We start from the raw sequence: 72,089 nt of genomic DNA, 5'->3' as shown, positions 1-72,089 counted from the left end.
GGCTAACTGCTCCCTACTACAACTTTTTTTATCTGGAAGAGTCGATTTTAGATTATGATCTGACTTTGAATCTTCTTCTCCTTCTGCCTGGCTCTTTAGCTGAACCAATGAAGAGCTTTCTCTACCTTCTTTCAGGTCCTTCTAGTACTGAGTGTATCTTCGTTGGATCTTCCTTCTTTGGAACCTAGAAATCACTGGAACCATACTTGGTTCTTTTGTTTTCGGGTGCTTAAGCAATACCCAATTGTTTGGAACCACCAAAAGAGGTTTGACCATTCTACCTTGGTTTCCAATAACATTTCTTTGGGTAGACATTTCCCTAGGTTTGTTCTGCATGACAAACCAATCTGGAACTCCAGGTACCCACGAACCTACTGTCCCAGCTGTTGAACTGTTTCTTTCTTCCTTCGAAACCAACTTCGAAGTTGGCTGTGAAGACCACTGCTTGGCCCTGACTCCATGTTTTGGGCCTAACTCAGGCCTTTGATGAAGGTGGCCACTTTTCATCCTGCGTGAAACTGGTCTAGGAGGCCAATCTCTGGCTTTGATCCCATAAATTGAACCCTTCTCCTATCTCCTATCAACATGACTGCTCTCCATTCTGTAATAATTAGGTGGTCTGGACTCATGTAAAGGCCTCTTGCCTTTAGAAGGCATTCTAGCGGCTGTTGGCTCAGCCATTAATGGCTGCTGCCTAATGCTAGTTGGATATGGCCTTTTGTTATAAGCACTGGTTGGTTTAGGACGCCTCTACACATCCTTGTAATATTGCTTCCCATCAATTGGAAGCCCTTTCAACCACTTGTAGCTCAGCCTGTATCTGGGACACATTCTTTGCATGACAGCTGCTTCTAAAGAGTCATCATCCAGTGCTTCATCATCAGAGTATTCCCTCTGGTGTGAGAAACCTTGTCCAATAGCTGGTAGATTTCCATTGTCTTTTTGGACAGTTGTTTAGCTGGTAACATGCATCTGCGCATTGACTTCTTCCAATTCTTTCAAGGACAAGTTCTGGAAGTCTGGTATAATAACATTGGCTGCCACCTCTCCAATTTCTGGGAATAGATTAGTATCAATCCCCATGGCCTTTTCTGCTTTAGTTGGGAATTTTAAACTCCCCTTTCAAATCTGCTCTTGGATCTTGTCTTGAAAAACAATGCAATTTTTAGTTGAGCGAGACCAAGAATTATGCCATTTACAATACACTTTTCCTTTAAGTTCCTCTGGAGACGGAATTTTGACTCCTTTTGGTAACTTCAGGAAATTTGCAGCAAACAAACGATCAAAAATGTCATCTGCTTTTGTTAAGTCAAAAGAGTATTTCCTATGAAAGTCTTTCTTTTTAAATTGTTGATCAATTGTTGTATCTTTATGAATTAATGCCTCACAGATCACAGGTTCTTTCCCTACAATCTCTGCTGCATCAATCTCATAATTAGGATCTCTATAATACATCTTGTACGTTGCATTACTTCGATCTTGTTCTTCTTCTAGTAATGCTTCATACCTAGACACCTTATAGGTTAATTCCACTAAGTCTCTAAACTCAGTTGAGTCAAACTTCTTTCTAAGCCTAAACTCTAAACCATTTTGAGCCAATCTCATAAATTCAAGCTCTGGTAAGATGATCCTACATTTATTTCGTGCTCTTTAAATCTGGCAACAAACTGAGTAGCCTTCTCATCAGGCCTTTGACTCAATCTTGCCAAGTCTGCCATGGAAACCTTTGGCTCTGTTTGGAAGAACTGGGCATGAAATGCCTCTTCTATTTGTTGCCAAGTTTGGATAGAACCAGGTATAAGGTTAATATACCATACAAATACTCCCCCAGTTAGAGAATTTGGGAATAATCATAACTTCATATAGTCATTATTGGTAAATTCACCGTACTAAGCCGCGAACCTAGCAATATGCTCAACCGTTGACTGGTTTCCATTCCCATAAAAAATGGCAAAATCTGGTATCCTGAAACTTCTTGGGTATTCATGTACCCTATCTACCCATTCTGGGTACGATTTCCTGTACACAGGAGTCTAAACCCCCCAAGCCATTGGTCCACACATCTCTCTAACAATATCAGCAATTTGGTCCCTAGGGACCATATTTTGTGCCTGTTGAACCACTATTGGAGGAACAAACACAGGATTTGGTGGACAACCTTGTGCCCGGGTTCCTCTTGGTCCATAGGGTGGTACATTTGGGACTGGTTGTCCTTGTGGTGCCGGCTGCTGTTGGGGGTATGGGTGACCTCTTTGAGTCTATCCTGCGAAAGAACCTGCGAAAGGTGCTAGAACAAGTGTTGTGCCTCTTCCAATTGTAGAAAAACCTTCTAACCCCCCGAATATAAATTCGAATAAAGGATTAGTGAACCCCCTCGTGCCAGGTATGGCTTCGAACATGGGATTTGGAACCATCCTTATGCCATGTTCTTATACTGGGCCAGATCCACCAATTTGCATGGCTTCACTATTAAGTAATGAGGCATTTTGACTTGCTATAGGCCTCGAAATAGGTTCATACCAAGACTGAGTTGATGGTCTTTCATAGTTTTGATTACTAGTTTGACCATTAGAATGTCCATTAATTTGCATAGGCTGTTTATCTCTAGCCAATCTTTGCTGAGGGACATTTGAAATTTCCTCCATGTGTCTTGTGTTTGTTGGTTGGTGGGTATTCATTCAATCCAAAAAGGATGTTGCACACATTTTGTAACGCCCTCAAAATAAACCCATTATATGTATATCATCAACATGCATTACTTAAAGAAAACAATCTATTAATTCATTCATCAGAGTATTACTAAATAAAAACATTACATGTAACATCAAATTAAATGCCCTATGGGCTTACATCTTTCCAAGCCAACACTTGGACACAAATCATGAGTTCTAACTCAAATACAAATAAATCCCTAGGCTTGATTATTCATCAAATAAAAATAAACAACTAAAGATAGTCTTCAAATCCAAATCCTTCCATGCTAAGTCCTGGGAGGTAGCTTATCACCTGGACCTGAAAATGATGTTCCCATAAAGGGTGAGCCACAGCCCAGTAGAAATATACTAAACCACATATAAGCAATGAATAAAGCAATAGCATTCAACAGATGGTTAACCAAGATAATCAATTACTTCATTTTACAGTCTCATGACACTATTGTCTAAGACACGTTTTACTTTCCAACTTTATCAATATGGCTCAGAACCTAGCCAAACTTACAACAGTGAATTATATATATATCGTATTCACGTTCTTCCAGTGTCAACAAACAAATGAGACTCAAGCTCAAATCAAAACACTTCATACTTCCAGATTGATACACATTTTAGTGCTGTATCAATAAAACACTTCTATATAAATAAGCACACATAAAAGTGATGCTAATGGAGTCCATCCCCTATCTCCTTCCAAACAAAATCCGGTTTAGAGGTCCATCCCTTATCTTCCCCTAAACCGTGGAGTACATCCCCTATCTCCTCCCACACAAAACAATGTATGTAAACACATAACATATACAACACACAATCAATACACATAATGTCTGTATTAATTCAACAGCCAAAATTGATGATTTAATCAATGATTAGTTTCAGTTATTCCTAATCCACATGCAGTGTCTACAATAATCACAGCTATCCTCCACCGATAGCCCAAAACAGTTATTTCTAGACTGAAAATAAATATATCGACAATTCAATGGGTGAGTGATTTAAATTATCCAACTACACCTCTTAATCAATGAATTCCTCAATTCCATGAATTTAACCATATTTTCCCCAATTTCCTTTAATTAATTATACAATTTAACTTATTAAAACCACTAGGGTTTTTCCCAAAATTACCAAAGTATCCCCAACATATCAAAATACCAAAACTTAGAACAAAACTTATAGAATGGAGTAGGAAATCCCTACCTCGAAGAAATAGCCCCAAAAGAGAAGGTGGAGATGAAGACCCAAACTTCAAAGTGCTCCAAACAACCAACAATTCAGATTAAAACGAAGCCCTCGACTCACACACTCTTTTTAATGAAGGATCTAGGGTAGAAACACACCCTAAGTAGATCAATCCTAAGAGAGAAGGTGTGTATAGGGAGAGAAAACTCGTAACTAGGGTTTTGGAATATGAAAGTGTATGAAAAACAGATCTGAAACACGCTGCTGCCTATTTAAACCTGACAGGCTCGCTCGAGCGAAGACTTGGTCGCTCGAGCGACCAGACACAGAAAAGCTACGCTCGAGCCAAGGAAGCCTTGCTCGAGCCAACAACCCAAAAGCTCGCTCTAGCGAAAGAAATCTCGCTCGAGCGAAGAACTCAAACCCTTTGGTCTGCAACCAGACACACGCTCGAGCGAAGGAACTCCCGCTCGAGCGAAGAACGAACTAACTTGCTCGAGCGAAGAAAAGCTCGCTCGAGCCAAAACCCTCAGCTCTCAGGTCTTACTACAATACGCAATCCTCGCTCGATCGAAGAAACCCTGGCTCGAGCGACGGACCAAAACAAAGAGCTCGCTCGAGTGAAGAACTACTCGCTCGAGCAAAGGGTCAAAATTCTGGGCAGCAACCCTTTGCTCCCAAGCTCAACCAACCTGCTACAAACCTGCCCATTGCATCCCCCAACTCAGAAATAGGAAATTAAAGGACGGTAACAATCATAATACAATGGCAGGAGCTACGGAACCTAAGTCCAGAAACAATAATCAAATGGAAAAAGACCGGGGTCGCTATAACCTCCCCCCCTTCAAAGAATTTCATCCCCGAAATTAAGCATAAGTTTTTGAAAACAGATTCTCTTTCTTTCTTTTTTTTTATATGACAATTCAATAGTAAACAACTTGACCAAAACTGGTCATTTCATCTCTTATCAATAAGCATATCATAATGTGTATATAAAACAACATATATTTCAGCCTGCATCACTATTATGCATTATTCCTTTCAATGTTAGCAATTCCCATATCATATTCAAGTGCATGATATAAACAACTCATTCAACAATGTAATCAACATATGCAATGTTACACTAAACTTCTATAATGAAGCAAGTTTCAAGATACACCCATTTACCAAAAAATACTCAATGTTTTACAACTTAAGACATATGTAAGGCTCTTAAGTTCAATAATATTACAAAATCTAAATTACAAGATTACAAATCGATAAACATGTCCGGGTATTTTTCGCGAACTTCCAACTCACGTTCCCAAGTGGCTTCCTCCACTCCATGATGTTTCCACAAAACTTTGACCAAAGGGATGGTTTTGCCTCGCAAAACTTGATCCCGCCTATCTAAGACCCGAACTGGTCTCTCCTCATACGAGACATCCTCATCAACCACTAAATCGGTCCAATCCAACACATGTGATGGATCCGGCTCATACTTCCGAAGCATACTCACATGAAACACGTCATGTACTTCAGACAGCTGTGGCGGTAAAGCTAAACGATAAGCAGCCTCGCCAATCCTCTCAAGGATCTCAAACGGACCAATAAACCGAGGGGACAACTTCCCGCTCTTCCCAAACCTCATCAAACCCCGCCTAGGTGATATCTTCAGAAAGACATGATCACCCAACTCAAACACCAAAGGTCTCCTCCTACGGTCTGCATAAGATTTCTGACGACTCTGTGCTGTAACAAGCCTCTTACGGATAAGCTCAACTTTCTCCGTCGTCTCCCTCACCAACTCCGAACCCAACAGAGGTGCATCACCCACCTCGGTCCAACAAACAGGAGATCTACATGGTCGGCCATATAAGGCCTCAAATGGTGCCATACCGATACTAGACTGGAAACTGTTGTTGTAGGCAAACTCCACCAACGGCAAGTGCCTCTCCCATGACCCACTAAAGTCTAGAACACAACCCCGAAGCATATCCTCAAGGATCTGAATAGTACGCTCGGACTGCCCGTCAGCCTGAGGATGATAAGCCGTGCTAAAGGTCAACTTAGTGCCTAGGGCACTCTGCAAACTCTGCCACAACCTGGCAGTAAAACGAGGATCTCTATCTGAGACGATCGTCACTGGAACCCCGTGTAACCTCACTACGTCCCGAATATAAAAATCGGCCAGATGATCGACTGAATCTCTAACACGCATAGGAATAAAATGCACCGATTTAGTCAACCGGTCCACAACTACCCAAATAGCATCACTACCCCGCTGAGTCCTCGGAAGACCCACAACGAAGTCCATAGTAACATGTTCCCACTTCCACTCGGCAATAGGCAAGGGTTGCAGCAAACCCGCCGGCCTCTGATGTTCGGCCTTCACTTGCTGACAAGTAAGGCACTTAGATACGAAAGCTGCCACATCTCTCTTCATACCCCGCCACCAGAACTGGCGACCCAAATCCCAATACATCTTAGTGCCTCCTGGATGCACCGCAAGGCGTGAATGATGAAACTCTCGGAGTACCTCCTCTCGGCAAGACTCCGGCACAAACAGACAGTCTCGGTATCTCACACTTAGGTCGGAATACACCGTCAAACCCTTCTCAACCTTCCCACCAGAAATCTTCTCACGAAGAGATTCTACCTCAAGGTCACCCCTCTGAGCCTCTAACACTCGAGTCACAAGTGTAGGCTGTGCAGCAACAGAAAACAAGGCCGCAGCCTCAACGGATTCGCCCAGAAGTAAGTCAAACTCCCCAAGTGTACCCAACATCTCCCATTCTCGGATGGCTATACTAGCTATGTCACCAACAGGTTTTCTGCTAAGGGCATCGGCCACCACATTGGCCTTTCCCGGATGATAATGCAACTCAAAGTCATAATCCTCTATGAACTCCATCCACCTCCTCTGCCTTAAGTTCAAGTCTTTCTGTGTAAACAAATATTTCAGACTCTTATGATCCGAGAATACCTCGAATCTCTCACCATAAAGATAATGCCTCCAAATCTTCAAGGCAAAAATCACAGCTGCTAACTCTAGATCATGCGTAGGGTAATTCTGCTCGTGAATTTTTAACTGACGTGAGCCATAGGCAACTACTTTCCCTTCTTGCATTAACACACAACCCAGACCCTCTCGTGAGGCATCACAATAGACTGCATAACCCAACCCTCTCTCTGGAATAATCAATACTGGAGTGGTGGTCAGTCTAACTTTCAACTCCTGAAACGACTTTTCACAAGTCTCACTCCATACAAATTTGACTCCCTTCCGAGTCAATCTAGTCAAAGGCGAAGCTAATCTGGAGAAATCTTTCACAAACCGGCGATAATACCCCGCTAACCCCAGAAAACTGCGGATCTCAAACACACTCTTAGGCTGTACCCAATCTTGCACTGCCTCAGTCTTGGATGTATCAACAGACACTCCTTCCCCAGAAACTACATGGCATAAGAACTTGACCTCTTCTAGCCAGAACTCACACTTCCCAAACTTAGCATAAAGCTTATGGGCTCTAAGTAACTCAAGCACCACTCTCAAGTGTTCCTTGTGCTTCTCTTCAGAAGGTGAATAGATAAGGATGTCGTCCACAAATACGACTACAAAACGATCTAAAAATTCTCGGAATATCCGGTTCATCAAATCCATAAAAACTGCCGGTGCATTGGTGAGCCCAAATGGCATCACCAGAAACTCATAGTGGCCATACCGCGTACGGAATGTCGTTTTCGGAATATCCTCCTCCCTGACTCTTAACTGATGATAACCCGATCTCAAGTCTATCTTTGAGAAACAACGGGAACCCTTCAACTGATCGAACAGATCATCTATACGAGGCATAGGGTACTCTCTTAACCGTAGCCCGATTCAATTTCCGGTAATCTATACAAAGTCTCAAAGCACCACCTTTCTTTTTAACAAAGAGGGCCGGTGCTCCCCACGGCGAAACACTAGGACGAATAAAGCCCTTATCTAGCAACTCCTGGAGCTGAATCTTCAACTCAACTAACTCGGCTGGGGCAAAACGATAAGGTGACATAGAAATCGGCACCGTGCCGGGCACTAGGTCAATAGAGAATTCAATCTCCCGATGCGGTGGCAAACCAACAAGATCCTCGGGAAAGACGTCCGAGTACTCACAAACCACCCTTGGCAACACAATCTGAGTCTCATCATCCTCACTAATCGAAAGGTTAGCAATTAGACCACTAAGCTCACTCCGTCCTCGCGGAACATACCCCGGTGGCAACACATTACCAACCCAGTCCCCCAGAAAATGAAAATACTCTCCGCTCACGGTACAACAAGTGACCCTCTGGCGGTAGCAATCAATAACTGCCCGGTATGACGATAACCAGTCCATACCCAAAATAACATCGAAACCTCTCATAGGCATAACTACAAAGGAAAATGGGATTCTATGGTAATCAACCTCTATATCACAACCCCTAACACCTTGTTTCAAAATCAATTCACCCCCAAGAGGTGACACTACACAAATAGGAGATGCTAACTGTGCTAACTCCAACTCCAAAACAGATGCAAATGCAGCAGACACAAAGGAATGGGATGCACCCGTATCAATCAAAACATTAGCAACCGAGTTGCAAAACAAGAAGGTACCTCTCACAACTGATGGTGCTGGCACAAGATCCTGCGCGGTAACAGTGTACACACGCCCAGACGACCTCTGTTCAACCTGCTCACCCCTAGGAGCATAAGATTACTGTACCGACTGGGACGATAAAGCCCGTTGATTGGCCCTCGAGGCCTGACCCGACTGCGCTGGCTGCTGACCCTGAATCTGCCTCAAACCAGATACACCAGGTGTGCCACCCAACTGCGGGCAATACCTCCTCATATGCGCTGGCTGACCACACTGATAACACGAGAGTGGCTGGCCTCTACCCAGACTCTGGCTCTGAGATCGAGCCGTAGATGATGCTGCTCTCTGCACTCCTCCCCTCTGAGGACAAACTGGTGACTTGTGGCCCAGCTGGCCACACTTGAAACAGGTAATGTCTCCCTGACTGCCTTTCCCTGAACTAGCACTCGGCACAGGAAAAGTCGATCTAGAAAAGCTACCCTGAGACTGCTGAGGATTAAAACCCTTCTGTCTCCTACCATCACTCTGACTATCCTGACTCCTCTTGGAGCCCTTCTGTCCTTCCTCCTCCTCCTGCATCATAATTTCCATGTGGGCTGCAGCATCAACCATACGCCCATAATCCCGAATCATAGTTCCCCCAACTCTCAGCTTAAGGCCACGCCTCAATTTCTTCTCAAACTCAATACAACGGCGTTCCTCAGACGCCACCAACTCAGGTGCAAACCTAGACAGGCTAGTAAATGTAGCCTCAAACTCGGTCACTGAAGAACTCGACTGCTTAAGCTGACAAAACTAGTCTCGCAGCTTCTCCCTGACTGCTGGAGATAAGAATTTCTCCTGGAAAGTATTCACAAAAGCCTCCCACGTACCTCCTATACGACCCTTAGTAAACTTCCACCACTGACCCGCATCCCCCTTCAACTGGAAAGATGCCAAGGTCACTTTCAACCCCTCGTCTTCGATGCCAAGCATCTCAAACGTCTTCGTTGTCTGTTCGAGCCATTCATCTGCCTTAAGCGACTCTTTAGGATCACCCACAAATTCATCCGGATTAGACCGGAAGAACTCCCTCTTCAGAAAGGAAGGTCCTGCATCTGCAACAACATCCCGAGCTTGATTCTCAGCTCTGAGAATGCCTACTGACTCCCTGAATGCCCCTGCTATCTCTCGGGCTAGAGCGCCCATAGCCTGCTGGCCTACTGGCTCGGCCACATTGGCCTGGCCAATACCCTCCTGCACTGCTGGAATCTCCTCTGGCACAGGCACCTCCTGCCTAACCGGCCTACCACGCCTACCGCGTCCTCGTCCCCGTCCTGACATCCTAATAAAGGAAACAAAGACATTAGCACATTAATAAATATGCCGAAGCTAAACACTCACGTCCTAATGCATTGGACAACAATAATTCATTCCACGTAAGCACATAATCACATAAGCACCTACGAATTTCATTCCCGGATAATGATAGTCCCAATACGTTACTATAGTTCCGGTTGGAAGCAGCAGTGATCAAGTGCCTTTCCAACAAGACTACTAGAAACTCAAGGGTCCAATCAACATCCTGGAAACTACATTCCATACCCACATAATCACATAAACATGTTATCACATAAGCATATAACATTACACTAAGTCTCTATCAGACGAGACGAACGCATTGTGATACTAATCACTTCCCACGTACCCAAAGTATTCAAACCCGGTACGCTTTGATACCAAGTTGTAACGCCCTCAAAATAAACCCATTATATGTATATCATCAACATGCATTACTTAAAGAAAACAATCTATTAATTCATTCATCAGAGTATTACTAAATAAAAACATTACATGTAACATCAAATTAAATGCCCTATGGGCTTACATCTTTCCAAGCCAACACTTGGACACAAATCATGAGTTCTAACTCAAATACAAATAAAGCCCTAGGCTTGATTATTCATCAAATAAAAACAAACAACTAAAGATAGTCTTCAAATCCAAATCCTTCCATGCTAATTCCTGGGAGGTAGCTTATCACCTGAACCTGAAAATGATGTTCCCATAAAGGGTGAGCCACAGCCCAGTAGAAATATACTAAACCATATATAAGCAATGAATAAAGCAATAGCATTCAACAGATGGTTAACCAAGATAATCAATTACTTCATTTTACAGTCTCATGACACTATTGTCTAAGACACGTTTTACTTTCCAACTTTATCAATATGGCTCAGAACCTGGCCAAACTTACAACAGTGAATTATATATATATCGTATTCACGTTCTTCCAATGTCAACAAACAAATGAGACTCAAGCTCAAATCAAAACACTTCATACTTCCAGATTGATACACATTTTAGTGTTGTATCAATAAAACACTTCTATATAAATAAGCACACATAAAAGTGATGCTAATGGAGTCCATCCCCTATCTCCTCCCAAACAAAATCCGGTTTAGAGGTCCATCCCCTATCTTCCCCTAAACCGTGGAGTACATCCCTTATCTCCTCCCACACAAAACAATGTATGTAAACACATAACATATACAACACACAATCAATACACATAATGTCTGTATTAATTCAACAGCCAAAATTGATGATTTAATCAATGATTAGTTTCAGTTATTCCTAATCCACATGCAGTGTCTACAACAATCACAGCTATCCTCCACCGATAGCCCAAAATAGTTATTTCTAGACTGAAAATAAATATATTGACAATTCAATGGGTGAGTGATTTAAATTATCCAACTACATCTCTTAATCAATGAATTCCTCAATTCCATGAATTTAACCATATTTTCCCCAATTTCCTTTAATTAATTATACAATTTAACTTATTAAAACCACTAGGGTTTTTCCCAAAATTACCAAAGTATCCCCAACATATCAAAATACCAAAACTTAGAACAAAACTTATAGAATGGAGTAGGAAATCCCTACCTCGAAGAAATAGCCCCAAAAGAGAAGGTGGAGATGAAGACCCAAACTTCAAAGTGCTCCAAACAACCAACGATTCAAATTAAAACGAAGCCCTCGACGCACACACTCTTTTTAATGAAGGATCTAGGGTAGAAACACACCCTAAGTAGATCAATCCTAAGAGAGAAGGTGTGTATAGGGAGAGAAAACTCGTAACTAGGGTTTTGGAATATGAAAGTGTATGAAAAACAGATCTGAAACACGCTGCTGCCTATTTAAACCTGACAGGCTCGCTCGAGCGAAGACTTGGTCGCTCGAGCGACCAGACACAGAAAAGCTACACTCGAGCCAAGGAAGCCTTGCTCGAGCCAACAACCCAAAAGCTCGCTCTAGCGAAAGAAATCTCGCTCGAGCGAAGAACTTAAACCCTCTGGTCTGCAACCAGACACACGCTCGAGCGAAGGAACTCCCGCTCGAGCGAAGAACGAACTAACTCGCTCGAGCGAAGAAAAGCTCGCTCGAGCCAAAACCCTCAGCTCTCAGGTCTTACTACAATACGCAATCCTCGCTCGATCGAAGAAACCCTGGCTCGAGCGACGGACCAAAACAAAGAGCTCGCTCGAGCGAAGAACTACTCGCTCGAGCGAAGGGTCAAAATTCTGGGCAGCAACCCTTTGCTCCCAAGCTCAACCAACCTGCTACAAACCTGCCCATTGCATCCCCCAACTCAGAAATAGGAAATTAAAGGACGGTAACAATCATAATACAATGGCAGGAGCTACGGAACCTAAGTTCGGAAACAATAATCAAATGGGAAAAGACCGGGGTCGCTATACATTTCCATTATGTTCATTAAACTGCTATCCCATGGCATCTACTAGGCCACCCCTTGGATTCATTGGCTGAGTAGATGGAACAGTGAATGGTTCAATTCCTTGGCCTCGTCCAATATTATGAACATGTGGTACTTGTTCCAAAGTGCTGGTTTGTTCGACCATAGGTTCTGATAAAATTGGTGTCTCCACAGGATGTGTTATCACATTATCCTCTGGATTAGGTATTTCTACCTCTCATTCCATGCCTTCTTCCAAGCGTTCGTTTTCTCCTTGTCTTCTATGTCTAGCCATTTCAATTAGTCCCACTGGGGGTGCCAAAAATATATGTTGACTTTTTGGCTTTCGAAGGTTATTATTATAATTGTGAGCGTGCCAACAAAGATCAATCAGTCCTTATAGAATATTAATTGCTAACCAATTATTAGACAATTGTGTTTTAGTTCTTTCAGCCTCAATGAAGAGGACTTTTACTGGTGGCTTGATTTAGGAGAATTAAGTAAGCAACAATCAAATGAAGAACAATTGAAGCATTTTGTTAAAATGAAAAACTTACAATGATCCAATTCAGCCTCGTAGAAGTTTATAGCGACAAAACTACTTGAATCTACTCCTATGAACGAAGTGCAGTGCAGTGCAAAAATTCAAAGTACAGAAATGTAAAGAACAAGAAATGTAAGAACTTGAAAGAAAATAAAGTAAATAAAACTGGTTTTCTAGATCTGAGTCTGGGGGGTTTTTCCGGGGCCTTCTCTGCTATTTATACTTCTCAAGGATAACCATCGAATTGCACTTCTAACCGTCGAACTGCTCCTCCATGATCGTTGATCATGTTGCCTTATAGTTAACTCCACTATGCCAATACCTGCAGTTAGGTTTCCCTCCTGAGTTTGAATTCAAATGTGAGTAACCGTTGAAGCCACATTACTTTGTATCTCTTTGCTGATCCAGTACTACGTAGATCTTTATGAAAATCAATACTAACTGCCACGTGTACGATCATGATCGAAGGTTTGAATTGTCTTCCCATATTACCCTCAACTTGCCACGCGTCGAACTGTGATTGGCCTGTACAAAATATATAGCCAACAGTCGCTAAAAGTTCAAAATTAACGACTTTTTTGTTATGATTTTTTAAAATTATCTTAAACCTATAATTAGTGACAAATTTTTATGACTATATTTTAAAATTGTCGGTAAAAATTAATAATTAGTGATTTTTTTAATAATATTTGATAAAAACGCGTTAATTATTATAGAACTTATTGAACAATAAATTTACTTATTAAGACTTATATGTAAGTCTTCCAAACAAAAACATATGTAAAATAAAATAAAATATAAATATATTTTATTTACATTTATAATTTTGTCAACCAACCGCTTCTAATAAACTGCTCCCGTTCAAATGGTTTAACTGCAGGTCAAAAGTAAAAACATGAATCTAAAATGTAAAATAAATAAATATAATATTTAATATTTTTATTAAAAATAAAAATGTATGAATTAAAAAATTAAAAAATTATTTTTTAAAATTTTAAACTAAAATGATTTTTTTTTTTTGACATTTTTGTGCAAATTTATTAGTGCTAAGCACTTTATGGATAAAAGAGTATGAAATATATTGGAATATGTAAATACATATAAAAATATTTTGAAATAAGTAAAATTTGTATTGGGATTTTAATATTTTTTGTATTTTATAAATTTGTGAATTTTTTTTACAACAATTTGTGATTAATATGACCCTAAATATAAATAGGTAAGTTCGGCAGTAGGTTATTTTAATAAATAAATAAATAAATTACTACTAAAAATTTAATTATTCTCTATATTTTTTTAAATACCTTTTTCGTAAAAAATAAAAAATAAAAAACTAAAATAGCTAGTTTCAAAACAATCATTTGCTATTGCAATTTAATTGAGTGAATTGGTCGGCCAATCAATTAGTTGAATCAAACCTATTTCACTCGGGTTTTTTTTTTTTTATATTTACAAAAAAAATTGGTTCTATGTGATAATCATATTTTACTTAATTTATTACATTTATTTAAAAAAAATAAAACTCAAGTGTATTAATTTTTTTGTGATAAATGTAATAAATTAAACAAATTACAATTATTAAATCAATTCTATAGACCCGAACAATACACTCTTGTCTAGCTATTGGAAGTAATCGAGACCTTTGGGCCTTGCTTGAAAATAATGGCCGTATTTGGTTCAATTCTGGAATCATGATTCCACCTTCATATTCCAACCTTCTGTTTGATTATAGTTTTCAAAATATAATTCCAAATCATATTTCAGAACATATTTGAAAATATGTTTGGTAACCAGAGAGTTTTTAAATTTTTTGGTCTATCCGATCGTCTGCTCGGATATCCTCCCAGACAGTTTTTGAATTTTTGGGTCTACCTCGTTGTCTGCCCAGACATCCTCTCGGATGTTCGGCCGGTTGACCGAAACAGTGCTCTTTTTTTTTTTTGGTAATTTCCAGCTGTCATTTGAAATATATATATATATATATATATATATTTATTTTTGATATTTTTTAAATATATAAATTATTATTTTTAGACCAAAATGACAAATTATTTGGCTATTTATTTAAAATTAACAACAAAAAAAAATTGTCATAGTAATTTTAAAAATAAAAAAAAATTTAAACAAAACAATTTAAAAAAAAAAAATCAAATATACAATCAAAAGTAATTTTAAAGTACTAGTTGAATTTTTTTTAACAAAAAATAATATATATTTTTTAGGGGATTTTTTTTAAGGTCTCTGGAATTCAGATTTTATGACATAAAGGACATATAATATTTTCGTAATCTTTAAGGTCCCTCAGTATCGATTCAGGGGAATTCAGATAAATTCTCTGGATTCTAGTTTAGAGATTTTCTCTGGATTTCCAAAGAATTTCTCTAATTTTCGCAAGAATTTATCTGGATTCAAACCAGAAAATTTCTCTAACTTCCCGATCACAATGTGCAATATACAAATCGATCACCCAAATAAGTGACAATAACAACCAATATACATATATCGAGAGAATTCTCTAGACTTCCCAGAGAATTTCTCTTCAAATAAATTCTGGAAAGTCTAGAAAAATTCTTTAGATTCTAATCTAGAGATTTTTTCTGAATTTTCTTTAGATTTCAAGTGAACCATAAAAACATAAAGTTTGTTTGGCTGCTAAGAAAAATAGGCGAAAAATAACTTGTTAAATATAAAAACACATAAAAAACACAACATAAAAGTCCAGAGAAATTTGTAATAATCATAATTTTGTATGGATTACAATAACAAACTTTGAATTTTCTCTGGACTCATATAAAAGACTAGAGAAATTTACTTTCAAGATTACAAAAACAAAAACACATTAACATCAAAAGATAAAAATGCTCTTTCTCTTCACTTCACCAAGAAAAAAGAGAGAGAAAATCCATGGGCATGGAGTTCTGTGAATTTTGTGAGCCCATCATTTTCACTAATCACAATGTACATGAAGTGCCACGTGACGTAGTCACTAAACCAACCAATAACTTCTCCAAATCATCTATACATATTTTTATTTTTCACATTTTTTATAAAAAATAAAAAATTTTAAATTGAAATTAAGGTGTAAATATTTATAAACTAGCGGTTGCCACACGCGATGCGTGTGCAATTCAAATAAATATAAATAAAATAAAACATTTATCATATATTGTGTGCTAGTTAAATGGTAAGAGTTTTATTTGTTTGACATAAGTCTAAGGTTCAAATCCCCTCCTCTCATCTATCTAATTTTTTTTTTATTTCAAATAAAAAAGTAGGCACGTGGCAGCATAAGAAACAAAGACTTCAAAACACCATAAGGGGTGTACACTTTATAATAGTACTAGTGGGTGCCACACATTCAAATAAATAAAAATAAAAATAAATATTTATCATATATTGTGTGCTTGTTAAGTGGTAAGAGTATTATTCATTTGATATAAGTCTAAAGTTCAAATCCCCTCCTCTCATCTAACTAATTTTTTTTTTTATTTCAAATAAAAAAATAGACACGTGACAGTATAAGAAACAAAGGTTTCGAGACACCTTGAGGGACGTTCCCTTTATAATAGTATAGAAGATAGATAGATGGATAGATTAAAAAAAAGTAATGCTAGAGACCTCAAATATTCTACTAATTTTTTTTTTATTTCAAATAAAAAAATAGACACGTGACAGTATAAGAAACAAAGGTTTCGAGACACCATGAGGGACGTTCCCTTTATAATAGTATAGAAGATAGATAGATAGATAGATAGATAGATAGATAGATAAAAAGAAAAGTTATGCTAGAGATCTTAAATATTCTACTAAAAGTTTTACCAAATGTCTCACATGAGTGTGGGACCCATATAAAATCTATGTGAGACATTTAATAAAATTTTTGGTAGAATTTTTGGAGCAACTAAGCATTTTTGATAAAAAAAAATCAAAATATGTACATGAAGCAAGAAGAAAGTGGGGTCAAATCAAATGTGAAAATGATGGGCTCTAAAAACCATGGCATGGGGGAGAAGTGATCACGATCGTCCGCCGAAACACTACAACAACAACCCTTCTTCTTCTTCTTCTTGGACTCTGAAATTTTGAGTTTTTGCTTGTAGTTTCAGAGAGAGAGAGAGAGAGAGAATTGGGTTAATCAAAACTAGGCTAAGAAATGGAGAGTAGCGAAGAAGACGATGACTTCCCATCAATCGAATCTGTAACTCCACAGTCTAAGATCGACACCATCTATCAGTCCAAGACCGAAAAGGTATACTAATGTTTCGTTTTTCTTTTTCTTTTTTCCTTCCCATTTTGTTTGGTTGCTGAGAAAATGTACTAAGAAGAAAATAAATTTCAATGTGCCTAAAATCCATTCATCTGCTTAGCCTAATATTGTAATTCAACTATTCCCACAAAATTACGACTCCATCGGGGCCACATCCAGCCTTTACTCAAATTTCTACTCAAATCAAATCTAAAATTTGTGCAAAAGTTTTATTTGATATGAAGTAATTGAATGGAAGCAAAAATTTGAGTAAAAGCTTAAATAAAAGGGATAAATTTGAAAGCCAAAATAGCTTTGAAAAAATTTGAGTATCCCTCAATTTGAGTAAAAAAGCTCTTTTTGATTTGAGTTGGAGTAAAGTAAGGGTTTTTGGGGGGGGCATTTCCCTAAATAAGTTAAAATAGTAAATCAATTCCCAAACTAAGCCTAGTTTTCAAAGAATTCCCAGAATGAGCTAACTCGCGGTTCACAATCGCGATTTCAATATTTTTCCGCTTGCCCCGCGTGGAAGTGGGCAAAACTTAAATTCGTGGTTACAAAAAGCGTTTTCGATTAACAAATCGCGGTTACAAAACGCGATTTTAATTAATTTTTTTTTCTTTTGAACTCGCTGTTACAAACAGCGATTTTATCCAAAAACATTCATAATTTTTTTTGCTTTTGAACTCGCTGTTACAAACAACGATTCTATCCAAAAACATTCTTAATTTTTTTTTGCTTTTGAACTCGCTGTTAGAAACAGCAATTTTATCCAAAAAATATTTTGTTCTTAATTCGTTGTTGAGAACCACGAGACCTTTCTGAACTCGCTGTTTGTAACCACGAGTTTAACAAAAACCATTTTTCTTATGAACTCGCTGTTCCAAACGACGTTTTATGAAAAGCAAAAAAAAATCATATTCCAAACGACGCTGTGAACTCGCTCTTTGTAACCACGAGTTTAACAAAAATCATTTTTCTTCTGAACTCGCTGTTCCAAACGACGTTTTATGAACACAATTAACCACCCTCTTCCAAACCACGCTTTTAGAGTAATTTTTTTTTTAGTTTCAATTTAACTGAATTGTAAAGAAGATTTTTTTTTTTTTTTTTTTTGTTTCTGTTGTCATTGTTTTGGTGATAATGTATTTCAGAATAATTTTTTGGGTTAAAATTGTTTTACTAAAACCGTTCTCATGTTAATTTTTTTTCCTTTTCTCTTGTCTTTATTTTTGGTTAGAATGTGTAATTCAGCATTTTTTTTTTGGTTTGACTAAAGTAAATTTATTTTATTTTTTCTTGTGTTTGTTTTGGGTTAGAAGGTAATAATGTAATTCATAAATTTTTTGAGCTTTAGTAAAGCCGTTTTGATGTAAATTTTTATTTATTTTTTTTTCTTTGTTTTGGGTTACAAGGTGTTATTCAGTAATTTGTTTGGGCTTTAATAAAGCCGTTTTCATTTAAATATATATATATTTGTTTCTTTTGTCTTTGTTTTAGGTTAGAAGGTGATAATGTAATTCATAAATTTCTTTTCACTTTACTAAAGCCATTTTCGTATAAATTTTTTTATTTTTTATTTTTTTCTCTTATCTTTGTTTTGGGTTAGAATGTGTTATTCAGAAATTTGTTTTGGTTTTACTAAAGCCGTTTTCATGTAAATAATATACATATTTTTTTTTCTGTTGTCTTTGTTTTGGGTTAGAAGGTGATAATGTAATTCATAAATTTCTTTTCGCTTTACTAAAGCCGTTTTCATGTAAATTTTTTTATTTTTTATTTTTTTTCTCTTGTCTTTGTTTTGGGTTAAAATGTGTTATTCAGAAATTTGTTTTGGCTTTACTAAAGCTGTTTTCATTTAAATCATTTTTTTTTTCTGTTGTCTTTGTTTTAGGTTAGAAGGTGATAATTTAATTCATAAAACCTTGAGGAAAAAACACATAAGTCTCCCACAAAAATACATAAGTAGTACAGACATAAGTCTCGGACAACAATACATTGTGGACACCATGAACTGAACACACAATACATAGATAAACATAACAGTTAGACAGACAAATATTAGCCAGACAATCTGACAAACTCATTACGGAAACACTTACTCTAACACAGACATTACATATTAATGCATGACCTAATATTGGCGAAGTGTAGACATTAACACCTAATTCGCGCTTAAATCGGTAGGTGGCTCAGAGTCCGAACAATCCGAAAGCTCAGCATCAGAGACAAGCTGAGGATCCTCCATGATACCCTTGATAGCCGCATCATTTGGTTCTGTTTTGTTCTTCTGGGCATCCTTCTTAACTATGTATAGCTGCATATCGCGGGCTAACCTACGGCCCATTTGAGAAATCTCACGTTGTAGTCTGTCACATAGTCGATCAACATTATCAGGATCTTCCTTTTGGATCTCAACAGAACGTGCTTTTGGCACCTTCAGTCGATTTTCCCGACATAATCTTTCCATTTGCACTCGCTCTATAAATAGTGCGGGCCACTTCAGAAGTCTAGCGTTTGCTAAACCATATCCTGTTTGATTATCTGATGGATCCTCCACCAAACCACATGGATCTCGATAGTACTTGAGCATAACAAAATGTCGCTTCCCAAACCTATCATGATAAGCACAAGAGGCATCTAACAAAGGAAATGGTGTTTCATCTTCAGCATCGCCACTTCGTCTTCCCCCTCCTCGTCGTGAACTGTCACCCCTTTGCAAGTTCCTACCACCTCTGCGATTCCCACTCCCTCCCATGAACCATGTAGCCATGCTAATTTTTTAAAACAAATGAATGATAATTTCGTAGGGCGAAATGAGTTGTAAGGTTGTGTCTTCACCTTTAGTCGTTTATATAGTTGGTTATGAACAGCTTTAGAAAGATGGCCCTACATGACAATCCCACATATACGAACAAGGTATGAGTTGTCAGTAGAATGAAAAAACAGAGAAAAGGAAATATTGTGTACCAAGTCACGTGACTTGACAATCCATCTGCATATACCGACAAAGTAAGGCATGCTCACTGTAAGGTAAATCAGTGAATTCACTGTTGCCATGTGACTTTCTGAATTGAGAATTGCACATATATTAATAAGAAATGAGTTGTCATTGTAATAAAAAAAAATCGAGCAAAAAATCGAGAAAACCAAAGTCTGTGCACCAAGTCACATGACTTGACAATCCGTCTGCATATACTGACAAAATAAGGGCATGCTCCTTGTAAGGTAAATCAGTGAATTCACTGTTGCCATGTGACTTTCTGAATTAAGAATCCCACATATATCAAATTGGTATTGAGGTAAATCTGTTTGTGTATAATTAATTGTAAATAGTGATTTTGACAAGCAAATCAAGTAAAATCAATTGGGTTTTAAATTCCTTACTAGAGTCATCATTTTGACTAGACTTCCAGGAATTGGAAGCCGACTCTTTCTTCTTTCCCGATGGAGATTGAAATTCTTTACATACAGGATCCCTATTTTACGAGCCCCAGTTAAGAGAAGCTTTTCACCGAGCTACCTGTTCTGTTTTATGTGTTGTTCAAGGCGGTTGTTCGTTTGTATGAACTTTATTTAGTTCCCCAATTGGACCAACCACTTGGCTTTGAGCTTGTTTGTCCAGCCCCCTAAGTTTAGTTATCTATCAACCCCCCGTTCCTTACTAGAGTCATCATTTTGACTGGACTTCCAGGAATTGGAAGGCGACTCTTTCTTCTTTCCCGATGGAGATTGAAATTCTTTCCCGACTCTTTCTGTTTTATGTGTTTTAAGTATTCACATAATTCAACATACATTAATCCATTTGTTAATCCAAAACATTCATTAACTCATTGCAATTCAATAAAGAAAGTCATAAACTAATAAATGTGCAGTTATAAATTTAGTTATTTCATAAATTTCAGGTTCATAAAACAAATACTTGAAATACATCTGTACGTTAGATGAACAACAACATTGTCTTACACTCCAGTAACGAAGATATGAGACAACATACAAATATATATGAAAGATAAAGGTGTTTGATTTCTCATTCCTCATCTGACATGTAGTAGTCAGAGAGATATTTGTTATTGTTTAAGACATTATTTCGCTCAATCACTGTCAAATCTCTGTTGCTTGCTTCTTCCATTTCAGTGGCTAGCTGAAGCATGAAATGTTGACATCTCTGCATCAACATTCTATTGTTCTCCTTCTTAATTCTACTAACTGCTTTTTCATAGTCACTAACATTTCGTCTAGCCATCGTCAATGAACAACGATGAGGTACCGGTGCCCCAAAGTTACGTAGATCATTAAACAATCCTTCTTGCTCCGTTACCCTGAACGCCCATTCAGCTCGGATACCAGCATAATAATCCTTCGGACTCAAGTACTTTTCGCTCTTGTAGTCATAAGTAAATTGAGGTAGCAGCCACACTTTCGGATTTCTTTGCTGGCGTGAACTTCCTGCACCTCTTGAAGACATTGTTCATAAAATAAACAAACAAATAATAATAGTAATTGTAGATATATTACTATTGTTATGGCTTGAACAAACATCATACTGGGGGTGTCGCTATTTATAGACATCATACTGAGGGTTAACTAGAGATGATCTAGTGACGATAATGCATGCTGGGACACTATGGAAGAAGTGATACCCATGATATTATTTTTTAGCTTTTCATTTCATGCAATCCTGAGTACCCATGACTTTGTGTTCCTGTGATGTAGTCACGGACGTGGTTGTCAGATAAAATCATAATTGTAAGCCAGAGGATGACAATGCAATCCCTTCATATTGGAGCAGTGAGTTGTCAAATAAAACAACATGCAGTGAGTTGTCATGCGTATGCCAACTGACATGCTTACTTTTTTAATACAGTAAGTAGTCACTTCAAATTGACGATTTCAGTACAAATTGGTGTTTTCAAAAAATTATAAATGAAATTAAATGCTTAAATTTTCTTTGTTTTAAAGTAATATTCTTCATAAACAGTCTACATTTTATCTTATTTTCACTTAATGAACTTCACAGTCATCCCATTTTCTTCTCTTTGCATTTTTTGCTTCTTTTTATATTCAGTAAATTACACTTTACTCCTTCAGTCCATCACATAATTGTTTATCAACATTATTGTCGTGTGGTCGTATTGATGTGACTTAGATGAATTCTGAAATGTGATAAAAAAAAATAAAGCATTTATTCGCGCTGCAGAAAGTCACATGCATCACGTAATGTGAGGAAAAAAGTGACAAAGTATATAAGCATGGCAAAGTCAGAAAGTCACATGCATTACTGCATCACTGCACAAAGTCAGATGCATCACTGCATCGCTGCACAAAGTCACATAGCATCTGAGGAAAAAACAAAGCATCCAAATTATTACGTATGTTCAAGTAATTGCTGAGCATCACTGACAAATGTTGGACGTACCACTGCGCCGAGCTACAATTTATTATCATACCATACCTACTCTGCCCTTGTGAATTATGCAATCTATTAAAATTTTGTAGGGGTGTCATAACAAAATAACAATAAATTAATAAATATGTCAATACACCTAAAAAGTAAAACAAATTTCTGAATAAATATTTCAAAAAATTTCAGGCAGAGAAAATTGAGTAATTCAGACGTTTAGTCCGTTGATCAGCTTGGTTTTTATTTTATTATTATTTTTTTTTGTTTTTACTTTTTGTTTTGGAATAACAATAAATTATGCAATTCATAAAAGTCGAAGTGACAACTCCTATCAAGTTGATGCATAGTTGTTCAGGTCATAAAAGTTGACATGACAACTCTGATGCATAGTTGTTTACAATAATTTCATACATACAACTACCATGTGTATATATGGTATAAATATCGCATCATACCACAACAAAAGTTTTACAACTATTTCGAGCGATATCATCATGAGATATACGGTGGTTGATCTATATTCAGCAATGGGTCGCTATTGGGTTGCAGATGGAGATGAATTTGAATACCCAATAAATCCAAATTTGCGTTATTCACGTGCCACCGTCAATACCATGAGAGCTGAGTGGGAATTTCACAAAACTCGAGCAAACGTTCTCGTTGAGCTATGTCGTGAAGTTAATCTTAAATTTCCTCGTCAGTTAGCCATGCGTATGCCAACTGACACTCCACAGTTGTTGCAAAGGGCATTGCATCGTATCCGCGACGAGGTTAATCGCATGACCCAACGTTTGCAAAGGTCCGGACTAATGAAGACCGCAAATGAGCGTGCCGAAGATGGGTTAATGGATGATGCACACCAGTACTACGCCTGGAGCATGAATGTTGTGTATGAATCTGATATTGAGATGTCAGATGATGATGATAATGAATGAAATTGTTTGGATGAACGCCCAGGCCATTTCTGTAATGCATGCAATTTGTAATGCTTATCCACGACTTATCAATGAAGGGAGATATTTCAATTGTTTTCGCATATTTCTTGTAATTCTTCCTTTACTTTCTCTCTGTTATTGTTATTTTGAAGAACGCTACTTGAACTACACTTTCATGTTTTTATGCATTATTGATGTGGAATATAATAATGATACTTAATGAAGTACATGTTCATATAACAAATAGTTGAAATACACGTTTAAGCTAGATGAACAAAAATATATATGTCTACATTTTGTTTGGTTATCATTGGTTTGTGCCTGAAAAGAAGACAGTGAATGCAATCATTCAGAAAAGTGAAAGAAAAGGGAAAACAAAATTATGTGTTTGTTTAGATATTTATTTTGTTTCCTTTTTATTCATATTTCTCCCCACAACTATCCATTATGCAATGTTTACATTTTTTTTCCAGATTTTTTTTGTATAAAATTTTTACTAACCAGTAGCAACACAAGTGGTCCTCCAATCTCGTTCAATAATAAAATCCTATCAATTCTTATCCTTTTTTTCCTGTTTTCGTTGTCATTTTTATGGAAATCATCAAAACAAGTAAGAATAAAAAATTGTAAAATTATATTTTTCGAATAAATAAGTATGACACATTTACATCATCTGTACAAGTTTGATATACAAAAACTATAACAAAAACTATAAATAAAATTAACTATACACTCCACATCACACCCGCTAATGCCCTAACCTGCCCCCAGTCCCACAACCCCGACTGTGGACCTCCCTCCTCGGTCTCCTGCGGTAGACTCTCTGAATATCTGGCTCCCCCAATCGTAAATGCGTATCCTTTGGAGTCTGTGACTGTGACCCCCCCTCAACTGCATGTGCTGCCCCTGATCCTGTCTGTGGCGGAAGATCGGATACTGCTGTGAGCTATGAAACTCCATCATCTGGTGCAGCTGTATCACGATCTGCAGCTGCGGCTCGACCTCTGCCTCTGTCCGCACCCCGACCTCTGCCACGACGTCCGCCACGACCAAAACCTCGGCCTCTCCCGCGCGCTCTAGGAGGGGGGCTCAATAAAGCCCTCAGCATCAACGTGGGAGATGTCAGTGAGAACTGCATCCTGTGTACTCATGGTCGCGGTCGAACTGTCTGGTGGTGGTAACTGGGTAGGTGGGGCAACAACGTCATGCATGTATCGGGGCGGTGTCCAATCAAGGTCAGGCACATAAGGTATGCCAGTATGCTGTGTAAGATGTACGTTGAAGGAATCTGCAGATATGTATGGGGTAGTATGTGGTGGGGTGACTGATGTCGAAGGAGCTGACGTAGCACGCGCTGAAGTGGACGGCGCTGACGTGGATGGCGCTAATGTGTCTGGAGCAGCTGCTGAAGTGTGTACACCGTAGTGGCCGAAATGCAAACGGTCTCCCCGATGGGCAAGCTGGAATGCCTGGTACAATAACTCGCGGATTTCTGCAACGGCCTGCAAGGCATGCTGCCCATCACGTCTCAAATGGGCGTCCTCAGCCAAGTGAAACGACCTCCCAGCTCCAGCCACCTAAACAAACATTCAGACGTATTATTAGGCTATAGTTGACTGAAAGTAAATAAATTATGATTTTAATAATTATCTGACACATAATATGATACTCACCAATGCCTCAAGATAAGGGCCAACTCCCTGATATCCAGACTCAGACACGTGGCTCGGATTCCCGACTAGTAGGTGTGTATGTCGCCGATACCACAATATGTAAGGGTCGGAAGAGGGGATCACCTCATCGCTGTAGTCAGCCTATACAATACTATCCCGGCGGGCATCCCATAACTGTATATATCGCATATAAAACAGATGCCAGTCAGTGCCAGCTCGGCCACGCCTATCAGTGACGTGCAACTGCCACTCAGTGTTGAACCGATCCGGCACGGACTGCACCCGACCAAACTGTCGAAGGACACGATGGGGGAGATGCCACTCAACCACGTCAAAACAAATAAGTGGCACTCTCGCCATCCATATCTCCTGACCCAGTCGGCAGTAGTTAGGGAGCGTACCGAGGACCCCAGCGTAAGGCTGCCAGATAAACTACAATGACGACAAATAAATTAAATTTTGCTCGTGAACTCAAAACATATACAATGAAGAAGACAACTAAAACGCAATCAAAAAATTTCATACATCGCCCTCGATCATCCGGTCCAATTGGTCTCTATAAACTACCACAACGTGGGTTGAGACGACCTCGTGGCCCATGTCAACCCTCCACCGGCTACCTCGCGGTCCGGTGGGCAACTGCATGTCCCCCTCACCCATAGGCAGCTCACCAAGACCAACCAGTTGCCGCCTAGACGGGGCAATGCGAATCAATCCCTCCCATGCCTAAATCTGCAATAGTTTGAACACAATTACAATAGTGACATATGGTATACAATATGAATTGACATGTAATAAAATTGTTACTAACCTGTAGCAACACAAGTGGTCCTCCAATCTCCCTCGTACCCACCTGAGCTGCTCGACATAGCATCCTATACAACCATGCCAAAGCTGCGCTACCCCAGTTGTACTGCCCAATCTCCTTAATGTCTCTCAGCAATGGCAAGTACATCAGCTTGACCAGGTTCTGTGACTTATTAGAGAGAAGTACCCCCCCAATAAGCCACAGAATATATGCTCGGGTATGCTGCTGTACCAATTCATCTGGAGCATGATCTGGAAGATGAGCAAAGTGCTCGCCCAGCCACCTCACCCTCACTCTACCTGCCTGTAAATCTGCTGGTGTAGGTGCTACTCCCAATAGCTCAGCACATAGGGCTATCCACTGCTCCATCGCGATAGATGGGTCAACTCCAGTAACTGGTCGGCCATCAATCCGAAGACCATATAGGACGGATACGTCCTGCAACGTGACGGTGGCCTCCCCGATCGGGAAATGGAATGTATGAGTCTCTGTGCACCACCTCTCGACGAGAGCAGTGATGAGTGCGTGGTCCAGTCGAATATGCTCGATACGATACACACCATAGAATCCCGCGCGTAATAAATACTGCAAGACTCTATGGTCCAACGGGTGCTCCCACAATCCAGAATCTGCCCGACGGCATGTCAACACGGTGCATGCCTCATCTTGCACAACAGAATGACCAATTTAAATAATAACATTATCACGAAATATACAACAGAATGCAATGTATTTTAATTGTAGGCGTAAAGTCCAACAAACGTTATTGCATACCGGACGGTCCCACATACTGTCAGCCCGATGTGCCTGTCTGAACAGTGGAACCTCCTCAGGTACATGTGCCATGAAGCCTGTACAACTGAAATATTAGATCATCCATATCAAAATCTCATTTAATCATAACATAATAATAGAGAAAACTGTAATTATTGATTTTGTACTTAACGATGTAAAATACAATGAAGTAAATGTTATGGGTTCAAGAAAAGACAAATTTATGTGCCACTTACACGGAAGCAATTCGAAATTAATGATTACATTTATGGCATATTTGAAAAAACTTAAATATTGATTTTGTAATGCTAAAAGTTTGAATAAATTATAAATTTTGTAAAATACATATAAAATTTTGTAATTGTGAACAATGACTGCAGCATTCCAATTTTTAAAATTTTAATTTATAATAGGTTAAATTTTTTTAAAATTTGTAAATTTTTTAAATTATAAAATGTGAACAATGATTGCAGCATTGGATATTTAATTTATTCAAAAATATGAAATTTTGAAATGGTAGAAGAACTACGTGATTAAGTATAGAATCATGTAATACACATTTTCAATCAAGTACACGGTGAAAAACTAGTACACATTTTCAATAAATTATACAAGTTTGAATAAATTATACATATTTTCAATTTTGCATTACATATTTTTGAATCAAGTACACATTTTTGTAATACATATTTTAAATGTACGACCCCGTTTACAAATACAGAATTTAAAAATACATAATTAAATGATCTATTACAAATGAAGAATTTCAAAATGATATATTACAACATGTAAGTATTACATAGTCTTCATCGACCAAGTCGCGCCGAACATGTTCGCCTATCATGACCTGTCTGGTGGCACTCACTGCAACGAGCTGTCAAACGCCTGTCTGATATATCCATCTCATTCGGAATACGAGCCATAGATGTACGACCTCGTTTTACTTCTCGCAGACGAACTTCATTAGGCAATAAGGTCCACTGCGGATCATCCCAATAATCTTGATGCGGTATTGGATTGAATTTAGTTTCCCAAACCCTCATGTATACAGGAAGCCTATATATTGGATCAACGTACTGGAATGGATTGTCACCGCATTCAGACATTACAGCGAGCATATGAGAACATGGATAGTGTCTTATCTCATATTTTCCACAACTGCACGTGGGTTGATTCATCCGTACAATCTGTCTATTGCGACCTCGTCCACGGCGAAAAGATGTTTGCACCTCAAATACACGGCGGGGCCTATAAGACAATATTGATACAAACTAATCAAGTTCATGTTTTTAGGTGTAATTAACTTAACAACATAATAATAACAATTTTTTCACATTACAAACTAACCTGTCATACGATATCAACTTGAAAGTATTTCCCCTTGCGATACCCTCCTCCATAGTTCTTTGCATCTCTCTAGGGTATTGGAACTCATTGCGTACATCTGTTTCAACTTGGGCTCCCATCTCGTCAAAATATTTGACGAGTCGTCGAAATGTAAATTCAACCATAGCTGAAATAGGTAAGTTCCTTGCACCTTTCAAGACGTTGTTGAAGCACTCTGCATCATTACTGGTCAATACCCCCCAGCGATATCCACCGTCATATGCAAGGGCCCAGTCCTCAAGATTCATCTTGTGGACCCAATTGATGGCTTCTTGGTTAATTGCATGTATCTGATCTAAGTAACCATTACACTTTCGTCGTTGATCAGCACTCCCTGCTTTCCACAGAAGTTGTTTGAGCTCCTTATTTCTGAAATGTGTGTTAAAGTTACTGCAAACATGTCGAAGGCAGTGCCGATGATATCCAACAAATTGGAGCGACGGATTCAGCCAATGCCGCGTCACAGCAGCTAAAATACTCTCAGCTCGATCAGATATCAAAGTCACTCCCTGTCGGTCCATGACAATATGTTCCTTGATATTTTGAATGAAGAACGACCAAGACTCCAAACTCTCCCTGTCGACAACAACGAATGCAAGCGGTAATATTTTGCCATTGGCAGTGACAATCGTTGCTACAAGCAACACACCAGTGTATTTACCGTATAAGAATGTACCATCTATAGTTATAATAGGCCTACAATATCTAAAGCCATCGATGATGGGTTTAAAAGACCAGAAAACAAAGTGGAAGACGGGCATAATGGTTGTATGCCCGGTATATCTGTGCTTCCATGTCACGATGGTGCCAGGATTCGATGTCTGTAATGCATGCATAAATTTAGGCAACTGCCTATATGATTCATCCCAATCACCGAATACCATTTTAATTGCCTTTGCCCTTGCATGCCACACCTTCTTGTATGATATACTATAGTACATAGTCTTTTTTATATCTTCGATGACATTCTTAATCGGCATATCAGGTTCATTCTGCATACGACAATCAAATATGAGTTGGATTATCTGGATGTGAACACTATAAACAAATAAATATGTATATATATGTAAACATTTATTTTTTATACTAACCGCAACTTGTCCCAAAATATGAGAAGCAATGTAACTAGAGCTAATATTAGTGTGGTCCCTGTTCATTCGTGGGTATAAACAATGGTGAGGACCCCTCTACTGCTTTATTTCAAAAAGACCATGTTTCCTACTAAGAGATGCACGCAACCACCAACTGCAGTCGTGCTTGCAAGCAGACACCCAAAGGTCTCGCTTGGAGGTTACGACCTTACACTCTCGATTATTTGTTGCATGGTACAATTTCACAGCATGTAGAAGTTACTTCTTATCAACAAAAACCATTCCTCTGTCCAACTCGGGATTTTCAGCGCTCCAGATCCGGTTACGGGGAACGACATCACGGGTACTAATGTCAAAATCACCACCCCATGTGAATGTTGTCATAGAAAGGGATTTCAACTCTAAGTGGAATGGGGGCATTTTGAGGGTCAACGGGAGCCTGGGCATCATATTCTTCATCATCATCATCATCTGATCCGCCTAATAAATTATCTTCATCACACATGTCATTGTCATCATCGTTTAGGGCGACATCAGGACCGTACATGTCACTGTCAGCAAACTGCACCTCGTTCACTGTTTCAGCCATATTACCAGCAACTTCAACCGGAGTGGTATGATGGCTGCATGTGGGCACATCTTCTGTGTTACTGTCAAATTCATACCTATAGCCACCACGTGAATTTGATTCTACACCATGGCCCTGAAATGATTGTTGTGTGTAGCCCAGTGGATAACATTGATCTGATTCATACATAGGAGACTGAAACGCTGTTCTGTCAATCCCATGCGTCAGCAATGTAGTGAACGGATGAGAATCCATTTGTGTCATGTTCGGGATATTGTGTACAATCTTATAGCGATCCCGGGTTTACCCTTGTTGTATAGTGATCCGGACATGTGTCCGTGGATGTTGGTAGTTGTTTATTATCTTGTTTACATCCTTTCTTACTTTGTATTTGAGTTATAGGATGTGTTGGGCGGGTTGGTTACAGGTTGGTTGAGTTTAGAAACCAAAACTAGTTGCCCAGATTTTTGGCCTGTACGCTCGAGCGGAGGTGTTGGCGCTCGAGCGGAGATTACACCCATTCAGTATTTTCCTGTGCAGCGTTGTACGCTCGAGCGTGGTATTGGCCGCTCGAGCGGGGTTGTCTGAGTGCCGCTCGAGCGTAGGGTTGGGAGCTCGAGCGGAGGCCTGGTTCTGCAAAAGTGCTGGGCGAGAGCATTCTGCGCTCGAGCGGGAGGTTGGCCGCTCGAGCGGAAGTCTGTGAGTGGCCGCTCGAGCGGGGTGTTTTACGCTCGAGCGGAGACCTGGGTTAAAGTCCCGAATTTGTGACTCTTTAAATCACTTTTTCACTTTCTCTTCTCTCTCTTACTTTTCCAAAATCACCATTGTTGAGCCTCTCACTCTAGACTCTACCTTCTCTCTAGGTTTTGATCTAGTATGAGTGATTTACTCACCTTTGGCCTTTACAAAAAAGTTGTTGATCGTCGAGGGCTTCATTTTAATCTGAAAATCTCGGGTTTTGGAGCACGTTGGGTTTTGTCGTCTTCTCCTTTGGGACTCCGAATTTGAGGTATGGATAACCTACTCCTCTCTATGGGTTTTGTCTTTAAATTTTGGTATTTTGAGATGTTGGGCTTGGTTTGGTAATTTTGTGAAAGTTTGGGGCTTTTGTGTGATTTTACAAAAGTTGGGGTTTTATTCATAATAAACCTAGATGCATGTTTGGCATAGAAAATTTGAATGATTGTTGAATCATTGATGAAAATGGGACCTAAGGGTTGAAATGGTAATTATGGAAAATGGCCTAATTACATTGTTTAATTAATTGGGATAATTAATTGGTGAGAAATGAGGAAATGAAATGTTGATTGAATATCCATTTGTGCATTTATTTTCTGTTTTAGAAATAACTGCTTTGGGCTATCGGTGGAGGATAGTCGAGATTGTTGTAGACAATGCATGATGATTAGGTAAACGGAAACTAATCAATGGAATGTGTCATGGAACTTGACGGTTGATAGAATACATTAATTGTGTGTATTGTGTGATTGTATATAGAACCAATGTGTTTATATACGTTATGTGTAGAGGAGGAGATAGGGGATGTACTCCGCGGTTTAGGGGAAGATAGGGGATGTACCTCTAAACCGGATAGGTATTGGGAGGAGATAGGGGATGAACTCCGTAGACACAGCTCATATGCTTGTCTAGAGAAGTGAAGATAGAGCTCATATGCTTATCTTTGTGAAGTGTGGATACAGCTTGTATGCTTATCTATGGATATTGTTGATATACATATCTGTTGTAGAATGTGGATACAGCTTGTATGCTTATCTGTGGATATTGTTGATATACATATCTGTTGTAGAATGTGGATACAGCTTGTATGCTTATCTGTGGATATTGTTGATATACATATCTGTTGAGAATGTGGATATAGCTTTTATGCTTATCTGAATGTAAGATATAGTTTTTATACATATCTGTGGAAATGATGATAGAGCTAGCATGCTTATCTGTTGAAAAAGGGAAAATGAAAAGCAATTGGGACTTGTAAGTCGTTGACATAAATATGTAATTTATGTGATTGTATCAGTGTCGACCAACTATCAATTGCTAATGTTTTAGTCATTGTCCATGGTTGGTTTAGTGTATTTCTACTGGGCTGTGGCTCACCCTATATGGGAATATCATTTTCAGGTGCAGGAAGCATGCCACCTCCAAGGACATAGCTGGGAGGCTAGTGGCGGCATAGTTTTGTCGTTTTACTTTTGATGTATTACATGTAACTTCAAGCCAAGGGCTTAATGTGTAAACGAGTTAGAACTCTTTGTTGTAACCAAGTGTTAACTTGGAAAGCTGTAAGCCTGTAGGGCATTTTGTTATGCTGTTAACATGTAATACTTTTGTAATGGAATTCGAATGAATAAAGGAATGCGGTTAGTTTAAATGTAAATGCATGTCTTATTTGATGGGTTTAATGTTATTATTTGAGGGCGTTACAACTTGGTATCAGAGCGTACCGGGTTCGAATACTTTGGGTACGTGGGAAGTGATTAGTATCACAATGGGTTTGTCTCGCTTGATAGAGACTTAGATGTAGTATCATATGCTATGTGCATAATTGATAACATGTTTATGTGACTATGTGGGTATGGGATTTAATTTCTAGGATGTTGATTGGATCCTTGAGTTTCTGGGAGTCTTGTTGGAAAAGCACTTGATCAACGCTGTTTCTAACCGGAACTCTAGTAACGCCTCGGGACTATCATTATCCGGAAATGAAGTTCGTAAGTGCTTATGTGTTTATGTGCTTATGTGGAGTGAATTACAGTTGTCCATGTATTAGGACGTGAGTGTTTAGTTTCGGCACATTTATGAATGTGCTAACGTTCTGTGTTGCCTTTATTAGGATGTCAGGACGAGGAAGAGGTGCTAGGCGTGGTAGACCTGCGAGGCAGGAAGTACCGTTACAGGGTGAGATTCCGGCAGTGCAGGAGGGAGTTGGGCAGGCCAATGTGGCCGAGCAAGTGGGTCAGCAGGCTATGGGTGCCTTGGCCAGAGAGATAGCAGGAGCTTTGGGTATTCTTAGAGCTGGGAATCAGGCAGCTGAGACAGGGCCTTCCTTCTTGAAGAGGGAGTTCTTCCGGTGTAATCCGGACGAGTTTATCAGGGATCCTAAAGAGCCGCTTAAGGCAGATGAATGGCTCGAACAGACAACGAAGACGTTTGAGATGCTTGGCATCGAGGACGGAGCACTGAAAGTGACCTTGGCATCCTTCCAGCTGAAGGGAGATGCGGGTCAATGGTGGAAGTACGAGAAAGCTCGTGTTGGTGGTACTTGGGAGGCGTTTGTGAATGCTTTTCAGGAGAGGTTTTTATCAGCAGCAGCTAGGGAGAAGCTGAGGGATCAGTTTAGTCGGCTTAATCAGCAGGGCTTGTCAGTGGCCGAGTTTGAGGCTACTTTTACCAGTCTGTCTAGGTTTGCACCTGAACTGGTGGCGTCTGAGGAACGCCGTTGCTATGAGTTTGAGCGGAAGTTGAGGCGGGGCCTCAAGTTGAGAATTGGTGGGTCTTATATTCGAGAGTATAGACACCTAGTGGACGCTGCAGCTCATATGGAGCTTATGATGCAGGAGGAGGATGAGGGTCAAAGAGGCTCCAAGAGGAGCCAGGATAGTCAGAGTGATGGCAGGAGGCAGAGGGGTTCTAACCCTCAGCAGTCGCAGGGTGGTGTTGCTAGATCGACCTTCCCAGTGCCGAGTGCAGGCTCCGGGAGAGGTGGTCAGGGGGATTTCACCTGTTACAAGTGTGGCCAGCTGGGTCACAAGGTATCTGTTTGCCCGCAGAAGGGTGGGGGTCAGAAAGCTGCTTCATCATCAGCTAGACCGCAGAGTCAGAGTTTGGGCAGGGGGCAGCTCTTGACTTGTTATCAGTGTGGACAACCTGGGCACATGAAGAGGTTTTGCCCACAGTTGAGTGCCACTTCGGGAGCGTCTGGTTCTAGGCAGACGCAGGGTTTTCAGCCAGCTCAGTCTGTGCAGGCCTCGAGGGCCAATCCGGGAGCTTCGTCATCCCAGTCTGTGCAGTAGTCTTTTGCTCCGAGAGGTGAGCAGGTAGACCAGGGGCCTACGGGGCGCGTGTATGCTGTTACCGCGCAGGATTTAGTACCGGCTCCATCAGTAGTGAGAGGTACTTTTCTGTTTTGCAACTCAGTTGCTAATGTGTTGATAGACACGGGTGCATCTCATTCTTTTGTATCTGCTGCATTTGCATCTGTTTTGGAATTGGAGTTAGCACAGTTAGCATCTCCTATTTGTGTGGTATCGCCTTTGGGTGGTGAGTTGATTCTGAAACAGGGTGTTAGAGGATGTGATATAGAGGTCGCCGACTATAGGCTTCCTTTTCCGTTTGTTGTCATGCCCATGAAGGGTTTTGATGTTATTTTGGGTATGGACTGGTTATCGTCATACCGGGCTGTTATTGATTGCTACCGCCAGAGGGTTACATTGTGTACCTTGAGCGGGGAGTGGTTCCATTTCTTGGGAGACCGGGTTGGTAGTGTTTTGCCACCGGGGTATGATTCGCGAGGGCGAAGTGAACTTAGTAGTCTACTTGCTAGCTTTGAGAGTGGTGAGAGTGGTGAGACCCAGCATGTATTACCGAGGGTGGTTTGTGAGTATTCGGATGTCTTTCCCGAAGATCTTGTTAGTTTGCCACCTCACCGAGAGATAGAGTTCTCTATTGATTTAGTGCCTGGTACGGCGCCGATTTCTATGGCACCTTACCGTTTTGCTCCAGCAGAGTTGGTTGAGTTGAAAGTTCAGCTCCAGGAATTGCTCGATAAGGGCTTTGTTCGCCCTAGTGTTTCACCGTGGGGAGCACCGACACTCTTTGTTAAAAAGAAAGATGATGCCTTGAGATTGTGTATAGACTACCGGAAGTTGAATCGGGCTACGGTTAAAAATAAGTACCCTATGCCCCGTATAGATGATTTGTTTGACCAGTTGAAGGGTTCCCATTGTTTCTCTAAGATAGACTTGAGATCGGGTTACCATCAGTTGAGGGTCAGGGAGGAAGATATTCCTAAGACGGCATTCCGTACGCGGTATGGCCATTACGAGTTTTTGGTGATGCCATTCGGACTTACCAATGCACCGGCAGTCTTTATGGACTTGATGAACCGGATTTTCCGGGAGTTTTTAGACCGATTTGTGGTTGTTTTCGTGGACGATATCCTTATCTATTCGTCTTCTGAGGAGGAGCACGAGGCACACTTGAGAGTGGTGCTTGAGTTACTTAGAGCCCATAGGCTGTATGCCAAGTTTGGGAAGTGTGAGTTCTGGCTGGGGAAAGTCAAATTCTTAGGCCACGTGGTATCCGGGGAAGGGGTGTCTGTTGATACATCCAAGGTTGAGGCAGTGCAAGATTGGGCACAGCCTAAGAGTGTGTTTGAGATCCGTAGTTTTCTGGGATTAGCTGGGTATTACCGTCGGTTTGTGAAAGATTTCTCCAGGTTAGCGTCACCGTTGACTAGACTGACTCAGAAGGGAGTCAAGTTTGTGTGGAGTGAGACTTGTGAAAAATCGTTCCAAGAGTTGAAAATTAGATTGACCACCGCTCCGGTGTTGATTATTCCGGAGAGAAGGTTGGGTTATGCGGTTTATTGTGATGCTTCACGAGAGGGTTTGGGTTGTGTGTTGATGCAAGAGGGAAAAGTGGTAGCTTATGGCTCACGTCAGTTGAAAATACACGAGAAGAATTACCCCACACACGACCTAGAGTTAGCAGCTGTGATCTTTGCCTTGAAAATCTGGAGGCACTACCTTTATGGTGAGAGGTTCGAGGTATTCTCGGATCATAAGAGTTTGAAGTATCTGTTTACACAGAGAGACTTGAATCTGAGGCAGAGGAGATGGATGGAGTTCATCGAGGATTATGATTTTGAGTTACATTATCATCCGGGAAAGGCCAATGTTGTGGCCGATGCCCTTAGTAGGAAATCCAATAGTGATGTTGCTAGTATAGCCATCCGGGAATGGGAGATGTTGGGAGCACTTGGCGAGTTTGATTTGCTACTGGGCGAATCTGTTGAGGCTGCGGCCTTGTTTTCTGTCGTGGTGCAGCCTACACTTGTGATTAGAGTGTTAGAGGCACAGAGAGGTGACCTTGAGGTAGAATCCCTCCGAGAAAAGATCTCCAGTGGGAAAGTTGAGAAGGGTTTGACGGTGTATCCCAACCTGAGTGTGAGATACCGAGACCGTTTGTTTGTACCGGAGGCTTGCCGAGAGGAGGTACTCCGAGAGTTTCACCATTCGCGCCTTGCGGTGCATCCGGGAGGTACTAAGATGTATCAGGATTTGGGTCGCCAGTTTTGGTGGCGGGGTATGAAGAGAGATGTGGCTGTTTTCGTATCGAAATGCCTTACTTGCCAGCAGGTGAAGGCCGAGCATCAGAGGCCAGCGGGTTTGTTGCAATCCTTGCCTATTGCCGAGTGGAAGTGGGAGCATGTCACTATGGACTTCGTTGTAGGTCTTCCGAGGACTCAGCGGGGTAGTGATGCTATTTGGGTGGTTGTAGACCGGTTGACTAAGTCGGCGCACTTTATTCCTATGCGCGTGAGAGATTCGGTAGATCATCTTGCCGATTTGTATATTCGGGATATAGTGAGATTGCACGGGGTCCCAGTGACGATCGTCTCAGATAGAGACCCTCGTTTTACTGCTAGGTTGTGGCAGAGTTTGCAGAGTGCACTGGGCACTAAGTTGACCTTTAGTACGGCTTATCATCCTCAGACTGACGGGCAGTCCGAGCGTACTATTCAGATCCTCGAGGATATGCTTCGGGGTTGTGTCCTGGACTTCAGTGGGACGTGGGAGAGGCACTTGCCATTGGTAGAGTTTGCCTACAACAACAGTTTTCAATCTAGCATCGGTATGGCACCGTTTGAGGCCTTGTATGGCCGACCGTGTAGGTCTCCAGTTTGTTGGGCCGAGGTGGGTGATGCACCTTTGTTGGGTCCGGAGTTGGTTAGGGAGACGACGGAGAAAGTTGAGCTTATCCGTGGGAGGCTTGTTACAGCCCAGAGTCGACAAAAGAGTTATGCCGACCGTAGGAGGAGGCCTTTGGCGTTTGAGGTAGGTGATCATGTCTTTCTGAAGATATCACCTAGGCGAGGTCTGATGAGGTTTGGGAAGAGTGGGAAGTTATCCCCTCGGTTTATTGGTCCTTTTGAGATCCTTGAGAGGATAGGTGAGGTTGCTTATCGGTTAGCCTTACCGCCGCAGTTATCCGGAGTGCATGACGTGTTTCATGTGAGTATGCTTCGGAAGTATGAGCCAGATCCATCACATGTGTTGGATTGGACTGATTTAGAGGTAGATGAGGATGCCTCGTATGAGGAGAGACCGGTTCGGGTCTTGGATAGGCGGGATCAGGTCCTGCGTGGCAAGACCATTCCTTTGGTGAAAGTCTTGTGGAAACATCACGGAGTGGAGGAAGCCACTTGGGAACGTGAGTTGGAAGTCCGAGAGAAATATCCGGACTTGTTTGTTGTTATGTAATCTTATATTTAAATTTTACATTTTGTTGAACTTAAGAGCTTTGATATATGTCTTAAGTTGTGAAACATTGAAAATGTTTTGGTTATTGGAAGTATGTTTTGGAACTTGCCTCATATGGAAGTTGAAAGTGACATTATATGTGTTAAATATATTGTTGAAATTGGAAGGATAGTGCATAATGTTGATGCATGTTGAAAATACATATGTTGTTTACATATTGTGATATGTCTCTTGTTAAAGGGATGGGATGACCGGTAATGGGTCGAATTGTTGAATGTTAAAATGTAACATTGTTTAAAATGAAGGAAAACTTGTTTTTGAAAACTTGTGTTTAATTTCGGGGACGAAATTCTTTAAGGGGGGGAGGTTATAGCGATCCCGGGTTTACCCTTGTTGTATAGTGATCCGGACATGTGTCCGTGGATGTTGGTAGTTGTTTATTATCTTGTTTACATCCTTTCTTACTTTGTATTTGAGTTATAGGATGTGTTGGGCGGGTTGGTTACAGGTTGGTTGAGTTTAGAAACCAAAACTTGTTGCCCAGATTTTTGGCCTGTACGCTCGAGCGGAGGTGTTGGCGCTCGAGCGGAGATTACACCCATTCAGTATTTTCCTGTGCAGCGTTGTACGCTCGAGCGTGGTATTGGCCGCTCGAGCGGGGTTGTCTGAGTGCCGCTCGAGCGTAGGGTTGGGAGCTCGAGCGGAGGCCTGGTTCTGCAAAAGTGCTGGGCGAGAGCATTCTGCGCTCGAGCGGGAGGTTGGCCGCTCGAGCGGAAGTCTGTGAGTGGCCGCTCGAGCGGGGTGTTTTACGCTCGAGCGGAGACCTGGGTTAAAGTCCCGAATTTGTGACTCTTTAAATCACTTTTTCACTTTCTCTTCTCTCTCTTACTTTTCCAAAATCACCATTGTTGAGCCTCTCACTCTAGACTCTACCTTCTCTCTAGGTTTTGATCTAGTAGGAGTGATTTACTCACCTTTGGCCTTTACAAAAAAGTTGTTGATCGTCGAGGGCTTCATTTTAATCTGAAAATCTCGGGTTTTGGAGCACGTTGGGTTTTGTCGTCTTCTCCTTTGGGACTCCGAATTTGAGGTATGGATAACCTACTCCTCTCTATGGGTTTTGTCTTTAAATTTTGGTATTTTGAGATGTTGGGCTTGGTTTGGTAATTTTGTGAAAGTTTGGGGCTTTTGTGTGATTTTACAAAAGTTGGGGTTTTATTCATAATAAACCTAGATGCATGTTTGGCATAGAAAATTTGAATGATTGTTGAATCATTGATGAAAATGGGACCTAAGGGTTGAAATGGTAATTATGGAAAATGGCCTAATTACATTGTTTAATTAATTGGGATAATTAATTGGTGAGAAATGAGGAAATGAAATGTTCATTGAATATCCATTTGTGCATTTATTTTCTGTTTTAGAAATAACTGCTTTGGGCTATCGGTGGAGGATAGTCGAGATTGTTGTAGACAATGCATGATGATTAGGTAAACGGAAACTAATCAATGGAATGTGTCATGGAACTTGACGGTTGATAGAATACATTAATTGTGTGTATTGTGTGATTGTATATAGAACCAATGTGTTTATATACGTTATGTGTAGAGGAGGAGATAGGGGATGTACTCCGCAGTTTAGGGGAAGATAGGGGATGTACCTCTAAACTGGATAGGTATTGGGAGGAGATAGGGGATGAACTCCGTAGACAGAGCTCATATGCTTGTCTAGAGAAGTGAAGATAGAGCTCATATGCTTATCTTTGTGAAGTGTGGATACAGCTTGTATGCTTATCTGTGGATATTGTTGATATACATATCTGTTGTAGAATGTGGATACAGCTTGTATGCTTATCTGTGGATATTGTTGATATACATATCTGTTGAGAATGTGGATATAGCTTTTATGCTTATCTGAATGTAAGATATAGTTTTTATACATATCTGTGGAAATGATGATAGAGCTAGCATGCTTATCTGTTGAAAAAGGGAAAATGAAAAGCAATTGGGACTTGTAAGTCATTGACATAAATATGTAATTTATGTGATTGTATCAGTGTCGACCAACTATCAATTGCTAATGTTTTAGTCATTGTCCATGGTTGGTTTAGTGTATTTCTACTGGGCTGTGGCTCACCCTATATGGGAATATCATTTTCAGGTGCAGGAAGCATGCCACCTCCAAGGACATAGCTGGGAGGCTAGTGGCGGCATAGTTTTGTCGTTTTACTTTTGATGTATTACATGTAACTTCAAGCCAAGGGCTTAATGTGTAAACGAGTTAGAACTCTTTGTTGTAACCAAGTGTTAACTTGGAAAGCTGTAAGCCTGTAGGGCATTTTGTTATGCTGTTAACATGTAATACTTTTGTAATGGAATTCGAATGAATAAAGGAATGCGGTTAGTTTAAATGTAAATGCATGTCTTATTTGATGGGTTTAATGTTATTATTTGAGGGCGTTACAAATCTCTTTATCAATGTAGACTTCCAAACAATTTGGTGCTTGAAAAGTTGCACCGATACTTAATACGGTGTTCAACGCCTCATCGTCATTGATTGGTAATATCTTGTATTTGCTGTGTGCTTGCCACTGGCGATAAGGATATCTACATTTGAAGGTCAATCGGACACTTTCCCCGTAACTTGCCACCTTTGACGTAAACATCTCCTCCAAATTGTTAAGCGTGGTGCCAATTTGCACCGCATATATCCTTTTCGGCTCAGCATCATATGATACGCCTTCATCGGGATCTCGAATTATGTTTCCCCCCCAGTAGAAAATAATTGGAACAGTGTCCATATACTTGCTTTAATTGAGACAAAAAATATTAAAATAGCAACAGTATACTTATATCTCCTTGTACTTGTAAAAGAATTTTATGAATTTTAACTCATTCAAGTACAATTACTTGTGACGCAAAAACTGTATTTAAGTAATCATGAATTATAATCCAACAATCATTATTCATTTTTTAATTAAGATATGAGTTAAAATAATGATAATGCTTTAGATTTTTTAGCTTTTTAAGAAAAACATCTTACAACACATACAAAATTAACATCATGCTCTTCTGTTATGCTTTTTACATTACTTATTATGATTAAGATCATGCTCTTGTGCACATTAAATGTAATTCAGCTAAGTTTTAGGTCTAAAAAAAATCGGGGCATTTCCCTAAATAAGCCAAAATAGTAAATCAATTCCCAAACTAAGCCTAGTTTTGAAAGAATTCTCAAAATAGGCTAACCCTTTTTTTTTTTTTCACTCACTCTATACTTTATATATTCATTATGTAATTTTTTTATCAAAAAAAAGTAAAACATTTGTTTGGTTAACTAAAATTTTTTTCTATAAAACACAATTTTTTTCAAAATGTCAACATAATTGTTTAAAAGGTATTCAATGTATTTGGTTTGAGTTTTTTGGATTTAGTTGTTTGAAAATTGAGTTTTGTGATTTTCGTATTTTTTTGTTTTTTAATTGTATTCAACATAATTGTATTTTATGTTGTTTTTTAAAAAGTATTCAACATAATTGTTTTTTAAAAAGTATTCAACATAATTGTATTTTTAATATTTTTTTCAGAAAAATATTAATTTTTTCAGCAAAATGTACTCAAAAAATGTACGCTTTTAAAAAATTTTAGTACATTTTAATATATATATTTTGAGTACGTAAGTCTTTTTTTTTTTTGGATAAAATCGTGATTTATAACAGCGAGTTCAGAAGAAAAAATTTTTTGGATAAAATCGTGGTTTATAACCACGATTTAGGAAAATGCCCCCTAAAAATCTTTTATTAATTTTGGATTAATTTTGTATAAATTATAAAAAAAAATGATTATAAATTATAAAGTAACAACATTTGTAATCATTAAATAAATATAATTGATGTAAGTTGATTTAGGTAATTGATAAATTATAAATCTAAGTAATTTACATAAACTTATAAGTGTAAGTTGTTAATCTTGTTACTTTGAGTGTAGGTAAACTTATGAATGTAGGAAAATCCAACAATCTTATGAGGTAGGTAAACTTATGAGTATAGGTAAACCTAACTTTACATCAAAGTAAGAATATTTCTAATTTACCTAAATTTCACATCATGACATAAATTATGAGTGTAGGTTGTGACTTTATATAAATTATAAAGTGTTGGTAAACTTGATTTATACATAAAGAAAACTTATTTATACATATTCGTGACCACGCTTGTAAGTAAAATATGTAAAAACGTGTTTTCAAAACACATATTGAACAAAAATTCAAAACCAGCACTCACTCTTCTTTGTCACTGACACTCACTCTCTCTATCTCTCGCTCTGACACACACACCCACAACACTTACACTCACATGAAACATATATAATTTTTAATATATATAAATTTTATTTTATAAAATTCAAAACAATTAATTTTTTTTAATTTAATTTTTCTTTTGAAATAAATTATTTTTCCAATTATTTTTATTTTTTTTCCAATGAATTTTTTTTTTTTCAAAGGTGGGGGAATGACTGTCATAAATATAAACCTCAGGGGTGTCAGCGTAATTTACCAAAAACAAAAAATTACATTTTCAGAATTAAAGTAAAAAAATAATCATTTTATATAGTTGATTATTATTTGCTATTATCAATTATTATTATATATATTTAATATTGGTCTGAATTTTATAAAATAAAATTTATATATATTAAAAATTATATATGTTTGATGTGAGTGTTGTGGGTGTTGTGGGTGTGTGTGTTAGAGAGAGGGATAGAGAGAGCGTTTGTGAGTGTCTGTGACAAGCAAGAATGAGTGCTAGTTTTGAATTCTTTGTTGAATTTTTACATTTTGATTAGAAGTGATTATTATCCACGGGTCAACAGTAAAACCGTGGTTTGCAACCACGTTTTCTGAAGATAGAAAGAATTACTTAACAAAAGCATGGTTATGTATAAATCAAATTTCCTTAATCAGATTTACTTTTAAAAAATAATTACTTCAAAATTTATGTATAAATCAAATTTCCTTAAAAACGTGATTTGTAACCTAGACAGATATATCAATAATTTTGAATATGAAGACATTACGAAGATTCTTCTTTTATTTTTTTGTTCATATAATTTTATAGTATAATTTGTATCAAGTATTGTATTTATTTTTTCTGTTCATATAATTTTGTAACAAGTCATACAAAAATCTTAAATCATAGTGTAACTTTTTTCTATGAAATTATTATTTTTTTCATTGAGTTCAAATAACTCGACTGATTTTGTATGACTTGTTCTTAATTTTTATTTCAAACATTGTTCACGTCATTTTTTATAACTGGTGATCCAATTAGTGAGATTTATGGACAATTAAAGAGAAGTTAATTTTATTTGCTCAAGCCTCTGCCAATAGGGACCTTAATGACAAAGTTATTTGGTAGGTTATTTCCTATGACATTATTCCCTAACTTAGGAAAATAACCTCATCCGAAATAACGTAGGAAATAACTTAGGGAAATAACGTACGAAATAACATAAATAAAAAATTAATAAGCTCTCATAATTTTAAGCAATATAAAAAACATAACAAAAAAATTATCGACCTGAATCGAGTCAAACTTGAGTTTCATTAATATTAAAGAGCTCTCATTATGTGTTAAAAATTATGTATGCTCCTTTCAGATCTCAAGTTGAACTCTCAGTATGTGTCATGTTTATAGGTATTAATTGAGATTTGTCGGATCTACGCGGAAGGGACGTTTGGTGCGGGTTGTAAGATTAGTCGATAAATACGTAAACTATAGCGATCCCGGGTTTACCCTTGTTATACCGTGATCCGGACATCTGTCCGTGGATGTTGGTAGTTGTTTATTATTTTGTTTACATCCTTTTACTTCGTATTTGAGTTATAGGATGTGTTGGGCGGGTTTGTTACAGGTTGGTTGAGTTTACAAACCAAAACTAGTTGCCCAGATTTTGGCCTGTACGCTCGAGCGGAGGTGTTGGCGCTCGAGCGGAGATTACACCCATTCAGTATTTTCCTGTGCAGCGTTGTACGCTCGAGCGTGGTATTGGCCGCTCGAGCGGGGTTGTCTGAGTGCCGCTCGAGCGTAGGGTTGGGAGCTCGAGCGGAGGCCTGGTTCTGCAAAAGTGCTGGGCGAGTGCATTCTGCGCTCGAGCGGGAGGTTGGCCGCTCGAGCGGAAGTCTGGGAGTGGCCGCTCGAGCGGGGTGTTTTACGCTCGAGCGGACGACTGGGTTTAAGTCCCGAAATTGTGACTTTTCAAATCACTTTTTCACTTTCTCTTCTCTCTCTTACTTTTCCAAAATCACCATTGTTGAGCCTCTCACTCTAGACTCTACCTTCTCTCTAGGTTTTGATCTAGTAGGAGTGATTTACTCACCTTTGGCCTTTACAAAAAAGTTGTTGATCGTCGAGGGCTTCATTTTAATCTGAAGATCTCGGGTTTTGGAGCACGTTGGGTTTTGTCGTCTTCTCCTTTGGGACTCTGAATTTGAGGTAGGGATAACCTACTCCTCTCTATGGGTTTTGTCTTTAAATTTTGGTATTTTGAGATGTTGGGCTTGGTTTGGTAATTTTGTGAAAGTTTGGAGCTTTTGTGTAATTTTACAAAAGTTGGGGTTTTATTCATAATAAACCTAGATGCATGTTTGGCATAGAAAAATGGAATGATTGTTGAATCATTGATGAAAATGGGACCTAAGGGTTGAAATGGTAATTATGGAAAATGGCCTAATTACATTGTTTAATTAATTGGGATAATTAATTGGTGAGAAATGAGGAAATGAAATGTTGATTGAATATCCATTTGTGCATTTATTTTCTGTTTTAGAAATAACTGCTTTGGGCTATCGGTGGAGGATAGTCGAGATTGTTGTAGACAATGCATGATGATTAGGTAAACGGAAACTAATCAATGGAATGTGTCATGGAACTTGACGGTTGATAGAATACATTAATTGTGTGTATTGTGTGATTGTATATAGAACCAATGTGTTTATATACGTTATGTGTAGAGGAGGAGATAGGGGATGTACTCCGCGGTTTAGGGGAAGATAGGGGATGTACCTCTAAACCGGATAGGTATTGGGAGGAGATAGGGGATGAACTCCGTAGACACAGCTCATATGCTTGTCTAGAGAAGTGAAGATAGAGCTCATATGCTTATCTTTGTGAAGTGTGGATACAACTTGTATGCTTATCTATGGATATTGTTGATATACATATCTGTTGTAGAATGTGGATACAGCTTGTATGCTTATCTGTGGATATTGTTGATATACATATCTGTTGTAGAATGTGGATACAGCTTGTATGCTTATCTGTGGATATTGTTGATATACATATCTGTTGAGAATGTGGATATAGCTTTTATGCTTATCTGAATGTAAGATATAGTTTTTATACATATCTGTGGAAATGATGATAGAGCTAGCATGCTTATCTGTTGAAAAAAGGAAAATGAAAAGCAATTGGGACTTGTAAGTCGTTGACATAAATATGTAATTTATGTGATTGTATCAGTGTCGACCAACTATCAATTGCTAATGTTTTAGTCATTGTCCATGGTTGGTTTAGTGTATTTCTACTGGGCTGTGGCTCACCCTATATGGGAATATCATTTTCAGGTGCAGGAAGCATGCCACCTCCAAGGACATAGCTGGGAGGCTAGTGGCGGCATAGTTTTGTCGTTTTACTTTTGATGTATTACATGTAACTTCAAGCCAAGGGCTTAATGTGTAAACGAGTTAGAACTCTTTGTTGTAACCAAGTGTTAACTTGGAAAGCTGTAAGCCTGTAGGGCATTTTGTTATGCTGTTAACATGTAATATTTATGATATGGAGCTCTAATGAATAAAGGAATATGGTTGGTTTATATGTAAATGCATGTCTTATCTGATGGGTTTAATGTTATTATTTTGAGGGCGTTACAACTTGGTATCAGAGCGTACCGGGTTCGAATACTTTGGGTACGTGGGAAGTGATTAGTATCACAATGGGTTTGTCTCGCTTGATAGAGACTTAGATGTAGTATCATATGCTATGTGCTTAAATGCTAACATGCTTATGTGACTATGTGGGTATGGGATTTAATTTCTAGGATGTTGATTGGATCCTTGAGTTTCTGGGAGTCTTGTTGGAAAGGCACTTGATCAATGCTGTTTCTAACCGGAACTCTAGTAACGTCTCGGGACTATCATTATCCGGAAATGAAATTCGTAAGTGCTTATGTGTTTATGTGCTTACGTGGAGTGAATTACAGTTGTCCATGCATTAGGACGTGAGTGTTTAGTTTCGGCACACTTATGAATGTGCTAACGTTCTGTGTTGCCTTTATTAGGATGTCAGGACGAGGAAGAGGTGCTAGGCGTGGTAGACCTGCGAGGCAGGAAGTACCGTTACCGGGTGAGATTCCGGCAGTGCAGGAGGGAGTTGGGCAGGCCAATGTGGCCGAGCCAGTAGGTCAGCAGGCTATGGGTGCCTTGGCCAGAGAGATAGCAGGAGCTTTGGGTATTCTTAGAGCTGGGAATCAGGCAGCTGAGACAGGGCCTTCCTTCTTGAAGAGGGAGTTCTTTCGGTGTAATCCGGACGAGTTTATCGGGGATCCTAAAGAGCCGCTTAAGGCAGATGAATGGCTCGAACAGACAACGAAGATGTTTGAGATGCTTGGCATCGAGGACGGAGCACTGAAAGTGACCTTGGCATCCTTCCAACTGAAGGGAGATGCGGGTCAATGGTGGAAGTACGAGAAAGCTCGTGTTGGTGGTACTTGGGAGGCGTTTGTGAATGCTTTTCAGGAGAGGTTTTTATCAGCAGCAGCTAGGGAGAAGCTGAGGGATCAGTTTAGTCGGCTTAATCAGCAGGGCTTGTCAGTGGCCGAGTTTGAGGCTACTTTTACCAGTCTGTCTAGGTTTGCACCTGAACTGGTGGCGTCTGAGGAACGCCGTTGCTATGAGTTTGAGCGGAAGTTGAGGCGGGGTCTCAAGTTGAGAATTGGTGGGTCTTATATTCGAGAGTATAGACACCTAGTGGACGCTGCAGCTCATATGGAGCTTATGATGCAGGAGGAGGATGAGGGTCAGAGAGGCTCCAAGAGGAGCCAGGATAGTCAGAGTGATGGCAGGAGACAGAAGGGTTATAACCCTCAGCAGTCGCAGGGTGGTGTTGCTAGATCGACCTTCCCAGTGCCGAGTGCAGGCTCCGGGAGAGGTGGTCAGGGGGATTTCACCTGTTACAAGTGTGGCCAGCTGGGTCACAAGGTTTCTGTTTGCCCGCAGAAGGGTGGGGGTCAGAAAGCTGCTTCTTCTTCAGCTAGACCGCAGAGTCAGAGTTTGGGCAGGGGGCAGCTCTTGACTTGTTATCAGTGTGGACAACCTGGGCACATGAAGAGGTTTTGCCCACAGTTGAGTGCCACTTCGGGAGCGTCTGGTTCTAGGCAGACGCAGGGTTTTCAGCCAGCTCAGTCTGTGCAGGCCTCGAGGGCCAATCCGGGAGCTTCGTCATCCCAGTCTGTGCAGCAGTCTTTTGCTCCGAGAGGTGAGCAGGTAGACTAGGGGCCTACGGGGCGCGTGTATGCTGTTACCGCGCAGGATTTAGTACCGGCTCCATCAGTAGTGAGAGGTACTTTTCTGTTTTGCAACTCGGTTGCTAATGTGTTGATAGACACGGGTGCATCTCATTCTTTTGTATCTGCTGCATTTGCATCTGTTTTGGAATTGGAGTTAGCACAGTTAGCATCTCTTATTTGTGTGGTATCGCCTTTGGGTGGTGAGTTGATTCTGAAACAGGGTGTTAGAGGATGTGATATAGAGGTCGCCGACTATAGGCTTCCTTTTCCGTTTGTTGTCATGCCCATGAAGGGTTTTGATGTTATTTTGGGTATGGACTGGCTATCGTCATACCGGGCTGTTATTGATTGCTACCGCCAGAGGGTCACGTTATGTACCTTGAGCGGGGAGTGGTTCCATTTCTTGGGAGACCGGGTTGGTAGTGTTTTGCCACCGGGGTATGATTCGCGAGGGCGAAGTGAGCTTAGTGGTTTGCTTGCTAGCTCTGAGAGTAGTGAGTGTGATGAGACACAGATTGTGTTGCCGAGGTGGTTTGTGAGTATTCGGATGTCTTTCCCGAAGATCTTGTTAGTTTGCCACCTCACCGAGAGATAGAGTTCTCTATTGATTTAGTGCCTGGTACGGCGCCGATTTCTATGGCACCTTACCGTTTTGCTCCAGCAGAGTTAGTTGAGTTGAAAGTTCAGCTCCAAGAATTGCTCGATAAGGGCTTTGTTCGCCCTAGTGTTTCACCGTGGGGAGCACCGGCACTCTTTGTTAAAAAGAAAGATGGTGCCTTGAGATTGTGTATAGACTACCGGAAGTTGAATCGGGCTACGGTTAAAAATAAGTACCCTATGCCCCGTATAGATGATTTGTTTGACCAGTTGAAGGGTTCCCGTTGTTTCTCTAAGATAGACTTGAGATCAGGTTACCATCAGTTGAGGGTCAGGGAGGAAGATATTCCTAAGACGGCATTCCGTACGCGGTATGGCCATTATGAGTTTTTGGTGATGCCATTCGGACTTACCAATGCACCGGCAGTCTTTATGGACTTGATGAACCGGATTTTCCGGGAGTTCTTAGACCGATTTGTGGTTGTTTTCGTGGACGATATCCTTATCTATTCGTCTTCTGAGGAGGAGCACGAGGCACACTTGAGAGTGGTGCTTGAGTTACTTAGAGCCCAAAGGCTGTATGCCAAGTTTGGGAAGTGTGAGTTCTGGCTGAGGGAAGTCAAATTCTTAGGCCACGTGGTATCCGGGGAAGGGGTGTCTGTTGATACATCCAAGGTTGAGGCAGTGCAAGATTGGGCACAGCCTAAGAGTGTGTTTGAGATTCGCAGTTTTCTGGGATTAGCTGGGTATTACCGTCGGTTTGTGAAAGATTTCTCCAGGTTAGCGTCACCGTTGACTAGGCTGACTCGGAAGGGAGTCAAGTTTGTGTGGAGTGAGACTTGTGAAAAGTCGTTCCAAGAGCTGAAAATTAGATTGACCACCTCTCCGGTGTTGATTATTCCGGAGAGAGGGTTGGGTTATGCGGTTTATTGTGATGCTTCACGAGAGGGTTTGGGTTGTGTGTTGATGCAAGAGGGAAAAATGGTAGCTTATGGCTCACGTCAGTTGAAAATACACGAGAAGAATTACCCCACACACGATCTAGAGTTAGCAGCTGTGATCTTTGCCTTGAAAATCTGGAGGCACTACCTTTATGGTGAGAGGTTCGAGGTATTCTCGGATCACAAGAGTTTGAAGTATCTGTTTACACAGAGAGACTTGAATCTGAGGCAGAGGAGATGGATGGAGATCATCGAGGATTATGATTTTGAGTTGCATTATCATCCGGGAAAGGCCAATGTTGTGGCCGATGCCCTTAGTAGGAAAACCATTAGTGATGTAGCTTGTATAGCCATCCGGGAATGGGTGATGTTGGGAGCACTTGGCGAGTTTGATTTGCTATTGGGTGAATCTGTTGAGGCTGCGGCCTTGTTTTCTGTTGTTGCGCAGCCTACACTTGTGACTAGAGTGTTAGAGGCACAGAGAGGTGACCTTGAGGTAGAATCCCTCCGAGAGAAGATCTCCAGTGGGAAAGTTGAGAAGGGTTTGACGGTGTATCCCGACCTGAGTGTGAGATACCGAGACCGTTTGTTTGTACCAGAGGCTTGCCGTGAGGAAGTACTCCGAGAGTTTCACCATTCGCGCCTTGCGGTGCATCCGGGAGGTACTAAGATGTATCAGGATTTGGGTCGCCAGTTTTGGTGGCGGGGTATGAAAAGAGATGTGGCTGTTTTCGTATCGAAGTGCCTTACTTGCCAGCAAGTGAAGGCCGAGCATCAGAGGCCAGCGGGTTTGTTGCAACCCTTGCCTATTGCCGAATGGAAGTGGGAGCATGTCACTATGGACTTCGTTGTAGGTCTTCCGAGGACTCAACGGGGTAGTGATGCTATTTGGGTGGTTGTAGACCGGTTGACTAAGTCGGCGCACTTTATTCCTATGCGCGTGAAAGATTCGGTAGATCATCTTGCCGACTTGTATATTCGGGACATAGTGAGATTGCACGGGGTCCCAGTGACGATCGTCTCAGATAGAGATCCTCGTTTTACTGCTAGGTTGTGGCAGAGTTTGCAGAGTGCCTTGGGCACTAAGTTGACCTTTAGTACGGCTTATCATCCTCAGACTGACGGGCAGTCCGAGCGTACTATTCAGATCCTCGAGGATATGCTTCGGGGTTGTGTCCTTGACTTCAGTGGGACGTGGGAGAGGCACTTGCCATTGGTAGAGTTTGCCTACAACAACAGTTTTCAGTCTAGCATCGGTATGGCACCGTTTGAGGCCTTGTATGGCCGACCATGTAGGTCTCCAGTTTGTTGGGCCGAGGTGGGTGATGCACCTTTGTTGGGTCCGGAGTTGGTTAAGGAGACGACGGAGAAAGTTGAGCTTATCCGTAGGAGGCTTGTTACAGCCCAGAGTCGACAAAAGAGTTATGCCGACCGTAGGAGGAGGCCTTTGGCGTTTGAGGTAGGTGATCATGTCTTTCTGAAAATATCACCTAGGCGAGGCCCGATGAGGTTTGGGAAGAGTGGGAAGTTATCCCCTCGGTTTATTGGTCCTTTTGAGATCCTTGAGAGGATTGGTGAGGTTGCTTATCGATTAGCCTTACCACCGCAGTTGTCCGGAGTGCATGACGTGTTTCATGTGAGTATGCTTCGGAAGTATGAGCCAGATCCATCACATGTGTTGGATTGGACTGATTTAGAGGTAGATGAGGATGCCTCGTATGAGGAGAGACCGGTACGGGTCTTGGATAGGCGGGATCAGGTCCTGCGTGGTAAGACCATTCCTTTGGTGAAAGTCTTGTGGAAACATCACGGAGTGGAGGAAGCCACTTGGGAACGTGAGTTGGAAGTCCGTGAGAAATATCCGGACTTGTTTGTTGATGTGTGATCTTGTATTTAAATTTTACATTATGTTGAACTTAAGAGCTTTTATATATGTCTTAAGTTGTAAAACATTGAGAATGTTTTGATTATTGGAAGCATGTTTTGGAACTTGCCTCGTATGGTAGTTGGATGTAACACTATATATGTTGAATATATTGTTCACATTGGAAAGTTAGTGCATAATGTTAATGCATGTTGAAAATACATATGTTGTATACATATTGTGATATGTCTCTTGTTAAAGGGATGGGATGACCGGTAATGGGTCGAATTGTTGAATGTTAAATTGTAACATTGTCTAAAATGAAGGAAAACTTGTTTTGAAAACTTGTGCTTAATTTCGGGGGCGAAATTCTTTAAGGGGGGGAGGTTATAGCGATCCCGGGTTTACCCTTGTTATACCGTGATCCGGACATCTGTCCGTGGATGTTGGTAGTTGTTTATTATTTTGTTTACATCCTTTTACTTCGTATTTGAGTTATAGGATGTGTTGGGCGGGTTTGTTACAGGTTGGTTGAGTTTACAAACCAAAACTAGTTGCCCAGTTTACATTACGAAGATTCTTCTTTTATTTTTTTGTTCATATAATTTTATAGTATAATTTGTATCAAGTATTGTATTTATTTTTTCTGTTCATATAATTTTGTAACAAGTCATACAAAAATCTTAAATCATAGTGTAACTTTTTTCTATGAAATTATTATTTTTTTCATTGAGTTCAAATAACTCGACTGATTTTGTATGACTTGTTCTTAATTTTTATTTCAAACATTGTTCACGTCATTTTTTATAACTGGTGATCCAATTAGTGAGATTTATGGACAATTAAAGAGAAGTTAATTTTATTTGCTCAAGCCTCTGCCAATAGGGACCTTAATGACAAAGTTATTTGGTAGGTTATTTCCTATGACATTATTCCCTAACTTAGGAAAATAACCTCATCCGAAATAACGTAGGAAATAACTTAGGGAAATAACGTACGAAATAACATAAATAAAAAATTAATAAGCTCTCATAATTTTAAGCAATATAAAAAACATAACAAAAAAATTATCGACCTGAATCGAGTCAAACTTGAGTTTCATTAATATTAAAGAGCTCTCATTATGTGTTAAAAATTATGTATGCTCCTTTCAGATCTCAAGTTGAACTCTCAGTATGTGTCATGTTTATAGGTATTAATTGAGATTTGTCGGATCTACGCGGAAGGGACGTTTGGTGCGGGTTGTAAGATTAGTCGATAAATACGTAAACTATAGCGATCCCGGGTTTACCCTTGTTATACCGTGATCCGGACATCTGTCCGTGGATGTTGGTAGTTGTTTATTATTTTGTTTACATCCTTTTACTTCGTATTTGAGTTATAGGATGTGTTGGGCGGGTTTGTTACAGGTTGGTTGAGTTTACAAACCAAAACTAGTTGCCCAGATTTTGGCCTGTACGCTCGAGCGGAGGTGTTGGCGCTCGAGCGGAGATTACACCCATTCAGTATTTTCCTGTGCAGCGTTGTACGCTCGAGCGTGGTATTGGCCGCTCGAGCGGGGTTGTCTGAGTGCCGCTCGAGCGTAGGGTTGGGAGCTCGAGCGGAGGCCTGGTTCTGCAAAAGTGCTGGGCGAGTGCATTCTGCGCTCGAGCGGGAGGTTGGCCGCTCGAGCGGAAGTCTGGGAGTGGCCGCTCGAGCGGGGTGTTTTACGCTCGAGCGGACGACTGGGTTTAAGTCCCGAAATTGTGACTTTTCAAATCACTTTTTCACTTTCTCTTCTCTCTCTTACTTTTCCAAAATCACCATTGTTGAGCCTCTCACTCTAGACTCTACCTTCTCTCTAGGTTTTGATCTAGTAGGAGTGATTTACTCACCTTTGGCCTTTACAAAAAAGTTGTTGATCGTCGAAGGCTTCATTTTAATCTGAAGATCTCGGGTTTTGGAGCACGTTGGGTTTTGTCGTCTTCTACTTTGGGACTCTGAATTTGAGGTAGGGATAACCTACTCCTCTCTATGGGTTTTGTCTTTAAATTTTGGTATTTTGAGATGTTGGGCTTGGTTTGGTAATTTTGTGAAAGTTTGGAGCTTTTGTGTAATTTTACAAAAGTTGGGGTTTTATTCATAATAAACCTAGATGCATGTTTGGCATAGAAAAATGGAATGATTGTTGAATCATTGATGAAAATGGGACCTAAGGGTTGAAATGGTAATTATGGAAAATGGCCTAATTACATTGTTTAATTAATTGGGATAATTAATTGGTGAGAAATGAGGAAATGAAATGTTGATTGAATATCCATTTGTGCATTTATTTTCTGTTTTAGAAATAACTGCTTTGGGCTATCGGTGGAGGATAGTCGAGATTGTTGTAGACAATGCATGATGATTAGGTAAACGGAAACTAATCAATGGAATGTGTCATGGAACTTGACGGTTGATAGAATACATTAATTGTGTGTATTGTGTGATTGTATATAGAACCAATGTGTTTATATACGTTATGTGTAGAGGAGGAGATAGGGGATGTACTCCGCGGTTTAGGGGAAGATAGGGGATGTACCTCTAAACCGGATAGGTATTGGGAGGAGATAGGGGATGAACTCCGTAGACACAGCTCATATGCTTGTCTAGAGAAGTGAAGATAGAGCTCATATGCTTATCTTTGTGAAGTGTGGATACAGCGTGTATGCTTATCTGTGGATATTGTTGATATACATATCTGTTGTAGAGTGTGGATACAGCTTGTATGCTTATCTGTGGATATTGTTGATATACATATCTGTTCTAGAGTGTGGATACAGCTTGTATGCTTATCTGTGGATATTGTTGATATACATATCTGTTGAGAATGTGGATATAGCTTTTATGCTTATCTGAATGTGAGATATAGTTTTTATACATATCTGTGGAAATGATGATAGAGCTAGCATGCTTATCGGTTTGAAAAAGGGAAAATGAAAAGTAATTGGGACTTGTAAGTCGTTGACATAAATATGTAATTTATGTGATTGTATCAGTGTTGACCAACTATCAATTGCTAATGTTTTAGTCAATGTCCATGGTTGGTTTAGTGTATTTCTACTGGGCTGTGGCTCACCCTATATGGGAACATCATTTTCAGGTGCAGGAAGCATGCCACCTCCAAGGACATAGCTGGGAGGCTAGTGGCGGATATACTTTTGTCACTTAACTTTTGATGTATTACATGTAACTTCAAGCCTAGGGCTTAATGTGTAAACGAGTTAGTACTCTTTTGTTGTAACCAAGTGTTAACTTGGAAAGTTGTAAGCCTGTAGGGCATTTTGTTATGATGTTAACATGTAATATTTATGATATGGAGCTCTAATGAATAAAGGAATATGGTTGGTTTATATGTAAATGCATGTCTTATCTGATGGGTTTAATGTTATTATTTTGAGGGCGTTACATAAACTAATTCAGACATCCGACTATCATAAAAAGTTAAAACTTAATTGAATAAACATAATACAGGCGCATAGAGAATAAGTCAATTGGATAATTCAAATGGGTAAAAATTATCGAGAATGACTCATTTTATAAATCAAATATTTTAATTTTTCAAACATAATTCCTAAACAAATTTTTTTTTTTTTTTATATCAAATATTTTCATAATAGCATTTTCCATGACGACTTGAAAGGCCTCTTTTGGCAAAGAGGTAAAAAGTAATTTTTTGACTTCTAATTTTTTGTGGATCAAATTATTCGACCTCTAATGTTTATATCAATTTTTTTGTGGATCACTTCTAAAAAGTCATTTATTTATATCAAATTTATAAAAGGGAATGTCATGAAATTTAAGGAGGAAAAACTCGAAAATGAAATTCAACCCTAAATGGGGCATGAAATTCAAGTAAACTATACTTTTTATATTTAACCACGATTAGATTTGAATTTTGTGCATAAATTTAGTAAAACCAATTTTTCTTATCGTGGGGGCATGTGGCATCAATGGCATATTTTAAAGTTTTCTTTCTTTAAAAAAAAATTTAGTGTACTACTTAAAGGGTCACCCATACAAAATATTAACAATCACAATCACTCTTTAAAAAAATTTAACAAGAAAACGAAAGAAGGCCTACACCGACATGAAATTCAATTATTTGACTTTTCTATTTTGCCATATCCGTATCTCTAATATATATATATATATATATATTTGTTCCTGGCCAAAATGACGAGAAAACTTCCATAGCAATTTCTTATCACAAATTTTGTTCCTTACTTTTCAATTTCTTGTTCTTACTTAAAAAATTGAAATTTAGAAAAAAAATATTTTTGTTACTCTATTAATTTTAAGTTATTACTACTCCACGTCACCTAATTAATAATAATTTTTACAGCCAAATTAACGTTTCTCTTTCTTATGTAATTAATTAACAGCATTAAAATTCAACAAATTATCTATAATTAAACACATTCAACAAATTCAACAAATTATCTATAGCAAAAGATTTCACATTCAACAGATTATCTATAATTAAAATTCAACAAATTATCTATAATTAAACACATTCAACAAATTCTCTATAATTAAAATTCAATACATTCAACATTCACATTCAACAAATTATCTATAGTTAAAATTTCACAAATATTATACCCTAACCCTAATTTATTATTTTTGATTTCACAACATTTTGTTCACAAATATAAACCCTAACCCAAACCCCACATTCATGAACCCTAACCCTAATTTATTCACATTTCATTCACAAACATAAACCCTAACCCTAATTTATTCACATTTTATTCACAAATATAAACTCTAACCCTAACCCCACATTCATGAACCCTAACCCTAATTTATTCACATTTTCACAAATACAAATATATTCACAAATATGTAAAGAAGATGATAGAAGCCATACCAACGAGAGAGAGATGGTACTGAAGCAGAGGGAGCTCGACAGAGAGAGAGAGCAGGGAGCACAATGACAGAGAGAGGAGTAAGAGCGAGAGAGAGACAGCAGAGGGAGAGGGAGCGAGAGAGAGACAGCAGAGGGAGAGGGAGACAGCAGAGAGGAGTAAGAGTGAATGCAAAGCACGGGGCTGGGGGGAGATTATATACAAGTTTTAAAATCGTGGTTGTGAACCACGAGTTCACTTAATGGCAAAAAATTTGGGCAAAAATCGAAGTTATAAAAAGCGAGTTCAGAACAAAAAGTTTTGCTAAAATCGTGGTTTGGAAAAGTGAGTTCGAATAAAATCGTGGTTACAAATAGCGAGTTCAGAACAAAAAAAATTTTCAACAAAAGCGGGGTTGCGAACAGCGAATTTAGAACATAATTTTTTTCGATGAACTCGTGGTTTGTAGCAGCGAGTTTAAAGGAAAGAAAAGTTAATTAAAATCGCGTTTTATAACCACGATTTATTAATCGAAAGCGCTTTTTGTATCCACGAATTTAAGACTTCCCAACTTTCACCCAGGACAGGCGGAAAAATGTTAAAATCGCGATTATGAACCGCGAGTTAACTTATTCTGGGAATTCTTTGAAAACTAGGCTTAGTTTGGGAATTGATTTACTATTTTAGCTTATTTAGGGAAATGGCCCGTTTTTGGGGGTTTTTTAACTCAAATTTAAATTTGATATGGGTAAAAGATAAGGCTTTTTTTTTTTTTTGATAACTAGGTAAAAGGTAAGGATTTTGTTTGAAATCATCTTTGTTAAACCTTGATCATTTATTAAGATAGTTTTTATTTTTGATCAACCCTTTGTTTTGATTTTTTAATTTTTTTTTTCTTCTAAAGTTTGAATTTTGCCTATTTGAAGTTTAATTCCGTGGAAGGGGTTGCATTTTACTTACCATCTCGGTTTGAAGTTAGTCCATGGTTGTGTTGTGCTTTGTTATTGGGGTCTGAAGTATTTTGTGTTCAATCTACGGGGAGTGTAGGCTTTTGTGGTTTTCATCTTAATTGGTTTCTGATAATGTGGGTTTTTTTTAGTTTTAGGTTAGTGTTGTGCAAAAAGTTTATATATGTCTTTTTAGTGCTTTGTTTGGTTATGAATTGTTGAGGGAAAATGGAAAGAAAATGCATGGGAATCATTATTCCTTGTTTGGTTGCCATAGAATTCAATTATAAAAAGAAAATAAGATGCGTATATGGTAAAGTTCTTGATTCTAGATACCATTTCATCTATTTTTCATTATTTTCATGTCGTTTCATATAAAATTTATAATATAATGATTTTTAACGTGGAAGGGAAGTCACGGAGTAAAATCGCTTTTGTTTTCACTTTCCTTTCCTTTCCTTTCCTTTTCCTATTCCCTTAACAATTTCAAGTTCAAAACAAGCCTATGGCCTTTATTTATTGTATACTACGGATTTGTCACAAGGAAAGTTTTACAGACATTAATATCGTAAACTATCCACAATAGAATGTGATAAAATCAATTTCATAGGAGGAACACAAATTTTAGGTATTCAATTTATTCAATAATTATATTTTGACCATGCTTATTTGTGTAGGGAATTAGAAAGCTCTGTTTTGAGCTTTTGGATTTAAAGGATGCAGTGGAGAACTTATGTGGCAATACACGCACAAAGTACTTGGCTTTCTTGAGGTAATACTATGTCTCTGTTTTTTGGTTGCTGTATGATCCCTCCCTTTGCGTTTATGCATCTATCTAAATCCATCCCTTTTAGTCCCATCCCTCTTTAAAGACTGGGATGTGTTAATATGACAATAATGATAATTATCCCCTTTATTCCCATCCCTCTTTAAAGCCCCCCACTGTTTTGCTCCTCAACAAGCTCCCTCGCATCCGGCGACGCACACGCCTGCTCAACACCACCCTTCTCCAAACCAACACCTCCCATCACCTGATCTAAGATACCATTCCCCAAAACCTTCTTTGCCCCAGACACCACTGACCGTTGCTCAGGACCATCCTGCCCCAAAGCATCATTCAGACATCTGAAAACCTGATCAACCGGAGGGTTCACCTGAGACCAAACGCGAGGAGCTGTAGCTCAGAAAATTAACCTACACATAAAACCCTAAAAACAAGTATAACAATAAACATTTATTCCTCACAATATATATAAAGTCTCAAAATTTGATCCTTGCTAAAACTCAAAAATATCAATAGCAATATAATGTGTGTTTGTATCTTTATCTATCTAATAAGACTGATGATTCAATGATCTAGACAGCAATAAAAAATATCAAGTTCTAATAGGTCCAACAACTATTATGGTACATCACTAATGATCCTATAAAATATCTCACTCAAACGTATACCTTTAAGTTGTTTTTTCCCAGAACCAAGTTCGCCTCATTCTATATGAGTGCGTTGAACAGCATTCTCTTTTGGTACTATTTTTAATGCAATTTTCCTTGTTAAAAGAGTGCACCCCTTTGTTTTGAAGATATTTACTTCATAAAAATCAGCTTGTGGTTAATTGCTTCCTAACTTACTTTAATTGCTTTTGTTTGGTACATTAGTGGTTGACTACATATGTAGAACGTTGATTATGATGATTGTTGTAGGTTATCTGAAGAAGTCGTGGAAGTGGAGCACGAGCTAAATGAGCTCCGTAAGCATATTTCAGCTCAAGGGATTCTAGTTCAGGATTTGATGAGTGGTGTATGCCGTGAATTGGATGAGTTTAACGGGTCTAGCGGTGACATACAGGAAGCTGAGCAAAATCTTGAAAATTGTGAACTCGAAGTTCCCTTGCTAAATGAAGCAGAGGGTCACGAGAGGATGTTTCTGGAGAATGTTGATGTTCTCTTGGCTGAGCATAAAGTGGAAGAAGCACTGGAGGTATTGGATACTGAAGAGAGAAGCCATCCCGAGCTGAAAGGCTCAGGAGATACTTCTTCTACTGAACCGTCCTCATACAAGTCCGCTTTCTTGAAAAGGAAGGAAATGCTTGAGGATCAGCTAGTTGAGATCACTGAACAACCCTCAGTTGGTATTCTTGAACTGAAGAAGGCTTTATCCGGATTGCTAAAGCTTGGAAAAGGTCCTTGGGCACATCAGCTACTGTTGAAATCATATGGGTCCCACCTCCAGAATAGCATCAAGGCTTTTCTTCCATTCTGCCATACTTACGCAGAAACATATTCAGCCACGTTGTCTAACCTTGTATTCTCTTCAATCTCATTGACAACAAAAGAATCTGGTTTGATATTTGGTGACAATCCTGCTTATACCAACAGAGTCATTCAATGGGCAGAATGTGAAATTGAATCTTTTGTACGGTTGGTTAAGGAGAATGCACCTCCTTCTGACACAATATTTGCTTTACATGCTGCTAGTATTTGTGTTCAGGCTAGTCTTAGCCACTGTTCTGCATTGGAATCACAAGGTTTAAGACTCTCAAAATTGCTTTTGGTACTTTTGCGGCCATACATAGAAGAAGTCTTGGAGTTGAATTTTAGGCGGGCTAGAAGAGTAGTCCTTGACATTGCTGGAACTGATTGTCGCCTCGTTTTGCATCGCCACTATCTATTTTTGGAACATCATGTGATAGTTTGCTCATTCATAGTGGAATGAGGTTCATTTTCGTTGCCAAAGTAAGTTTTTCTCATCTGTTTGGGGAATTATCTCTTATCCCAATAGTGAAACTTTCATTGTACATGGTTTGCACGTAAATAATTATAAAGCAATATATTTATTTGCTGTGACTTACATTGGAGATTTTGAAAGTACTTAGGATTTGAAATACTTTTTGGACCATGAGATTTTGCGTAATTTGAGAATCTAGACAAACAAGTTTCCTATGAGAAGAAGTGACAGAGAAAATCTTGCAATTATAAAATCATTCTCTCATCATATGCATTAGGGTTAACCATACCCCATTGTGGTCTACTGAAATGTAGGTCTTCCTCTGCCGTTCCCATGCAATGTCCCTAGGCATCAAGTAATGAAGCTTAGGGAGACATGCTTCTGGTGTGTGGCTCAGATGCTAAAATATTTCTTAAATTAGTCAATCTAGTTACATGCATTATAGAAAACAAGGATATGCCTCCTAATAAGCCATGTCTGACATGTGTTGGACAATGACACTCATCGACATGTGCTGCCCATGTAGGACATCTGTCCAAATGTGTTTTATTTGTTTATGTTTCCTACACATGTTGGATGCATGTCTATGGCTTGTGTCTACAGACATGTATTCTTGTAGATTTGCTTAAGGCTATCATTACATGCATGTGTGCATGCCCAAAGTTTTTATGTATTTTTAGCTATAATAATATTCTTGACACATGGCAAATGTCTTGTAAGTCAACTTCAAACCATGCGCATGGATGTGTTGTATGGTTTGGTTGCATGCTGACTTAAGAATGATTATCTTGGAGGCTTTTCCAGGAATCAAACAGCATAGTTAGAGCCAATAGAGAGATGGGTGATACATACTCAATTCAATTTTTTTTTTTTTGGTACGTGGTTGGTGATGTCTCAATTATCAATTCATCTCGTAACCTTAATAGTGAAATATTCTTTACAGGATATAGTGGAGCAGTTAACCCCCCTGGTTATTTTGCACTTTGGAGGAAACGTATTGACTAGAATTTCACAGCTTTTCGATAAGTACGTGGATGCTTTGATTAGAGCGTTACGTGGCCCATCTGAAGATGACAATCTTACAGAGTTGAAAGAAGCTGTACCTTTTAGAGTCGAAACAGATTCTGAACAGCTTGCTCTATTGGGAACTACATTTACTGTTGCGGATGAACTATTGCCAATGCTTGTGTCTAGAATTTGGAGCGCATTGAATGAAAGCAAGGAAGCAGCGAACGGAGTTGTTGAAAACATCCTGCCTATGGCAAACAATGCTATAGAACTCAAGGATTGGAGGCGCCATCTTCAGCATTCATTGGACCAGCTCAGAGATCACTTCTGTCGACAATATGTTTTAAATTTTATTTATTCAAGAGATGGAGAAGCACGTTTAGGTGCACAGATTTATTTACATGGTAAAGGTGATGATCTGATTTGGGATTCTAACCTGCCTTCACTACCCTTCCAGGTTATCTTTTTCTCCGCAAATTGCTGAAATTATCATTGCCCTCAGATGTTATACACTATTCTTCGATGCATGGTATAATTTAATATGCTCTCTCTGCTATCCAGATTCCCATGTTTAAATGGGAAGCCAATTCATTTTTTCATTTGTTTTTAGTGTCAATGAAGTAAGTAGACACATGTAAGTTTTGGTAATATAAAAATTATGTAAACTTTAATCACTTCGTGTAATCTTGTGAGCTTTTAATACTTCTACTTCCATCTAATACTTTTTTATTTGATAATACTTCCCGTCCACATTGTGTTGTTGTTTGTATTTTTTGACTTGTTTAATTGTTTTGAGCTACTGTATCTGATGGTTTTATGTTGGATAACATACTAAAATGTTTGTGTGAGTTTATGTGCTTCTTGCATGTGTGGGCATGTTGTGTAAGGTGACGTGTAATAACTGCTGTTTGGTGTTGTGTTTTCCATCTGTACATGTTTTTTGCAAAACCTTACACTTAGAATTCCTGGAAATTCCACCCCAATCTATTTTATTTTCACTTCTGAAAAATTCAAGTTACATCTTGCCAGAAAGTGCATTTTCCGAGATATATTGGACCCTATAAATAAAAACAACGCTCAATTAGTACACATTAATGTGTGTTTAGGAGGGGAAAGATTGGATATACACCTAACCTTCAGCACAGTGTACAAAATAGTTGCCTTGCCCCATGACTTGAACTCATAACCTCAAGGTTATTAGGCCAAGGTTTTACTATTGAACCAATAGTCACCCCTAAATTGGAGCCTACAAATATGCTTTGAAAAATACCTTCTTTTATTTAGCCAAATAACAAGTACATTTCTTCTTTTCAACCAATTTTCTTCATGTTCTGCTAATGAAACCTCATGCTATGATTTCAGGCATTGTTTGGGAAGCTGCAACAGTTAGCAACTGTGGCCGGAGATGTGTTACTTGGAAAAGAGAGAGTACAGAAAATTTTGCTTGCCAGGCTAACAGAGACCGTGGTAATGTGGTTGTCTGATGAACAGGAGTTCTGAGGTGTGTTAGAGGATGATTCTGCTCATCTTCAGCCATTAGGGTTGCAGCAGGTGACTTTTACTATCTAGATTGCTCTGTCCAATTTATTTAAGATGAAGTGAAAGATATGGTAAGATGAGAAAAGCACTAATAAATGGGAAGGCAAGCCAAACTAATCATAATAAGTAAGAGAAGAGAATGTGCTGTCTATTAAATTATTTTTCAGCGATGGGTAACTGATCTACATCTGCTGTTTGTGTTGTTTTTCGTAATTGTATCCCATTCCAAACCTTTCCTCCTTAATCCTAGAATTCAAAATCAAATATTTCTCATCTTGCATAAGAAGGAAGTTTGTTTTTGAATTATAATTCTAGATTAGATCAATGTGGAATCTTCAGAATTGAATCTCGGAAGATAGTGGGAAAGAGATTTGAGTGAAGATCTAAGAAACAAAGAAAGAAAAGAGGGTTCATTTTAGAGAGAGAGAGATTGGCATCAAAGTAAAGAATGAGCTTTAGGTGAGAAGTCTTTCAGTTGGGGATACATCTATAAAAAAGATGTTGTACACAGTCGAGTGGATAACCTCTAACAAAAAAGATGCACAAGATTGGACTACATGTGGAGGGTGTTCAGCATCAGGGGTGGCACTAGATGGGCTTTAGGGTAGTCACTGTCCATAAGTTGTATGTTCCATGTGCTTGGAATTCCATGTGGGTGTTTTAACAGCCTATGAAATACATATTACCAATTTTCTTGTAATTAATTTAACAACATTCAAAAAGGAAATTTGTTGTCCATGTATGTTTGTTGAGATCTCGATTTAGTATGTACTTCGCTCCTATTGAGCTTTATTATTTAGGTCTTTTTCACCGGATGGTGTTAATCTCTCTCTCTCTCTCTCTGTGTTGAGCTTTTATTCAACTTTGCCTTGGCAGTTAATTCTAGATATGCACTTCACTGTTGAAATTGCACGTTTTGCGGGTTACCCATCCCGACACATCCACCAGATAGCATCTTCCATAATAACCCGTGCAATCAGAACCTTCTCTGCTAGGGGCATAAACCCACAAAGGTAAGCCAGCCATCAATCCATTTTGCTTAGAATATTTTCTCCTTCCATTCTGTTCTTCTACCTTCAATTGAATTGATTTTTTTTCTTTTTCTTTTGTCAGTGCACTTCCCGCAGACAAATGGTTTGCTGAAACTGCAAAAACGGCAATACACAAGCTTCTACAGGGAGCCTCTGGGTCAGATACATCAGATATTGATGAAGACCACATCGCAATGGACGATGAACACATCATGATGAATGATGAGCAATTCTCAGACACCGATGAGTCTCCTTCTTCACTCTCCACAGTCGATTCATTCGAGTCTTTTGCTTCTGCTCAGATGGGTGAACTTGAAAGTCCCGTCTACTTGTCAGATCCAGAAGACTGACATGTCCAATCGAATTAGCTTGATCAGATGGCGATGATATTCGGGGATTAAGATGGCTTTGGATGAATTTATGAGCTATATTCAAAGATATTGAGGCTAACATGCTAGTTAAGAGCTAGTTTGTTAAACTGTTGTTGTTGTGGTTTAGAACTTAAAAGATTTTGTAGCAATTGACTCTGCTTTGCTCCTGATTCTGGTACCTATGTTAAAAGAAAGTGCATTTAAGCAGTCAATATAGGTCCTAAGTTTAAATTAAAGTATTTAGATGGTCTAATCCTCAATAAACTATTTTATTTTTTATCTTTTCATGTCCATGTACAAATGTGCACCTCACCCATTATCTACGTTATGAAATCCTGGTTTCGTTGCATAGTTGGAATTTGATGCTGGTTGGTTTTGTTGGTTTTCTTTTTACAAAGGGAACAGGGGAAAGGGAAATTGAATCACGTAGTAGATAATAAGACTCAAATCACACATCACACCTTACACGACGGTCCTTTTTTTAGTGGACGGTCTTTGGTTTTGTTGGTTTTGGGGTTCTGTGGTGGGGGGGAATGTTTGTATTGTAATGTTTATTTGTGTGTACCATGTAAGCACGCCCACATATTTGCCACCAATCATTTTGCACACATTGATTACCTTGTTATTTGTGCAAAGGTTGTGCTTCAAATATGTTTGCAGTACATGTGAGGGCAAAAAATTAGGATTATCTTTTGGGAAAGAGATGGGAGGTGGTGGTGGGATCATTGTAATGGTGGCAACAACGTTGAAATGTGAAGGGGAGGAAGGCCATGTTGGTGGTGGAAGGTGGTTTTTTTTCCTTTTTTTGACTGTAAGGCGGTGGGGATAACAGGTAGTTTGATAGTTGACATCAAACTAAAAGAGTGAATAAAATAGTGTCACATTGCGTGATTGTAAAGTACATATAAAGAAACAAAGGCAATAATAAAGCAGAATAGAGTGAAACGTCAATTTTGTTAGAGTATGTTTGTTTGATTGACTCATTGAAGGGATTGGATTGCTAGTGAGGCCACCTCACCTATGGCTTGTTTGGTAAGCCTTATACTCTACTGGACTATTAGTCCAATGGGATTGCCAGTGATGTACGTTAATGGGCTTAGTTTTTCTTGTAAAAGCATGTGATTGGAAAAAGAGGGCTTAGTTTTTCTTGTAAAAGCATGTGATTGGAAAAATAGTGAGGAGATTGAAAAAATAAGTGTAATTTTTTATTTTTTTTACCCAAGTGCAGCCTATTATTTGTAATTTTTTTTATATTTGTTTTAGAATTTTTTTTTAATATCGAAATATATGTATTTTTATTTTCTATAAAAATAATTCAACAATTCCATCACTAACCATCTCTCCTACTATTATCAAAACAAACACATTTTTACTTAATCCCTTTAGTAACAATCTCCATATTAACAATCTATTCACAAACCATTCTCTCACTAACAATCTCATTCAACCTAATCCGTCAACAAACGTGACTTTAAAAAGTACTTTTCCTTTCTCTAATAATCTCATTCAACTTAATCCATCAGCAACCATGGCCTTAAAAAATACTTTCCCTTTCTCTAATAATTGGCAAGCTTGGGTTTCAAAATCCGTCAGCAAGCATGGTGTAACAACCCTCACCTTACTTTTGTCATACTTGCATACATTCATGCATGATCTTGTCTTGATATGTTATTTTGCTAGTTTTGCCTTACCTCGTTTTGGCTAAGTATTGCTTGCATGATTTTGTTCTTTGCTCGGCGTGTAGCCGAGGTCATCTTGAGATTTGACCAACACTGAGCCTTGTACTTAGAACTGTTTTGAGACCTTGGTTGATCCCCATCTTCACCTCGGGCTTATTGCCGAGATGCCTTGCACTTAGTGAACCTTGTCCACAGGTAGGTATGGCCTAGGCCGAGATGTGGCACACCCCGGCCAAGGTGTGGCACAGCTTAGTCAAGCGTCGTCCTCCCTAGCCGATGTCTTTGTTACCCTGTTGCCGAAGCTGTGACTTTAGCCGATGTTGTTACTTGCCGATGTGTCTTACCTAGCTTGCTGCATACGCTTTGTCAGAGACTTGTCTTATCTATCAATCACCTTTTTGAGTTGAGCCAACCCAATAGCGCCACGTGTCCGAGCTGATTGTTAAGACAGCCGGCAGGCCTCGAAACAAATCATTTCTTTGTCTCAAATCTTTGCCTTTAGAGAGAGAAGCTCTAGAGAGAAGGAAAAGAAGTTCTTGAGTGAGAGTAAGTCTTCCAAGCTTGATCTTCGTGGTTTGATCCGTTGGATCCGAGTTTTGAGGTAAGAACCTTGATCTACTTTGATTGTTGATATTGATCATCTAGCTGCATTGCATGATCGGATCTGTTTTGCATGTCATGCATCGATTTGAAGTTGGTTTCGGAAGAAAAAGATAGTGTTCATATGTTCTTGAAGAAAGTCTCGTTTTGATCCAAAAGTTGGAACCGAAATCATGTTTTTATGTTTGTTCTTGCATGACCTTCTTGTATGGGTACCCAGGTCCATGTTTTGAACTCTTGGCTTGAAAACTCAGATTTTTGTATCAAGTTGTGAACTTGCATCCACCTTCCAAATGATCATGTTCTTCATATTCTTCAAAGGGAAACCCAGGTTTTCCCAGCTTTGTTTGATGAAGCCCTCGGGACCACACCTCGGCAAGGATGTGTGGGATCTCGGCAATGACCTGGTTGGTACCCAGTGTGTTTTCGTGGGACGGGAGCAATGTTTAAACTCCCAGCATGTGTTGTTTTGCTATTTACTTGGATCTGATAAGAATGCCGAGATCATTCGCATTTGCATATAAGGCTTGTTTTGAGAATATGATTTGCCATGTGATTGTAGGACCTTGATCCTTGCCTTGAGCCTACACCTGAAGAACTAGGTGAGTGGTGCTTTTAATAAAGCTATGTTACACTATTTGAAAAGTCTTGCTTTGCTTGTTTTGATGAAAGTATTTGCTAAGCATGAATGAATAGCCCTGTTTTGATGTATCAGTATAAGCTTTGTTTTGATGTCATCCTTGAAAAGTCCCTTGTACTGGAGGACTCTAAACTTTCGCAGTACCAAGTGCAAAAGTCCCTCGTGCTGGAGGACTCTAAACTTTCGCAGCACTAAGTATAAAAGGATACGGTCCTTTCTTGGGAGCACTAGAATGTTAAATCGTGCTACGGGCCTAAGTAACGCAAGTGCCGAAATGTTAAATCGGGCTACAGGCCCCAGTAACACCAGATCATCGTGTTAAAAGGAGCTACGGGCTTAAGTAACACAAGTCCCTTGTGCTGGAGGACTATAAACTTTCGCAGTACCTTTGACTCAACGATTACGGATCGTACAGTCTTTGTTTTGCCGATGTAAGTAAGCATCCCTTGAGACTTGTAAGATTTGATTGATGAATACGGTTCATCCTTTGTTTTGCCGATGTAAGTAAGCATCCCTTGAGACTTGTGAGATTTGATTGACGAATACGGTTCATCCTTGTTTTGATAGAGTTTGGTGTGTTTTGCTTTGAAGGAATCTCAGCTAATATCTGTATGGTTTTGGCGTGTTTTGTTTTGAAAGACTTCGGCTATATTCATGCAAAACCTTTATTTTTAGTACCATTCACTGAGTATCCAAGCTCACCCTCTCTATATATATGTAGGTGATGAGCAGGACGTCGGCGACGCCTAGAATGTGTTTTGAAAGCTTGTTTTGGATCCATGATTATGTCGGCATTATTTTGTATTCACGTCGGCAATTCTTGAAAATTATGCTTCTTAGCTTGTACTCACTGTATTTTGTATATGTCGGCTCGAGAAGCCTTTTGATCAAGATGTAACACATATTTTGCTTTTGTTGTATTCAAGTTTGTAAAGATGAATGCCATTACATTGGATCTATGCACTGCTCTTATGGACTACTTGTATCTTAGATTATTGCTTCCGCATTTGTGAGCCCCGTTTATTATACTCTGATCTTGTTATAGTTTTTGAAAGTTGGCCTTCGGTAATCTCGGATTACTGGCCATCACGGCACCAAACTACTAGGGGCGGTTTGGGGTCGTGACAGAGTGGTATCAGAGCACAAGTTCCTCGGTATACGTTATTCACACATTTTGAGTCCTAAGAGCATAGGATTTCCCTTAGAAAGATGTTAGGGTTGCATCATGGTATTTGTTATTTGAATGAGGTGTGCATTGTCTTGATATACATATTAGTTGCTTGCCTACGGGGTTATTTGCTTACTTGTTTTAAAGTCATACTTTGCACGTTCATAGCATCATGAGGAGAGGTAGACCTCCAATTGGCCGGGATCAGCCCGAAGACAGAATGGACAGACTGGAAAGATTAGTTAAAGGTTTGGCTCGCGAATTGAGGCAAACAAGACAGCAGTTCGCCAGTGCTACGTCGACCCAGGCCGAGCAGACCAACGGCCGAAATGTAGTCCCGCCTCCACCTCCTCCAGTGCCGCAAGTTCCCCCGCAACCAGCCTTATATGGGGATGGCACGATAGCTTTGATCCGGGAGTTCAAGAAAATGAAACCACCGAGATTCTCTGGGGGTATAGAGCCGATGAAGGCTGAGGCATGGGTCTTAGAAATGGAAAAATTGTTCGAGGTCTTCCCTAGCACCGACGCTCAAAGAGTGACGTTGGCAGCATTCACATTAGATGATGACGCTCGCAGGTGGTGGATGATGGTGAGAGAGAGCAATCCAGATCTGACATGGACTCGATTCTTAGAGTTATTCTACAACAAACATTTTCCCCTAAGTGTTCGAAACCGGAAGGCTACCGAATTTCATACCTTGACGCAAGGCAACCGGTCAGTGGCGGAATACGACCGCACTTTTACTAAATTGGCGAGGTTTGTGCCTCACATGGCCAACGATGAATACATGAAGGCCAGGAAGTTCGAGTGTGGGCTTCGCGGACCGATTCAAGACTGAGTAAATTTACACAATATGCCGACTTATGCCGAAGTGTTGGACAAAGCCATTCAGGCCGAAGCTAACCTGAATCGATACCAGAGCTCCGGAGAGAATCAGCGAAAGAGACAGAACTATGACAACCGCCGAGGACAGCTGGGCACCAAGAAGAAGACGAACATGGGTAGTACTAGTAACCTAAGGCAGGAAGGTAATGCTAAACCGATGTGCTCGGACTGCGGGAGGCAACATTTCGGGGTCTGTCGTCGGACGACAAGAGCTTGTTATGAGTGTGGCGAAGTGGGTCACTATGTGAAGGATTGTCCTAAGACAAAGGCAGACAACAACAAGAAAGGTGAGAATACCTCGGGTTCCGTTCTGAAGGGTAATGCTGGGAAAGGACAGATGAGACAGGGCAGAGTATTTGCGTTAGTACCAGGAGACACTCAGAATGCTGAAACAGTGGTGTCAGGTATACTTCTAATTTGCTCCCAAGATGCCTATGTGTTGATTGATTCGGGTTCTACTCATTCGTTTATATCTACTAAGTTTGCTGAGAAAATTAATAGAGAACTAGAGCCCCTTGATTTCGTATTATCTGTGTCTACTCCATCTGGGAGATCTATGATTGTTGCATCCATCTATAAAGCATGTGTTGTTGTGATTGAGAATGTGGAATTATTAGTAGATTTAATGCCTCTAGACATAGCCCATTTTGATGTTATACTGGGAATGGATTGGTTGGTCGCAAATCATGCATCTATTAACTGTGTTTCGAAAAGTGTCACATTGAGACCCCCAAACCTAGCCGAGGTTATTTTCCAGGGTAAAGGGATAGTGCCCCCACCTTACTTGATTTCGTCCATTAAGGCCTATAAGTTAATTCAGAAGGGGTGCCGAGGCTACTTGTGTAGTATACTGAATGATCAGAATGGAAATGTTGATTTAGCCGACATCCCAGTTGTTAATGAATTTTCTGACGTTTCCCAAACGAATTGCCTGGTCACTTAACCGATAGAGAAATAGAGTTTACTATTGACATCATGTCGGGAACACAGCCGATCTCCAAAACACCTTATAGGATGGCCCCAGCTGAACTTAGAGAATTGAAACTACAGTTACAAGAATTGTTGGATAAGGGATTTATTAGGCCGAGCACTTCACCATGGGGAGCACCTGTTTTATTTCTTAAGAAAAAGGATGGCACACTCCGCCTTTGCATCGATTATAGAGAACTTAATAAAGTCACTATCAAGAACAAGTACCCGTTACCTAGGATTGATGATCTGCTTGACCAATTACAAGGAGCCCAAGTCTTCTCTAAGATTGACCTTAGGTCTGGTTACCATCAGCTTAAAGTTAAAGCCGAAGATGTTGAGAAGACCACTTTTCGGACAAGATATGGCCACTACGAGTTTTTAGTAATGCCTTTTGGGGTGACCAATGCCCCTGCTGCATTTATGGATTTGATGAACAGAGTCTTCAAGCCATATTTGGATGAGTTTGTAGTTGTGTTCATCGATGATATATTGATCTATTCCAAGAGCGAAACTGAACACGAAAATCATTTGAGACTTGCCTTGCAGATATTGAGAGACCGGAAATTGTATGCTAAGTTTAACAAGTGTGAATTTTGGCTTTCTACTATTTCATTCTTGGGTCATGTGATTAGTAAGGAGGGTATCTCGGTTGATCCTAACAAAATTGAAGTCGTAGTAAATTGGCCGAGGCCGACTAATGTGTCCGAGATTCGTAGTTTTCTGGGTTTGGCAGGTTATTACAGGAAATTTGTGAAAGATTTCTCAAGGATTGCAATTCCATTGACGCAATTGACTAAGAAGGGAACACTGTATGAATGGACTAAAGATCGGGAATCAGCTTTCCAGGAACTGAAGACGAGGTTAGTTACAGCACCAGTACTCACACTCCCATCAGGTAATGAAGAGTTTCATATCTATAGTGATGCATCGCATAAGGGTTTGGGTTGTGTGTTAATGCAAGGAGGTAAGGTTATAGCTTATGCATCTCGTCAGTTGAAACCCCATGAGAAGAGCTATCCTACCCATGATCTAGAATTAGCGGCCGTGGTATTTGCTTTGAAGATTTGGCGTCATTATTTGTATGGAGTTTCTTGTCAGATTTTTACAGATCATAAGAGTTTAAAGTACCTGTTCACTCAGAAGGAATTGAATTTGAGGTAGAGAAGGTGGCTTGAGTTGTTGAAAGACTATGATATGCAAATTCAATATCACCCAGGTAAAGCTAACAGTGTAGCCGACGCTTTGAGCAGAAAGTCAGATGGAAATTTGGCGTGTTTGACCATGATGACAGTGGAGCCGACCATTGTTGATGAGGTAAAGACAAGACAGATGGAGGATAACTTCTTCAAGAGAATAGCCGAGGAAATTGAAACAAAGCTGAGATCAGGATATACTATCGAAAAGCAAGTGCTTAAGTTTGAAGGAAGGTTATGCGTAGCCGACATCCCAGAGTTAAAAAGGAAAATTTTGCAGGAAGCTCACGGTTCTAAGTTTGCTGTTCATCCAGGGAACACCAAGATGTATCAAGATGTGAAGCAGACCTTCTGGTGGCCAAACATGAAAAGAGAGATAGCCGAATTCGTGTCCCAGTGTTTGCATTGTCAACAAGTGAAAGCAGAACATCAAAGACAGGCAGGACTTCTTCAACCTTTGCCGATCCCTGAGTGGAAATGGGAACACATCTCCATGGATTTTGTGATTGGTTTGCCGAAGACACCGAAGGGTATGGATTCGATTTGGGTTGTTGTTGATAAATTAACTAAATCAGCACACTTTTTACCTGTTAAGACTACCTTCAACGCCGATCAACTTGCCTTGTTATACGTGAACGAGATTGTCAGACTTCATGGAGTGCCGATGTCAATTGTGTCAGACCGAGATCCTAAATTTGTTTCTAGATTTTGGCAGAGTCTACAGAGGGCTTTCGGAGCCGAGCTGAGATTTAGTACGGCTTTTCATCCCCAAACGGATGGGCAGACAGAGAGGACAATCCAGACACTTGAAGATATGCTTGGACTTTGTGTATTGGACTTCCTAGGAAGTTGGGGAACACATTTGCCCTTAGTGGAATTCGCTTACAACAACAGTTATCAAGCTAGCATTGGCATGGCGCCATACGAAGCTTTGTACGGAAGAAAATGTAGGTCGCCGATATGTTGGACCGAAGTCGGAGACAGAGCTCTGCTTGGTCCCGAATTGATTCAAGTGACAACAGAGAAGATTAAACTTATCCAACAGAGGATTAAAACTGCCCAGAGCCGACAAAAGAGCTACGCCGACCAAAGAAGGAATGAATTAGAATTCGAAGTTGGGAATCATGTATTCCTGAAGGTTTCACCAACAAAAGGAGTTTCAAGATTTGGCAAGAAAGGTAAATTGGCACCACGATATATTGGACCGTTTGAAATTCTTGAAAGAATTAACCCCGTTGCCTACAGACTTGCTTTGCCGCCAGATTTGAGCCAAGTTCACAATGTGTTTCATGTTTCGATGTTGAGGAAGTACATCCGAGATCCACTACATATAATTGATCATTCTGGGATTACGGTTAATGAGGATTTGGGCTACGAGGAGAAGCCAATGAGAATTATTGACAGACAAGTGAGGCAGTTGAGAAACAAATCGATACCGATGGTAAAGGTCGAATGGAAGGAGCATTATGGCACAAAGGCCACGTGGGAAAAGGAAGAGGATGTGAGAATCCGTTATCCAGAATTGTTCCTGGAACGAGGTAATTTAAGTTTGGGGACCAAACTTCTTTAAGGGGGGTAGGATGTAACAACCCTCACCTTACTCTTGTCATACTTGCATACATTCATGCATGATCTTGTCTTGATATGTTATTTTGCTAGTTTTGCCTTACCTCGTTTTGGCTAAGTATTGCTTGCATGATTTTGTTCTTTGCTCGGCGTGTAGCCGAGGTCATCTTGAGATTTGACCAACACTGAGCCTTGTACTTAGAACTATTTTGAGACCTTGGTCGATCCCCATTTTCACCTCGGGCTTATTGCCGAGATGCCTTGCACTTAGTGAACCTTGTCCGCAGGCAGGTATGGCCTAGGCCGAGATGTGGCACACCCCGGCCAAGGTGTGGCACAGCTTAGTCAAGCGTCGTCCTCCCTAGCCGATGTCTTTGTTACCCTGTTGCCGAAGCTGTGACTTTAGCCGATGTTGTTACTTGCCAATGTGTCTTACCCAACTTGCTGCATACGCTTTGTCAGAGACTTGTCTTATCTATCAATCACCTTTTTGAGTTGAGCCAACCCGATAGCGCCACGTGTCCGAGCTGATTGTTAAGACAGCCGGCAGGCCTCGAAACAAATCATTTCTTTGTCTCAAGTCTTTGCCTTTAGAAAGAGAAGCTCTAGAGAGAAGGAAGAGAAGTTCTTGAGTGAGAGTAAGTCTTCCAAGCTTGATCTTCGTGGTTTGATCCATTGGATCCGAGTTTTGAGGTAAGAACCTTGATCTACTTTGATTGTTGATATTGATCATCTAGCTGCATTGCATGATCGGATCTG

At 39.6% G+C, this 72,089-nt stretch overlaps 1 pseudogene across 1 annotated transcript; it reads left to right on the top strand.

Moving 5' to 3' along the window:
• Positions 1-16,808: 16,808 nt before the first annotated feature.
• Positions 16,809-62,976, top strand: LOC114256599 (exocyst complex component EXO84C-like; annotated as a pseudogene). Its single transcript, XR_014335859.1, has 7 exons — positions 16,809-17,035; positions 56,631-56,725; positions 57,655-58,686; positions 59,622-60,143; positions 61,049-61,237; positions 62,102-62,238; positions 62,339-62,976. The product of XR_014335859.1 is annotated as an exocyst complex component EXO84C-like (transcript).
• The last annotated feature ends 9,113 nt before the right edge of the window (positions 62,977-72,089 follow it).

Source organism: Camellia sinensis, chromosome 1 (assembly GCF_055761805.1).
Source record: "Camellia sinensis isolate YWXY chromosome 1, ASM5576180v1, whole genome shotgun sequence".
Taxonomy (NCBI): Eukaryota; Viridiplantae; Streptophyta; class Magnoliopsida; order Ericales; family Theaceae; genus Camellia; species Camellia sinensis.
The sequence above is the reverse complement of the archived record's forward strand: the minus strand, read 5'-3'. Positions and strand labels throughout refer to the sequence as shown.